The sequence below is a fragment of the Chiloscyllium punctatum genome, chromosome 12 (genome assembly GCF_047496795.1).
Source record: "Chiloscyllium punctatum isolate Juve2018m chromosome 12, sChiPun1.3, whole genome shotgun sequence".
Lineage (NCBI taxonomy): Eukaryota > Metazoa > Chordata > Chondrichthyes > Orectolobiformes > Hemiscylliidae > Chiloscyllium > Chiloscyllium punctatum.
The window spans coordinates 82,677,516-82,742,261 of NC_092750.1; the positions used below are offsets into that span (position 1 = coordinate 82,677,516).

The following is a 64,746-nucleotide window of genomic DNA, read 5'->3' on the forward strand; positions in this document are numbered from 1 at the left end:
TGATTCCACATCATACTGTTTCCGCTTTCACCAGAATTACAATAACAGCAAAATTCAAGAAATAGCCATGCTCGTCGGAATGAACATCTGTCATTGATTCATTCTGAATCAGAACTGTGTCAGAATGAAACAGAAAACAAGAATTTCCCGTCATATTCACACCCACATTTTGCCTTGACTCATAATTTCTTCAGTGACGTTCTCTCTCACGTGAAGAAGTAGCCATGGAGAGGGATATAAAGACGAGGTTGCGGTTCAATAGCCATTCTCATATGGATTAACTGAATTGGGTTAAATCGCAAGAAACGCTGTTTTGATCGTTTCATTTTATTAATTAAACTGAAAGTCACACTGTTCATTGTAATAATTGGAAGTGAATAAGATTTATCTCATTGGAACGATTAATGATATATGCAAATTTGTTCTGATTTATTTCAGCTGAAAGAAAATACTGCTTAGAAAAAGAGACGATTAAAGTCCAAAAGAAAAACCAACAGTTTTGTTGCTCGTGCTTTGGCAGAGTTCAATGATCACTAAATGGACCAAACATCATGGTGATCACATCTTTTAGCCACGTGATTAAAGCAGGAAGTCGATCTCCAAGTAACGGTTCACTTACCGCTCATTATGTAATATCTTTCCTTTACAATAAAAAAATCCACTGAGTTCCATTTGCAATGCTTCAGATGGCATAGTATGCCAAATCTTTCCAAATCCAGGGTATTTGGAACAAAATCTTATTCAGCTGTGCATGTTCACGTAATTTCTAGACTTTTAAAGTCAAACAACTGAGACATTGTTTCCCCGCGGCTTCCAACCGACTACACCCCACCCCTACAACTTTACCTCGCCACAGGCTATTTCTATACTTGTGAAATTTATTCCTTGTATGTCACCAAATGTGCCTTTCCAAATATCTTGAATAACAGATTCTTGGAGTGTCAGCGATTCTGCTCTCATCATTTCTTTGTCCCTCAAAGGTTTTGAAGGTTTGACATTTAAATATTTACTCACTTGAACACAAAAAACACGAGTCACAAAAATACCAGTCACAACTAAAAACAGTCACAAAAAGCATTGGCTCGTTACAATAAGACCCTTATGAAAAATGTTCTACTCAACAGTAATTCGACGACTGTGAACATCTTCATATCGTCCTTGCAAAGAACACTCTTATTATTCCTAAACTTTTATTATCCTAATTTATTTCGACATTTGTATCAGAACTAGGAAGAAAACGAGAAGCAATTCACGAGTATTTGCAGGAGTGAAAGTCAAAATAAATTAATTTTACAGTGTCACCATTCAGTATTTTCTCTGACTAAGCAGATAAAGATGTTTAAAGTGCGAGCTCAAAATGTTTTCACCTACAGTTGTACTAAGTCAAAATTAAGTTACTTTATTGTGCGACACTCCAACTGGAACCCTGATTGGAAAGCGGCTCCGTATGTTGATGTTCGAATCCTCGGTCATTTGTAATAAAGCATGGTTATTGGTTTTAGTGAAATATTTCCTGTGCAATTACTGAAGTCAGATGTAAGAAATCAAGTGCATGTATTGGGTGGAATTGTTCACCAAATATTTACTGTGGTTCTTGTTCTCAGGAACAATAAGATACTTCCACAGGTTTTTCTCCTGAGCAGTAATTAGATGACCAGGAAGACTTTGTGTGACTGTATGCGCCGTGTCTGTGAGCATTTTTTAAAAATTACATTGAGATATTTTACTAATAACGGAAGGGATTAATAATCGTGTGTTAAAAGTCTTAACTAATGTCATATTTTCTTTATAAAATTACGAGGATTCCTTTGTGCAACAATGATTTGGAGATGCCGGAGTTGGACCGGGGTGGACAAAGTTCAAAATCACACGACACCAGGTTATAGTCCAACAGGTTTGTTTGGAATCACTAGTTTTCAAGGTTCTGCCTCTGTATCGGGTGATCTGATGCACAGACAGCGCCAGGTAAACCAATGCTTCCAAATAAACCTGCTGGACTATAACCAGGTGTTGTGTGATTTTTTTAACTTCGTGAAACAAACTGAAAAACCACATGTGATAAGTGAGATATATGCAAAATCGATTTTCAAAGCATTTCATCTTTACAATCAATTTGACTCGGCCATTGGAAAAATAAGGTAAAAACAATGACTGCAGATGCTGAAAATCAAATACTGGATTAGTGGTGCTGGAAGAGCACAGCAGTTCAGGCAGCATCCAACGAGCAGCGAAATCGACGTTTCGGGAATAAAGGCAGTGAGCCTGAAGCATGGAGAGATAAGCTAGAGGAGGGTGGGGGTGGGGAGAAAGTAGCATAGAGTACAATGGGTGAGTGGGGGAGGAGATGAAGGTGATAGGTCAAAGAGAAGAGGGTGGAGTGGATAGGTGGAAAAGAAGATAGGCAGGTCGGACAAGTCAAGGAGACAGTAAGTGAGCTGGAAGTTTGAAACTAGAATGAGGTGGGGGAAGGGGAAATGAGGAAGCTGTTGAAGTCCACATTGATGCCCTGGGGCTGAAGTGTTCCGAGGCGGAAGATGAGGCGTTCCTCCTCCAGGCGTCTGGTGGTGAGGGAGCGGCGGTGAAGGAGGCCCAGGACCTCCATGTCCTCGGCAGAGTGGGAGGGGGAGTTGAAATGTTGGGCCACGGGGCGGTTTGGTTGATTGGTGCGGGTGTCTCGGAGATGTTCCCTAAAGCGCTCTGCTCGGAGGAAAAATAAACCGAACTCTCAGGCAGTTCATCAATTGAACATTAAGTAGAAATTAAACTTAATAAAAGACATAGCAATAATGAGATGAATTACAACATTGTATTGTATAATAAAGGTAATCTGAAGAACTGAAGGGTAATAGCAAGTGGCATTTGCTTCATTTTACTGAAGAAAAATCGAACTTTTTTTTCATCTTGCTTGGACTAAAAAATAAGGATAAGTACATGTGAGGTGTTCAAATATACAATACTGATGTGCTAAATGCTTATTGAATCTCTTCTGCAGAATTAAGTTCACAGAATAAACAATGTTTGGGCATTCATGATCTGATTGGCATTAAAATCCTGTTGTCCACCATATGCATAATAATTGGATGTAGCAAGGTATTTTGATTTTAAAATCAAATGAATTTCATTTCTTAGATATATTAAATTTTGAAAACTACTAAGTCCTCAAACTTAAAATTTAGAGACAATGCAATGTGATACATCCTTTTATTAATAACCTGCAGATAAAAGATTGCAGATTGTGAGATTATTAGAATGAATCACAGACAGAAGCAGATCCAAAACTGGATTTAAAAACAATGCATACTCCGCTTAGTTATATTCTAATCACCATTCTAAGCTGCTCTGATGCATCTCTGTTCAAGATGAACTCACACCTCCAACAGTAATTATTGGTGAAATGGCATTAGATATCTCATAATTTATCAGGTTGTGATTACTTTGATTCTCCTAGGAGAGAGACACTAGTAGAGCTCCACAAGTTCCTTTCGTTATCTTCCCACCAAGGAAGGGTGGGATTATAATCGATTGGGATTACTCAAATGCAAACGAACCAGTGTTCATTCCGATAACTGGGCTGGTAATAAATTAGACTGTTTCTGTGTAATCGACTGAGAATGAAATGGCAATTCACAATAATGATGGAACTAATCACATATGCTCTTACTTAAAAATTAAGATTATGATAATTGAGAGAAAGATAAATAGACACATCATGCATTTATTGTAAATTCATAAAAAAATACAACTGCTGTATATGTTTAAAGTGTTTTTTTTCTTATAATAGAAAGATCATTAGAACATTTAGCAGTAGGACGCAATCTGAAGAAAATGTTATTCACAGTGACTATTCAGCTGCAGAGAACTTCCCCTCCTTCCACAAACGTATAACTTCCAACAATTCCATATTCACTCTGATTGATAAAGGAAAGAGCAAACAGCTGTAAAATCCTTTTTTCTTGTTTACACAAAATGTCACAAATTTGAAATTTATTTTAGCTTTAAAATATTTAAATCTTACTGTGAACAGAAATACAATAAATCTTGGCGTTGAAGAACAATATAATCAAACCAAATTAAAATACACATTGATATTCACAATAATTGGGGGAGTGAACACTGCAATTTATTTCCACCAGTTGATGTACTGAGCCATAATTCCAACTTCATACTCCATTTGGATAGGCAATGGTTAGATATTAGCAATAACAAAATTATTATTATACTGTCAGTGAACTGAATATTAATGAGAAATCTCACATTGCTATTTGAATGAGCAATGTGTCGAAATAAACAGTAATTATTGGTGAAATGCCATTAGATATCTCATAATTGATCAGGTTGTGATTACGTTTCTTGTAGAAATGAGTAGCATTCAAATATTTCCAATGAGCATTGGGTGGAAAAGCAATGCTTTTTGGTGTAGACCTGAACGGTTTTTTTTTAATTGCAGTATCGGCACTAAGAAATAATGGATTAAACTGATGTGCGAATCTCACCTTACTGAATATTTCCAAGCTTTCTAACATGTTTCTAGTTCAATCTTCAGTATAAAAAGGGTAATTTTGGCTCAGCACATCTGTAACTGTAAACATTTCAATACATCACCAAAGTTATTAATCTGACAATTCAGAACAAATATAAAAAAAATACCTCTGTAAATGTCATTGACTATATCTTTTGATTATAGTTAAGTTCATTCTCTACTTACTTTATTTGTATTTCTGACACCAGTGATTAATATTGATTAGATTAAATGTCATATGAGTGAGACATTAGTTTTCTCTCAATGATCTGTGCAGCACAGGAATAGGTCATTTGGCCCAAAACGTTGTGCTGAACATAATGCAAAAGACACTCACCGCTTCGGCCTACCCTTGGTCCATATCCTTCCAAATTATCTAAATGAACAGTAAAGAGCCTTAACGCATCTGCCTCTCCCACCATCGCTGGAAGTTCATTCCAGACACCTACCCCCACTCCCGTGTAAAAAAACAAATTGCCCCTTGAACTGTCTCCCCTAACCTTAAACGCAAGTCACATAGTTTTGACGTTTCAACTCTGGGAAAAACATTCAGAGTGTCAAACCTATCTATGTATCTCATGATTGCATAGACTTACATAAAGTCTTCCCCCAGCCTCTGCCACTCCACAAAAAGGTAGAATGAGTTTTTCTCGCCTCTCCAAATCCAGACAGCATCCGGGTAACTGCTCTCTGTACCTTCTCCAAAGCCTCCATACCCGTCTTGTAATGTGGCAAACAGATATGAATACAATCGTTTAAGTATGCCTTAACCAAAGTCTTATAACATGACTTTGGTTACAACATGACTTCCTGACTCTTGTAACCAGTTCCGTGACCAATAAAGACAAGCATGCCATTTGCCTTCCTTACCACCCTATCTATTTGCATGGTCATTTTACGGGAGCCAATGGTCTTGAACGCCAAGATCACTTTGAACAACAAAGCTGTTCAGGGTCCTGCCATTATACACTTTTCCTGAGTATTAGATCTCCCAAAGTGAAACACCTCACACTTATAGGGATTAAACTTCACCTTGAAAATCTCTGCCCATATCTGCAATTTATCTTTTATCCTGCAGTATTCCTTGACAACCTTCTACATTATCCACAACTCCACTGAACTTTGTAATGCCTGCAAACCTATTAACTCACTCAATTCGATTTTAATCCATGTCACTTATATCCATTTTTATCACAAACAGAAAAGTTTCAGTACAGATCCCTTTGGAAAAAAAGACAGAAAATGAAAGAAATGCAGAATTCTTGAATAAATGTGGTTTTTCAATGACAGAACAATGCTGATGAATAATCTCTGAAGGTCTATTTTTGTTTTTAAATTAACCCAATATTTTAATTCTCAGTTTTCTGATCTTAATGAATACCGAGTAAAAAAAAAGCTTTGAAAATATTGAATCATTTTAAGTGTTGAGTTCTAACATTAATTGTTAGTTTATTGTCATTTCAATTACCACACCATAATGTATTTTAATCTTAGTAATGAGCATCAGGCGATTCACATTTCAGTTTAATCCATTATTTCTTAGTGCCAGTATCATAATGAAATATTAACTTTCTTTTCAGGTCAACAGACCTGCAATCCACCAATGGTTTCTCATCCAAAATTCATAATAACTATCTCGTTTTCTTTCATTTGAATTCTCATATTAATGGAAGGAATATTAATCAGCTTTATCAATTAAGAAGTGGCTAACTATTTTTCACATAAATATTTCAGTTCTTTCCAACATATTGCACAATTACATTGCAATAAGGGTTTTCTCATCATTCTTAAATTTGCTATCAGCCATTTTAAAACTAATTATTGCAATTAACAAACCGGTAATCATTGTTGAAATCTAATATCTCCAACTTTAGATGAGGAATTACGGCTCAGTACATCAACTGATGCAAAACGTATTGCACTCTACAATCTCTTAATCTTACCAAAAATAGTTTGAAGTGTGGAAGCTTAGTTGGATTGAACTGACTGTGAGCAAAAATGCATTCTGAAGATGGGTCACTGGACCCAAAGCATTAACTCTGATTTCTCTTCACAAATGCTGCCAGATCTGCTGAGCTATTTTCCAGCAATTTCTGATTTTGTTTCTGATTTCCAGTAGCCACCGTTTTTTGCATTCTTGTCCTGATTGTTTTTCATTTCAATGCCAACATTTCTGTTTTCTGATTATTACAATAAGAACGAACTGTTTTCATGCTAAGTATCATTTCAATTTCATGTATTTCTTCCGTACGCAAAACAGAATTAACAAATGTTTGTTCTCGCAAGATTTGTGACGGTTTATACCTCAGGTTGAGGTTTAGGGTGTAGGTTTGCTCGCTGAGCTGTAGGTTTGATATCCAGACGTTTCATTACCTGCCTAGGTAACATCATCAGTGGCAACCTCCAAGTGAAGCGAAGCTGTTGTCTCCTGCTTTCTATTTATATCTTTCTCCTTGGTGGGATTGCTGGGTTTTGTGGTGATGTCATTTCGTGTTCGTTTTCTGCGGGGTTGACAGATGGCATCTAGATCTCTGTGCTTGTTTATGGCGTTGTGGTTGGTGTGTCAGGCCTCTAGGAATTCTCTGGCATGTCTTTGCTTAGCCTATCCCAGGATAGATGTGTTGTCCCAGTTGAAATGTGTTTTTTTTACACGGATGAAAAAAAAACACCATTTCGACTGGATCAACACATCTATCCTGGGATAGGCTAAGCAAAGACATGCCAGAGATTTCCTAGAGGCCTGGCACTCCAACCACAACGCCATAAGCACACACATGGATCTAGATGCCATCGATCAACCACGCAGAAAACGAACAGGAAATGAAATCACCACAAACCCCAGGAACCCCATCCAGGAGAAAGATATAAATAGAAAGCAGGAGACAACAGCTTCGCTTCACTTGGAGGTCGCCACTGATGATGTTACCTAGCCAGGTATTGAAACGTCTGGATATCAAACCTAAAAATCAGCGAGCAAACCTACACCCGAAATGTTTGTTCTATTACAGTAAAACTTGAATTCTTAGAAATCCCAATTTTGTGAAAATGAGGGAAGTTGTCTTTCGCTGAGTAGTCACATTGAATGACTAATTCTTTATTTCCAATTCATATGCATTACAAAGCAGTTTAATTTTAATTTCTGTATATGAATAATTGTTTCAAACATATCGAATTATTTGACTATCGTGACATTTTTATTTCATTGAGATCAATGTCGCTTCGGTCCATCAGTATTAGAAATTACTAATTATTTTAATTGGTCCATTACACACTGAACTGTCTAATACAATCCTAGTCCAATTATCACAATAAATATCTGAGCAGTTTCCCATTGAGTAACCATAGTAAGTATATGATTATAGTCCTGCCCATCCTGCATGGGAACATTATTGAGCGCTCTGGTAATGTCTGTACTAAGACACCAGGAGGCATGGGTTGAATTCCCACCTTCAACAGAGATGTGTCAAAGCACCTCTGTGAGTTGGTTAGAACATATCTAGGTGTCTATTGAATTGCTTTTCAATCCAACATTTCCTCAACTTGTATCCGTTGTTCATTGCTATGACCACAATATCTGCACTTTATTGGCTTTAGGTCACTGATTAAAATATAAAGGGGATTATGCTGCTTCTAAATACCTATCAACTTTGCAGTATTAAAGATTCTACAGTGTAAATAATATTTAAATTGAGAGGGGAAAGATCGAAGAGGGATCTGACGGGCAATTTTATTCGTACAATATGTTTGGCACATATGGGATAAGCTGTGAGAGGAAGGGGCAGCGGCTGGTACAATTACAACATGTAAACGACTTTTGGACAGTTACATGGATAGAAAACATCCAGAGGGGTATGGAACAAACACAGGAAAATGGGACGAGTTTAGTTTAGGAAACCTGCCCAGCGTGCCAAGTTGGGCTGAATGGGCTGTTTCTGTGCTGTGCCAATCTACCATTCTACAATTCAAAGTTGACTGTGATTGGTAAAGGAGAGAACGAGCGGGTGTTAATTCTGTTTTGTGTCCAGAAATAAAGTGGAATGAATTTTAATTTTGTCATGTAAAATAGTTCACTCTTATTGTGATTAAAAACACAATGAATATGAACATTGAAGTGAAATATAATTAAATCAATTCAACTATGTTTCAATGGTTAAAGCAGAAATTGATCTTTACAATGATTGTGAGATTGTACACTGCAATATCTTCACAACAGTTCTTGCACTGAGCCATTATTGCACATTTATACCCCTTACTGAACTGAACAATTATTAGAAATTAGAATTTTGAAAATCTATCTACGCACTTAGAAGAAGGAGCAATTTAATTTTGCAATGTGACTGTGCAATGTGTAGACATGAACAAGAATTATTGCAGTGAAATGTAATTGCAGTTCCCTGAATTTCTACGGCTGAGATTAATGCGATCATTCAAATCAGTAAAAGTCAGATACTTTCAAAATATGTTGGATGCAAAATCACTGGTTCCATTGTGGGATAGTTGACCTGAAAATAACAATATTGTTACAGTGGATTAAATTAAACAATACATTAAATTAAAATGTGGATCACGTTAGAAACACAAACAAATTATTCTGCAATTATTATAAGGCTAATGAATTCAAAATAAATGCTGTAATCTGAACAAATAAATCAATTCAATATTTTCAAAACACTTTGCTCTGATGTTGATTAGACGTTCATTATGCTCAGTAAACTGAAAACTGAAATATAGTCGCGAGATTGATGGACTGGGAACAATACATGAGCCAGTTATTATTGAAAATAATTTATTTTTGATGAAAAATGCAGACAATACAATTCAAAAGTTATTGTGTTTGTTGAACTAAACAAGTGATGTAGGTAACTTCATTTCTCGCAAAAAATACAGTAATGCATTTCATTCAATTCAATTAATTGTAGAAACATGTATTTTTAATTTATGTGATTTTATCCTGATCAATGTTGAAACATTAGTACCTGAATTTGGAAGAAAATTATTGGTAACGAAAGTGAATATCTGAGTGACCACAAGATACAGTCAATGACATTTGATAGAAAATCAATTTGCATGATTTTGTGATTATTGAACATTAATAAGTAATGTTGCAATAAACATTAAAACAAAATCAACAGTTCCAAAGCAGCTGTTTGTTGTAACGAATTGAACATAAAAACACTTCTGCAGGGCACATGATCTGAAAAAGCAAAAAATCTCTTGACGTGATATTTCAGCTAAAAGATACTTTCCTTTTTTTTTAAAAAATAAGGGGTACAACTTTCAAGAATTCAAAAGTTATTGTGTTTGTTGACCTGAACAAGAGATGTAGGTAACTTCATTTCTCACAAAAGAAAGTGGAATGGGAACTTTAAAATTTTTTTTAGCAAGAAACACAATGTAGCTTTTAGTGTAATCATTTAAATTAAAATGCATGTTCGTATGGAATTGAAATATAATCAAAGCAAATGAAACAGGATTAAAATAAGCATCAACACGAATTCCATTATTGAACTAAAAATCAACTAGCATTGCATTATTACAATAAAAATCAGCATTTGCTATGATTGCAAAACTGTACAGTGCAATGTGTTTACACAAGTCAATGTATGGAAACATGATACTACACTTTGGGATGAATGTACTGGATTGAACTATTATTAAATATTGGATATAAGCAACAATTAGTCTGAAAAACAGTTAATGTCAAACATTAAATTGGTGAGAAATCTGATTTTACTGTGCAACTGTGTAAAGTGTAGACATGAACAGTAATTATTAGGGTAGAATAGCAATCTGACATGACTTAAGGTTTCATATTAATTCCATGATTACTTTGTGTTTTCACATCAAGAAGAGATAACATATTTACTATGAATGCTTGGTTGTTTCATTGGTTGGTTTGTGGATGTTTTAACCTGGATAGAATGACTACATTTTTCATTATAAGAAATAACATATTAAACTAAAATGGGAATCTCACGATGCTTGTCACAAAGATTTAACTGAATTACCGTCTGGTTAATGGAGTGACAATGAATTTACAATTAATTTTAGTACTCTGGCAAATTAAATGATTCGATATTTTAAAATTATTTTGCTCTAATGTTGATTAGACTTTTTATTGAGATCAGAGACTTGAAGATTAAATTGCTTTTTTGGTAGATTGACAAAAAACATATTAGACATTCAGTGATTATTAATTATCATTGTTTTGTCATTCATAATTCTCAGTTATTCAAGAATTTCTTGCTTTACATTTCTTCCCAAAAAGAATAATTTCATGGAATTTTTCATATCATCAATATTTACAAATTTGAGTCAGAGTTGGGAAGAGAATAAATAGATAAGGAATGTGGGTATCACAGCAAAAAATAGGCAACAGTATTTGTCGCACAATTATTTTCAAAATTTCTCTGAAAAAATGTAATCGGTTATGCGCAAATGCTTGCAGCTACAAATACAGTGAGCCATAATTACACTTTTGCTGTGATGAATAGTCGAGAAACCTATCACAAACATTAGTAATATTCAGGAATTTCTTCATCTCAATAAATGTCAGTATTAGCTTGCTCATCTATTAATGATGAAGGGTGATTATTGGTCAGAGAAAGATGTGTGTAAATTATAAGAAGGTGCCTATTGCATATCTTTGGATGGGGTATTATGGTGATGTTTGTTGTGGTTATTCATCCTGGGAAAAATAAGATTATTACAAAGAGATATTCAGTGAACAGTGATTAGGTGACCTTGAAGACCATCGTTTGGTTTTATGTGCAGTGATTAAGAGTAATTTGATTTCAGTAGCATTGGGCTATTTTGCATGATTTGGCAAATGATTAATAATCTTGTGACAAAATTTTGAGGATGATCATGAGCTGTATTCGATCCATCCAGTGGGTTGGTACAAACATCCTTCACTGTTTTCCTTCCCATGAGAGGCGTGCTATGCTCAGGAACTGGCTGGAAGCCAAGATGCCAGAAAATCTGGTTAAACCCCTCGAATACACAACTCTCAGGCTGGTTGTCACTGGATCCCCGGAACTTTTGTGACCTCTTTTCTGGAGCTGAATGATGCTGGCTCTGTTTGATTTCATTTGAGCAGGTTTCTTTTCGATCAGATTTCTGTGGCTGTCGGTGAATTTCAAACATTCAATTTCGGGCCACAGGTCACTTGACCTCAGTCAATAATTAAAATAGAGTTCACTTATTGTGACAGTGATGTGATAATTAACGGTGGCGTTTTAACAAATGAAATGATTAAACATTTTCCAGCAGTTTACACAGACATTAATTAGATATTCATTAAGATATGTAAACTGAGAAGTATAATCTAGTTGCAGGATTACTGAATTGTAAGAAAGATTTAGTTACTGTGTTTTCTAGAGGAATTGTTTAATCATTCAAATAGGTCAGCTCTTCCTGAATTCTACGTACCTTCCATTGGTTTATTTGTAGCGAACACTCATCTAGGACTCATTTGATTTGTCTTTTAAACTGTGTTTCAAGATTTCAACGGGACATTGACATTGATCTGAGCTGAGAAGTAGGAGATTGAGTTCAACCTGGAAAAGTGTGAAGAGATTCATTTTAGAATTTTGAATTTGAATGCAGACTATTGAATGAAATGTAGGATTTTTGGCAGTGTGGAGGAACAGAGGGATCTTGGAGTCCATGTCCATAGATCCCTCATAGAGGAGGTTTACCAGGATCCTGCCTGAAGTAGAGGGCACGTCTTCTGATGAAAGGTTGAAGGAGCTAGGGCTTTTCTCATTGGAGCAAAGAAGGATGAGAGGCAACTTGACAGACAGGCTTAGATAGAGTGATGAGAGGCTTAGATCGAGTGAACAACCAGAGACTCTTTTTCCCAGGTGGAAATGACTATCATAAGAGGGCATAATTTCAAGGTGAATGGAGGCATGCTTAGTGGAGATGTCAGAGGTAGGTTCCTATTACAGAGTGATGAGTGTGCGGAATGTACTCCTAGCAGTGGTAGTAGAGTCAGATACAGTAAGTGTATCTAAGTAACTCGTGGCTACGTACATGAATGATAGTAAAATGAAGGGAATATAGGTTAGTTTGATCTTAGAAGAGGATAAAAGGTTAGCACATGGACCAAATGTCCTGTACTGTGTTGTACTGTTCGATGTTCTATGTACTGAACTGAACAGTTATTACATATTAGCAACAAATAGATTTTCAAAGCTCTATTAGCGAACATTAGAATAATGATAAATCTCACCTTGCTATTCGACTGAGCTATGTGTGGACATAAACAGGAATTATTGCAGGGAAAAGTAATTAAGGTTTTCAAAATTAATAAATTTGAAATTACCGAGGTCATTCAAATGGCGGCCTTTGTGGGGAGCCGCAGAAAATGGGGGAGATACTAAATGAGTATTTTGCATCAGTATTTAATGTGGAAAAGGATATGGAAGGGATATAGACTGTCGGGAAATAGATGGTGATATCTTGCACAATGTCCAGATTACAGAGAAGGAAACCCTGGATGTCTTGAAATGGGTAAAGGTGGATAAATCCCCAGGACCTGATCAGGTATACCCGAGAACTCTGCGGGAAACTAGAGAAGTGATTGTTGGGCCTCTTGCTGAGATATTTGTATCATCGATAGTCACAGGTGAGGCGCCGGAAGACTGGACTTTGGCTAACCTGGTGCCAACGTTAGGGCAAGAAGGGCAGTAAGGACAAGCCAGGGAACAATAGACCAGTGAGTCTGACCTCGGTGGTGGGCAAGTTGTTGGAGCAAATCCTGAGAGACCAGACGTACATGTGTTTGGAAAGCCAAGCACTGATTATGGATAGTCATCATGGCTTTGTGCGTAGGAAATCATATCTCACAAACTTGCTTGAGTTTTTTGAGGAAGTAACAAAGAGGTTTGATTTTGGCAGAGCAGTAGATGCGATTTATATGGACTTCAGTAAGGCGTTCTTCCCATAGGAAACTAATTAGTAAGGTTAGATCTCACGGAATATGGGGAGAACTAGCCATTTGGATACAGAACTGGCTCAAAGGTAGAAGACAGAGGGTGGTGGTGGAGGGTTGTTTTTCAGACTGGATGTCTGTGACCAGTGGAGTGCCACAAGGATCGGTGATGGTTCCTCTACATTTTGACATTTATATAAATGACTTGGATGCGAGCATAAGAGGTATAGTTAGTAAGTTTGCAGATGACTCCAAAATTGGAGGTGCACTGGAGAGCCAAGAGGGCTACCTCACATTACAACAGGATCTGGACCAGATGGACCAATGGGCTGAGAAGTAGCAGATGGAGTTTAATTCAGTTAAATGCGAGGTGCTGCATTTTGGGAAAACAAATCTTAGCAGGACTTATACACTTAGTGGTAAGGTCCTTGGGAGTATTGCTGAACAAAGAGACCTTGGAGTGCAGGTTCATAGCTCCTTGAAAGTGAAGTCGCAGGTAGATAGGATAGTGAAGGCGGCGTTTGGTATGCTTTCCTTTATTGGTCAGAGTATTGAGTACAGAAGTCAGAAGGTCATGTTTCGGGCTGTACAGGACAGTGGTTAGGCCACTGTTGGAATATTTCGTGCAATTCTGGCCTCCTACCTACCGGTAAGAAGTTGTGAAACTTGAAAGGGTTCAGAAAAGACTTACAAGGATGTTGCCAGGGTTGGAGGATTTGAACTACAGGGAAAGGCTGAACAGTCTGGGGCTGTTTTCCCTGGAGCATTGGAGGCTGGGGCGTGACCATATAGAGATTTACAAAATTTTGAGGGGCATGGATAGGGTAAGTAGGCAAAGTCTTTTCTCTGGGGTCGGGGAGTCTAGAACTAAAGATGGTAGGTTTAGGTTGAGATGGGAAGATATAAAAGAGACCTACAGGGCAACTTTTTCACACAGAGGGTCGTAAGTGTATAGAATGAGCTGCCAGAGGAAGTGGTGAAGGCTGGTACAATTGCAACATTTAAGAGGCATTTGGATTGGTATATGAATAGGAAGAGTTTGGAGGGATATGGTGGGATTAGATTGTGTTGGGAAATGTGGTCGGCATGGATGGGTTGGAGTGAAGGGTCTGTTTCCATGTTGTATGCCTCTATGACTCGATGACTCTTAATGAGAAAAAAGTCAGATTTTTACAACGAGTGTTGTATCAGAAATCATTGATTCTTTTGTATGTGTGATGATCTGGAAGAAAATGGATTTTTATATTACTGTATTAGTACAAGGGAACACTAGATTATTTTCAAATATGAAATTCACTGTAATTGTTAGCCAGAATAAGTTAAAGCTTTGTGTAATTATTGTAATGCTGATGACTTAATAATTGTTGTTAGAATTCTGAAAAAAGAAAATGTTATACTATTTGTCCTAAGAGTCAATAAATTAAATTGATATATGAACCACAATATACCTGTTAGCAAAACTAATTTAAATTATTATGCAATTATTGTCAAGGCAATGACTTGATAATTAGTGCTAGTATCTAAACAAATAAATTGATTCAATATTTTGAAAGCATTTTGCTCTGAAATTGATTGGATATTTATTAAGATCGGAAAACGGAGGGAATAAAATGCAATAGCTCGCTTGATTGGATTGAAGAAGAAAATGAGACAGTCCATGTCAGTGTCGGTTACCACAGCACAGTCCTTTTGGAGACAGGTCCCACCTGCAGATAGAGCTGAGCGATGCAGCAACCAACAGATCAGACCTAAACTCTACATTCATTCCACATCCAGTCGAGAATGGTGGTGGAGAATTGAACAACTCACCGGAAAAGGAGGTTCTACAAATATTCCCATCATCAATGATGGAAGAGCTGAACACATCAGTGCAAAAGATAAGGCTGAAGCTTTCTGGGAGCTAAATATCCAAGAATGCACATCCAAATGAAAAGGCAGGCAGGTGGGCAGAGAGGCTGGGGTTAGTGAACAGTAAGAAATGGAATTAAGTCAAGAGCAATAAATGACATTGGCTCAGATGATGTAGAATCTGTGTGGGTGGAGATGAGGAACTGCAAAGGTTAAAAAAAACATAATGGGAGTTATCTGTAGAGCTCCAAACAATAGTCAGGATTTGGGCATAAGTTACATGAGGAGATAGGAAAAGCATGTAAGGAAGGTAAGGTTACAGTGATCGGGGGGATTTCAATATGCAGGGGGACTGGGAAAATCAGGATGATAGTGGATTGCAAGAAAATGAATTTGTGGAATCTCTGCAACATGGCTTTTTGAAGAAGGTTGCAGTGGAGCCCACTAGGGAACAGGCAATTCTGGATTTAGTGTTGTGCAATGAGGCAGACTTGATAAGGGAGGTTAACGTGAATGAACACTGAGGAGGCAGGGACCATAATATGATAGAATTTACACGGCAGTTTGAGATGGAGAAGATGGAATCAGATGTAACTGTATTCCAGCTGAATAAAGGCAGCTACAGAGACATGAGGGAGAAGCTGGAGTGAATTGACTGAGAGAGGAGTCAAGCAGGAAAGAGAGTGGAACAGTGATGGCTAGGGATTCTGGGAGTGTCCGGGTGACACAGTAAAAATTCATCCCGAGGAAAAAGCAGCATGGATCAGGGAGGGTGAGGCAACCATGGCTGACTCGGGAAGTCAGGGAAAGCATACAAGCAACATATCACATGGCAAAGGGCAGTGGGATGTCAGTGAAATGGGAAGCCAAAAAAGAACAATGGAGAACAATGAAGAAAAAACATAAGGAGAAAGAAGATTAAGCATGAGAGAAAGCGAGTGTGTAATATTAAAAACATGATTGCCGGAGTTTCTTTAGTTACATAAAGTTCAAAAGAGAGGCGAAAATGGACATGTGCTGCTGGAAATTGAGGCTGGAAGAATAGTAATGGGGAACAAAGAAATGGATAAGGAACTGAATAAGTACTTTGCATCAGTCTCCATGGTGGAAGACACAAATAATATCCCAAAATTTCAGGGACAGTCGGGGGGGCGGGGGTGGGGGTGGGGCGGGTGGCGGTGGAACAGAGATGAGTGTGGAATATAAATCACGAACAGATCAGGCTTGGTCTTATTGAATGGTGGAGCAGGCTCGAGGGGTCGAATGGTCACCTTCTTCTTCTTTCTCACATGATCCCAGACTGAGAGCTTTGTTTAAAATTCATTCACTAGATGTAGGTGCCACTGGCTAGGGCAACATTTATTACCCAGAGAGCATTTAAGAGTCACCAAGGAGAAAATGGTAAAAAATTGAAAAATTTGAAAATAGATCTATTACCTGGACAGATGGACCACGCCCCAGAAGGTGATAGCTGAAGGGATAGTGGAGGCTTTAATTGTGAGCTTTCCGGTATCACTGGAGTCAGGGACTGTCCCAGAGGACAGGAACATTGCTAATATAACCCCCAGCCACAAGAAGGGAGTAAGGAAAAAGAAGGGAAATAACTGGGTATTAATCCTGGCCTCAGTCATTGGTAAATTGTTGGTACTATTTTGTCAGTAATATTTAACGAACTGGTTATTTCAATTATAATGCAATCTCTACAAAAAGACCAAATATTTTTTTGACGACAACAAATTTTCAAACAACTTCTCTCAATCTATCTCTCCTTCCTTTTCATTAGACAAAGTAGGGAGGCATGGAAACACGACAGTGATGTAAGCTATATGTAATACAGTGAGACAGGAAAGCTAGTATGGCTCATGTTGATTCTTGAAACCCACACAGTGAAGCAACACATTCACTGCATAATAAAGATTAGACAACATTTCAACCCCACTCATACCGGCATGACAGAAATAAAATGTGGGTTGGTTGGACAGGCTGGTTTTGTTTCAGTTGGAGTGAGGGGTGACATGACTGAAGTATATAAGATCCTGCATGGTTTGATAAGGTGGATGTGGAAAGGATATTTCCTCTTGTGGGTCATTCCTGAACTAGAGGGAACTGCTTTAAAATTGGCTTCACCCTTTCAGGACATAGATAATGAAATTTGTTTCCTCTCAGAAGGCTGTGCAACTTTGGAACTCTGCCCCAGAAGGTGGATTCACTGAGTATTTTTAAGACACCGGTTGATAGATTCGTGTTAAGGGGCATTGGGGCAAGATGGAATAAAAATCACGAACAGATCAGGCTTGGTCTTCTTGAATGGTGGAGCAGGCTCGAGGGGTCGAATGGTCACCTTCTGCTTCTTTCTCACATGATCCCAGACTGAGAGCTTTGTTTAAAATTCATTCACTGGATGTAGGCGCCACTGGCTAGGGCAACATTTATTACCCAGAGAGCATTTAAGAGTTAACAATATTGCTGTGGGTCAGGAGTCACATGCAGGCCAGACCAGGTAAGGATGGCAGATTCCTTCCCTAAAGGACATCAGTGACACAGATGGGTTTTTCCTGACAATCAATAATAGTTTCATGGTCATCAACAGACCCATAATTTTAGATGATTATTAAATTCAAGGTCCACATTTGCTGTAATGCGATTTGAATCAGGGTCCCCAGAATATTCGCTGGGTCTCTGGATTAACAGTTCAGCAATGATAACACGAGGCTGTTACCGAGCTACAAAGGGACAGTTTTACGGGTGGAAACCAAAACCTTGATCAAACTGGATTAAATAAAGGAGTGCTGATAGAATGGAGGAGAGTTGAAGGGATTGGGGGAAGAGAATTACCAAGTTTAGGTTCAAAGCAGCTGAAACTAAAGCCACCAACAGGGAGGAGATGAAAACAAGAAACTCTCATGCAGCTGGAATTGGATAAGTGCAGCTCCCTCAGGGAGGTGTGGAACTACACTGGGAGGACAGGGTGAAGGCATGGGTAGGTTTAAAAGCAGTGAACCAAATTTTGAAATCATATTTCTGAACATAATGTCGATGAGGTTAAAATGGAGGGAGATGTCTTACGTGACTTGCTTTAAGGACACAGACAGTAGAATCTGAGGTGATCATGAGGATGTGGAGGTGAAGGTGGGAGACAAGCTGGGACTGTATTGGAGTAGTCATGGTGAGAGGGAACAAATGCTGGATGGAGGGTTTCAGCAGCTGATGGACTGACACTGAGGTGAGCCATCAGAAACTGAGCAAGTGACCACCATCTAATAGGACAGAGAAACTGATCCATCAGCCTGAAACTGACTGACCACGTGGCTGTCAGTGACTCCAACACAAGTGAATGGAAACATTGCTCAGAGCCTGTTTCTGTAACATTCAACACAACCAGGAAATGGAAAGTGAATAATTAGCTGAAAACAAGGCGACTGCTCTGTTAGAGTCAAAATCATTCAATGTTCAGTTATTGAATATTACTGACTCTCAGAATATTCTAACCTGCAGAATCACAGTAAAAGGGGAAAGTAAACAACATTCTTGGCAAAGACAGAATGAACCAACTACTTGTATAAAACTAGCTCAAAACAAAGGTGCTGAATCCTCCACAAACTGACAAACACAGGTATATGACAAACACACCATCAGTTTGTAGATAGACAATGAAATTCTTCAGAAAAACACTTCCCTGCTTATGGTGTGTGGTAGAAATCATTCTCAGTGAGAACTGCCACTTATTTCCTTTGAAAAGAGTCTCTGTTTCCCTTCAGAAAAGCAGGTGTGTCGCGCACTTACAGACTGACTTACAGACAAAGGAAACCTGATCTGAGACTCGCAGGTTAATTAAGCTATTAGTGACAGTCCATTGCACACAAGAGCTTACACCACAACAGATTCTAGGGAAACCAACAATGAAATTAAAAAGGTGAATTAGTCTTAATAATCACGCAGCCTCTCTCGATTAAATAATTCTAGTCAACTTCCAAACATTTTAAAACTATTAATACCAATGCATACATATTTATTTCCTTTCCTAAGTTTCCTCCAAAAAATATATCTGACTATTCTCTTCAAAATATATTTTAAATGGTCAATTCATAATCACAATTCATTTCCAATTATTCTTAGAGCAAAACAACTTGCAAACTAAATTAGTTTTCATGTCAATAATGACACTGGAAACTTTGTTATGTAGTTTAACCATATTTCCAAATATTGTTTTGGTTCATTATTGCAGTGAAGCTAAAATTAAAGTCTATTTATTTTCTCTGATATCCTTCCATTACTTTATTCCCTAATAACAATGCCCACGGTGTAATGGGTGACAAGCATTAAAATAAAATTGAATTTTCAATGCAAGAACTGGTACAAATAATCACATATTATTCAGTTCATTCATTGTCGTTGATTATCAGAGTTATATTCATTGTATGATCATGTTAAATTCACTTAAATAATCACAGTACAATTCTCACCTCTATAGATATGTCAAAGTGAATGTCAAATTATTAATATTCCAAGTCAAACCAAATTTACATTTTGCTCTGTTTTATTCCAGGAATGACAGGATGTGTTACATTATTATGGGAAACAGGAACAAGTGAAGGTGGTGGCTCTCAGACGTGAGGCCTTAAAGCCAAAGGGCCAGGTGGTAGTTACAGTGGGGGAGGTACCTAGTGCCCCGCTCTCCTCAGAAGGCAGTGAGGATGGTGACACTGACTGGAACGGGTTAGATGGTGAAGCAGCCACGTATGGACAGAGGGACGACAATGGGTGGGATGACCGACCGCCCTATAAGACCCAGAAGGCCCTGTCTATGGCTCCACTGTGCATCAAAGCTCAAACTTGGACAGACAGTAGGGAGCAACAAGGGGAACTGACAGAAACGAAACCTGAACCGTTTATCCAGCTGAACGACAGATGTTGGTGAATGAACACCCAGCCTGACAGAGAATTGGTAATAATGGGCCTTATTGGGACAATATGGATGAATTAGTATATGTACACAGTCTCACCGAAAATGATGTACGGACCCTCCCTCAGCCCAAGATGCCCTGACGTGTACAGCAGAATCTGTCCCTGCAATAAGAGGGTGAGGGGGAGAGTCGGTTCCCCCAATGCACAGCCGATCAGTGGCTCCAGGCATTTACAGATATTACAGGGACACACTGGGGAGGGGACAGGCTGAATGGGCTAAAATAACTTTGGTGACTCAGAGACAAAAGGGTGATATCGAGGATCATACAGAAAGGAAGCCTGATGTATGTAAGGACCACGGGGGATGACCAAACCCCAACCTGTGATGATGAAATCGGTTTGATGTATTTAAAAGATGACATGGGACCCTATTTAACTGTAATTATAAACATGGGACTCTCAGTGGGAGATAATTCTAACCACATTCTGAATTGGGCAATGAGAGCTGAGGCAAACGGAGAAACACAGGGGAATAGCTGCAGTACAGGGAGGGTAATCAGACCCACAATGTTACAAGGGAAGCAGGAAAGGGCACATAGACAAGGAATGTAGGCAGAGAGAGGGAGATAGGTGTTCATATTGTGAGTGGCCTGTGTTCATGTAGGTTTATGCATAGCCCATGAATATTCATTGATGCGCTGTTAAGGGGCCAACACTTTCATGATTCTAACACCGGAGCATCTTTGTACTTTATGCCTCACCCTGTAGCTCAAATCCTCCAACCCTAACAACATCCTTGTAAGTCTTTTTTGAAACCTTTCAAGTTTCACAGCACCCTTCTGATAGGAGGCAGGCCGGAATTGCACACAATATTCCAAAAGTGGCCTAACGAATGTCCTGTACAGCAACATGACCTCCCACATCCTATACTCAATGCTCTAACCAATAAAAGAAAATACACTGAACACCTTCTTCATCATCCTATCTGCCTGCAACTTGACTTGCAAGGACTATGAACCTGCAGTCCAAGCTCTCTTTGTTGCGCAAACGTCTTCAGGGCCTTGCCATTCAGTGTACAAGTCCTGCCCTGATTTGCTTTTCCAAAATGCAGCACATCACATTTACCTAAATTAAACCCCATCTGATCAATATCTTATTGTAATCTGAGGTAACCTTCTTCATTATCCACACCCCACCAATTTTGTATGACCTGTAAACTCATTTACGATACCAAATTATTTAAATGAATAACGAAAAAAATCCAGAAATAAACATCCATTTCTCTGAGTTTGAATGTGCTCTGTGTAAATCCTGCCCAATGACTCTGTACCAGAGAGAGGCTGCACATGCACCTGGCTGCACCTTGCCCCCTACAAAGATGGTGGCTCCACACGTGTACAGAGAATTCTTTCCCCGAATAAAGATGGCGGCGCGCACTCATGCCTGCAGCCACACTGAGGCAATTCCCCGTTTACTGAAAAAACGAGACTGGGACGTTCAAATTTGTGTTTTCCGACGTGCACATTTTGTTTGTAAAACCTCTCCGCTCAAACAGAATTGCTCTCACCTCCTGCTGTTCCACAGACAGCCTTGATGATTTTTGCGGGTACCTATTCTCTGCCTGGTTACTCGTTTGTCCTTAGTGTATTTGTACAATCACTCTGGATTCTCCTTAAGCCTATTTCCTAAAGCTATCTCATGTCCCCTTTTTGCCCTCCTGGTTTACCTCGAGTATACTCCTACTGCCCCTATACTCCTCTAGGGATTCACACAAACACAGCTCTCTGTACCTGCCATATACCTCCTTCATTTTCTTGACCAGGCCCACAATATCTTTCGTCAGGCAGCATTCTCTACACCTACCAGCCTTGGCTTTAACAGGAACATACTGTCTGTGTACTCTCATTGTCGCAGGCCTATGGAGGCAATGGCAGATGAGGAGACAGAAGCAATCATTCTCAGTAAAGAGGTAATGTTGGGAAAGATAACAACAGCCTAAAGGTAGATGGGTATCCAGGCTCTGATGGAATGCATCCCAGGGACTAAAAGAGATGGTGGGGGGTTGGGGGGAAGGGGGGGTGGGGAGTAACAAATACACCTCGTGATAATTCACTAGATGGTGGGGGTGGGGGTGGGGGTGGGGGGAGAAGGTGGGGTGGGGAGTAACAAATACACCTCGTGATAATTCACTAACATTTATTGGATTCTGGGATGGTTTTGACAGACTGGAAGCTGCAAATGTGGTGCCACTATCTATCAAAAAGGACCCGTTAGCTTAACTTCTGTAGTGGGGAAAATGCTTGAATCTCTCAAGGAAGTAGTGGTGAGATATCTGGGTAGAAATTGTCTCATTGAGCAGGCACAGCATGGGTTCATGAAAGGCAGGTCACGTTTAACGCATTTACTGGAAGTATTTGAGGATACGACGAGTGCGTTGGACAAGGTGGACTCGGTGGATGTGGTGTACATGGATTTCCAGAAGGTATTCGACAAGTTGCCACACAAAAGGCTGCTGAATAAGGTAAAAATGCATGGCATTGTGGGTAATGTATTATCATTGATACTGGATCGGTTAACCAACAAAAAATAAAGAATGGGAATAAACGGGTGTTTGGATTAATGTTGGCACAACAACTGTTTGCAATTTACACAAATGTTTTGGAGTTGAGGACCAAGTGTACGGTGTCAGAGTTCATATTTGATACAAAGATGAGGTCGAGCAATGTCTGCAGAGGCCACTGTCAGTCTGCACAGGGATACAGATAGGTTAAGTGAGTGGGTAAGGATCTGGCAGATGGAGTTCAATGTTGGGATATGTGAGGTCATCCATTTTGGTCGGACTCACAGCAAACTGAGGATGAAATGGTGAAAACGTGCAGCATGCTGCTGTGCAGAGGGAGCTGGGTGTCCTTGTGCATGAATCACAGGAAGTTGGTTTGCAGGTGCAGCAGGTAATTATGGCAGTGAAGGGAATATTGTCCTTCATTGCTAGAGGGATGGTTATGCTGCAACTCTACAGGGGAGGCCACACCTGGAGTACTGTGTACAGGTTTGGTCTCCTTACTTCAGAAAGTATGTACTGACACTGGAGGGAGTAAAGAGGAGGTTCACTAGTTTGAGTTGGGAGTTGTGGGTTGGTGTATGTGGAGAGATTGAGAAAACTGGTTCTATAGTCATTGTAATTTAGAAGAATGGGAGGTTGGAGAGGAAACAATAAAATTATGAAGGGAGCAGATAAGACAGAAGCAGGGAGGCTATTTCCACTGGGGGCGGGTCAAACTACAGAGTATTACCTCAAAATAAGGGGGAGCAGATTTATTCTGAGTTCAGGAGGAGCTTTCTTCAGCTAAAGGGTTGTGCATCTGTGGAATTCCCTGCCGAGTGCAGCATTTGACGTTATCAACTTGAATGCCTTTATGGCAAAATGTAGATTTGTGAACAGGAAAATAATTAAGGGTAGTGGTGAGAGAGCAGGAATGTGGAGCTGAGGCCATGAAAAGATCAGCCCTGATCTTATTGAATGGCAGAGCAGGCTTGAGGGGCCAGATGAACGTTCTTGCCTTGTGCCATCAAAATTGGCCTTTGTCCAATTCAGAACCTTAACGTTTAGATCTTGTATATTGTTTTCTGTAACTATTTTAAAACTAGTAGAATTATTAGAGACTCCCAACAGTGTGGAAGTAGGTCATTCAGCCCATCACATTGATACTGACCTGGAGAGCCTCCTAACCTCCCCCTGTAACATTGCATTTCCCAGGGCCAGCCAACCTACACATCCCTGAACACTGTGGGCAATTCAACCTGGATAATCCACCCAACCTGCACATCTTTGGACCGTGGGAGGGAACCAGAGCACCCGGACGAAATCCTTGCAGAAAATCCCAATAAGGTGATCATCCCTTTCTTACTTTCTAGTTCCACCTAAAAAACTTCACTGGGCGTACTCCCAGGAATATCTTCCCTAAGCAAAAACATGATGCTATCCCGAATCAAAAATGCCACTCCCCTCCTCTCTTGTCCCCCTTTCTATTCTTCCTATAGCATCTATACCCTGGAACATTAAGCTGGCAGTCCTATCCATCCCTGAGTGATGCCTCTGTAATTGCTATAATATCCCAGTGCCATGTTCAAAACCACACCCTGAGCTCATCTGCCTTCCCTGTCAGGCCTCTTCTATTGAAGTAAATGCAGTGCAACTGCTCAGTCCGACTTCATTTTGTGCCTTGCCCTTGCCTGCCTTGATTATTTGACTTCTGAACTGTACCAGCCTCAGACATACCTCTATTCTCACTATCTTCTTGGGTTGACACCCACTCCCTCACTGGTTTAATGCCTCCCGAGTATCACCAGCCAGTCTCCCTGCCTAGATATTAGACACCTTCCAATTCAGGTACCATCCATCCTTCTTATGCAGGTCAACTCTACTTCAGAGGAGATCACAATGATCCAAAAAACGTGAATCCTTTTCCCCTGCACCAGCTCCTTAGCTGCTCATTGAGCACCACCTCCTCCTCTGTAATATGGACATTTTTCAAGATGTCACCATTTATTTCCCCACATTCTATATCTCCCATGTACTTCTTCACAGTAAACACTAATGCAAAATACTTGTTTCCTATCTCGCCCATCGCCTGCAGCTCCACTCAATGGCTGCCTTGCTGATCTTTGAGGGTCTCTATTTTCTTCCTAGTTAGCCTTTTGTTCCTCATGTATTTACAAAAGCCCTTTGGATTATCCTTAACCCTATTCGCCAAAGCTATCTCACGTCCCCTTTTTTGCCTCCTGATTTCCCTCTTAATTATACTCCTACTGCCTTTATACTCAAAAATGGTTTGGATTGGAATAAATGAAAAATATAACATCCTGACAAAACAAACGAGGGTAGGACTTACACTCAATAGAAGTAGGGCCTTGAGTAGTGATATGGGAACAAAGAGACCGAGGGCTTCACGTCTTTGAAGTGTGTGTTACATGTAGACAGGGTGGTTAAGAAGGTGCTTAGCAAACTTACCTTCATCGTTCAGACCTTTGAGTCCAGGAGTTGGGACTATATGTTGAGGATGTACAGGACGTTGGGCAGGCCACTTCTGGAATACTCTGTCCAGTTCTGGTTGTGCTGTTATAGGAAGGATGTTATTAAATTGGAGCAGGTTCAGAAGAGATTTACCAGGATGTTTCCATGAATGGAGGGATTGTGTTCCAAGGAGAGGCTGGATAGGCTGGGAATTTTTTTCACTGGCGTGCACGAGGTTGAGGGGTGACCTTATTAGAGGTTTACAAAATCAGAAAGAGTGTAGATAAGGTGAATAGCTGGGGGAAGAGTGAGATTCAAAACTCGGGTGCATTCATTTTGAGAAGAAATTAGAAAGATTTGAGAAAAGACATTAGGGTTTTAAAAAAAATTATACGTGTGAAATGAACTTCCAGAGGAAGTGGTAGCTGTGAATACAATTACAATATTTAAAAGACCTTCAGATAAGTACATAAATAGGAAATATTTGGATGGATGTGGACCAAGCGGAGGCAGGTACAATTAGTTCAGTTTGGAATTATGGTCGGCATGGACTGGTTGGACCACAGGGCCTGTTTCCTTGCTGTATAACATTAGGACTCTAATCCTCACTAACTCTAAATTCCTCCATCCTCAACTCTCCCGATCACTGTCACTTCATCCAGCCTCACAACTCTTCCTTATTTATATAATTCCTCACCAGCCACAGAATGCTCCCTATCTCATGTCCTCCAGTTTCTCAAATCTCTGCGATATGTGCCTTTCTTTAGTTCCAGCCTTGAGGATGCCCTCATTCACTCCGATTGGTTAGAGGACAAACTGGTACGACCTGGTCCTCCAGTACTGCCCTCTGCCCCCTATTGGCCTGCGCTGACATCAATCATCAGGGCCCATTGTGAGGTGAGTGGTGGGATCCTCCCTCTCTCTGCCCTGGGATGAGCTTCAACATTCACAGTCAATGGGGCAGTATCACAGAGCACAGGGGCTGGGGCTATTCAGCCCATTTGGGATGTACCCTCTCCCTCTGGAGATGCTGCAAATCTGTCCCAATTCCCTTCCTATTTGCCCATAGCCCCCCAAATCTTCCCTTAAAAAGTAAAATTCTAAATATGTTTATGAATAACTGCTGAGTCTGTGTCCAGCATATTCACATTATTTGCCAATTACCTGAAAATAGCTACTAAGATTGCGACATTGTTAACAATTCCCCTCTCTCTGCAGATTAGATATCCTAGAAACAAATTTGCACCTGGTCAAAATCACTGCTTAACCTTCTCAGCTCCAAGAACAATGATCTGTGCTTCTACTAGCTCTCCACAAAAGAGGAACACATCTTATTTTCATTTATTAGTGTCATAGAGATGTACAGCACAGAAACAAACCTTTGGTCCAATTTGTCCATGACAACTCGGAATCCTCAACAAACAGAGCCCCATTTGCCAGTTATTGGTCTGTATCATTGGAAACTCCTCCTATTCATGTACCCAATCGGATGCCTTTCAATGTTGTAATTGTATCAGCATCCACTACTTCATCTGGCAGCTCATTCCACACATACACCACACACAGCTTGAAAACTTTGCCCCTTGGATCCGTTTTTAATCTTTGCCCTCTCAACGTAAGCCAATGTGATCTTGTTTTGAACCCACCTAATTGGGGAGGAAAACACCCTGGTTGTTCACCTTATCCATGCCCCTCATGATTTTATAAATCTCCATGAAGTCACCTCTCAGTCTTTGACTCTCCAGGGAAATTAACCCTGGCCTATTCAGCCTCTCCTTGTAGCCCAAATCCTCCAACCCTTGCAAAGTCTTTGTAAATCTTGTCTGAACTCTTTCAAGATTCACTACATCCTTTCCAAAACAGGGAATTTCGAACTTAAAACATAATTCCTGAAATGGCTTAATCAATGTCCTGTCCAACCACAATTTGATGTCCCAGCTTCTGAACTCAATGCATTGACCAATAAATATAAGCATGTCAAACACCACCTTCACTCGTCTGTCTACCTGCGACTCTACTTTCAAGGAATAATGAACCTGCACTCCATGGTCTCTATGTTCAGCAACATTCCCAAGGACTTTACCATTAAGTGTACAAGTCATGCTCTGATTTGCCTTTCCAAAATCCAACAGCTTACATTTGTCTAAATTGAACCCAGTCTGCCATTCCTCGCTCCAATGGCCCATCTGGTCAAGATACTGGTGCATTCTGAACTAACCTTCTTCATTGTCCACTACACCTCCAACTTCTGTAAACCCACATACCATATCTCATATATTCACATCCAAGTCATTTATTTAAGGACCCAATATCCATTCCAGCAGGACAATGCTGCTCACAGGCCTCCAGTCCACAAAGCAACCCTCCATCACCACCCTCTGCCTCCTACCTTCAAGCCAGTTTTGCATCCAAATGGCTAGTTCACCGAACATATCATGTTATCTAACCTTGCTAACCAGTCTGCTTTGTGGAACATGGTTCAGTGTCAATATAGACAACGTCCACAGTCTGCCTTCATCAATCACCTTTGTCACATCTCCAAAATAACTCAATCAAGTTAGAGAGAGAGAATTTCCCACACACAAAGCCATGTTAACTATCCCTAATCAATCCTCGTCTTTCCAAATACATGTAAATACTGTCTCTCAGAATCCCTTCCAACAACTTACCGACCGCTGACGTTAGGTTGACTGTTCTCTTGTTCCCTGGCCTTTCCTTACCACCTTTTTTAAATAATGGCACCCATCTTCCAGCACCTCATCTGTCACAAACAATGATATAAATACCTCAGGGAGGGGCACTGCCAACACCTTCCTAGCTTTCTACAAATTTCTGGGATACACCTGATCAGGTCCCAGGGATTTATCCACCTTGCTACTGTTTAAGACATCCAGTACTTCCTCCTCTGTAATATAGACACTTTTCAAGTTATCACTACTTATTTGTCCAAACTCTGTAGAATAGAAGAGCATAGTATTTCTTCCACATCCTGTTGTTCCATAAATGGCCTTGTTGATCTTTAAGGGGTCCTATTCTCTGTCTGGTTATTATTTTATGCTTAAAGTATTTGTAGAAACTCTTTGTATTCTCCTTAAACTATTTCCTAGAGATATTTCAAGTCCCCTTTTTGCTCTCCTGATTACCCTCGAGTATATTCCTGTAAAAACGTGATCCTGTACTCCCAATTCCTCTGTCCCTGCCATATCTGCTCCCAGGAGAAGCAATTCCACTCCAGGACATCCCAGAAAGGTTTCCTCTTTCAAGGACCGCATTTCCCTCCCACTTGATCAACAATGCACTCCAACGCATATCCTCCACTTCCTGTACCTCTGCCTTCCCCCCCCCCCAACCCCTCCAACCACAATAAGAATGTAATCCCCCGGTCCTCACCTGCCACCCACTAATCTCCATTAACCTCTGCTATGTCTGCTACCTACAGTCAGACCCCACCACCAGGGATATATCTCCCTCCTCAGCCCTTTCTATCTTCCGCAGAGACCATGGGATCTTTGGTGCTGATGTGCTGCCCCATGGATACCTCAGTCACTCACCCTGCCAAATGGCCGAGTGAGATTATCACTAGATGGATAATCCAGACACCCAGATAACGTTCTGGGGTCCAGGGTTTGGATCCCGTCACGGCAGTCAGTGGAATGTGAGTTCAATAAAAATTTGGAATTAAGAATCTATTAAAGACCACGAATACATTGTTGATTATTCCGAAAAAAAACCTCATCAGATTCGCTAATATCCTTCAGGGAAGGAATCTGCCATCCTTACCTGGTCTGGCCTACATGTGACTCCAGAGCCACAGCAATGTAGATAACTCTTTACTGCCCTTTGGGCCCAGTCAGTGATACCCTCATCCTGTGAATGAACAACAAAGAAGGTCAAGTCTTGTACACAACCATACTATTCTTACAGATAAGTGATCTCTTAGTAAATTTGCTTCTCAACTCCCTGCTGACGATTGGGGAAGTGGGAGGGCGGTCAATAGTACCATCCCAATAAGGAGATCATCCCTTTCTTATTTCTCAGTTCTGCCTGGATGTACTCCCAGGAATACCCTCTTGAAGCCCAGCTGTAATGTTATCCCCCTGCTCTGTTGCCCCCTTTATATCTTTGCTATAGCATCTATACACTGGAACATTAAGCTGCTGGTCCTATCCATCATTAAGTTATGCCTCTGTAATTGCTATAATATTCCAGTGCGATGTTCAAAACCATACCCTGAGCTCCTCTGCCCCCTGCATTGAAACATATGCAGTGTAACTGCTCATTCTGTTCCTTGCCCTTGTCTGCCTTGACTGTTTGATGTCTGAACTGTACCAGCGTCATACTTAGCTCTTCGCTCACTCTCTCTCTGGGTTTACCCACGTTCCTTCACTGGTTTAATGCCTCCTGAATAGCACGAGAAACTGTTCCCTTCCAGTGTCAGTACAATCCATCCTTCTGATGGAGGTCAATTCTACCCCACAAGAGATTCCAGTGATCCAATAATGTGAACTCTTCTATCCCTATGTCATTGACAGCGATAAACAACAGCCTCCCCTCAAAATGGTTATTCTCCCCTTTAAGAATATTCTGCTCCCTCTCTGAGACATCCTTATACAAAAATTACACATTCGAATAATAAACCTTACACTCATCAGGTCATCATAAAAGGATTACATGACACATTGAAGGTTTGGGGAGACCTTTTGAGAGAATGCGATGATTCAAAGGAGAATTTTTAAGCAGCAAATTGGATTGATCTGGAACACAATACTCACACACACAATGCGAATATCCAGATCCTGATGTACTGAGTAATTCAATCAGAGTTTAGCAGAATATTTACTGAGATTACCATCTGAATGTCCACCTGTAATATCCCGTAATACAAGTTTATAAAATCTGTCACTATCAGTTCAAGTTAGAAACTCACATCATCCCCTCCTTGTGGCCCAGGATTACTGTACATATTACCCTAGAGGACATCAGCAGTCAACTCAGAGGGAAATCTGTGGGTTTCTAGGAGATTCCAACTTGAGATCTCATGTGACTGAACACAGCAGTTCTTTGACACATTGGAGAAAATGATCCAAGGGTCAGTGAGATATGGGGAACAAGAATTACTTTATATTCTTTCATTCCGTGCTGCCGCTCTGCCTCATCAATAAGACATGGGTGTGAAAGGCTAATGCCTAACGATGGACACGTTGTCTCCATCCTGACCAATGGGTAGGAAGATCTTCTCAATCACTCCAAAGCGTATCCCTAAAAAGATAGTAACACTGTCTGCTTCCCACTGCCCAGTGCTCCCAGTAAATGTTTGGAAGAATGGGAAGGGGGGGGGGGGGAATATCTCCTAGAAAAGGCATAACTGTAAAGGTCTAAGAGGAATATGAAAAGAGAGAGATGCACAGGAGAAGGGGGCAACAAGTTGTCAGATGGGGTGTAACTTGGGAAAATGGGAAGTTGCTCATTTTGGAGGAGATAATAAAAGAACAAAGTACTATTTAAATGGTGGAAACTGTAGAAAGCTGCACCACAAAGGGACCAGGGGTAATTGTTCAGGAAACACAGAAAGCTACCACACAGTTACAACAGGGAATCAGGAAGGGGAATCGAATGTTTGTTTCAAAAGTTTTCAGTATGAGAGTTTGGAGTATATACCTGAGAGTAACGTGTGGAAGTGCTGGTGAGACCACCATATCTGCAGTAATGAGAGCAGTTTTGGTCCCTTTAGATAAGGAAATGTGTCACTTTATTGGAGGCATTTCAGGGAAGATTCAATGAGATGATCCCTGGTTTGGAGGGATTATCTTTTAAATAAAGGCTGAAAAGTTTGGAACTCTACTCACTGGATTTTGGAGAAAGAGAGGTGGTCTCATTGAGACAGATGGGATTCTTAAGGGGTTTGACAGGATAAATACTGAGAGGATGTGTCCGAGGGTAAATACTGAGAGGGGAGTCTGAAACAATATTCTGAGTTACGGAATCAAGAGTTCTGTTTTGGATTCAAGTATAAGGGAACACAGACGTGGGTAAGGGATTTCAGTAGCAATGGAGCTGGGGTGAGGTGGAGAAAAGCAACGTTTAAGAGATTGGATTTCCTGGTGCTGTGATTGTGTGGATGTCTGATCAGAAGGTCACCTTGGGGTCAGATATAACAGCAATATTGTTGAGAGTGTCGTTCTGCCTCAGAGTTCCCAGTGGGAGGCAGGGGCTCAGCAGTAAGGCAACGGGTATAACCTTGACAATGTTTCATTGGAGGAAATTGCAGCTAATTGAGTAGTGGGAATGTGGTAAGCAGTTTGATAACTGAGTAACAGTGGAGTAATGGAGAGGGATAATGGGGAGAGCGAGCTGGGTATCGTCAGTGTACATGTCAAGCCTAACACAGTGTTTTTGGATGATATCACCTCCTGGCACTATGTACGTGAGATACAGGAGAGACCAAGGATAGATCGTTGAGGGACACCAAATGCAAGGAATTCAGAAAGCAAAGGGAGAATGGAGATGGAGCAGGATTTTCCAACAATGGTGAGGTCAAATATCAGTTTTTCACAGAATGGGAGAGAAGGACATAACCAGAAAAGACCAACAGACAGAACAAGGAACAATATCTATGAATTGGCGAGGGGGGGTGATGAGGCGGCAGCGGAGGAAAGAGAGTTGGAAAGTGAGTTTAGCGAGATTAGGGTAAAGGGTCAAGGTGAGCTCTGATAAGGCTTGATAAGAGACTGGAGAAAGATGTAGGTTTAGGACAAAAACCAGGAACATCACGTGAGGCAGTTTGGCTCAGTGGGCTAGTGGGAGGGAGAGAAACAGCAGATCGGATTATCTCAGTCTTAGTGACAGAGAAACTCCATGTGCTCCTCACTCGTTGTTGGAGGGGAGGATGGAGGAGACAGGATGATGGACAGTGTTTTATAAAGAAACAAAACCAGGGTTCGTGATATTTAAAATGAGTGATCAAACCTGATGTATTTAGCTTTTATCCAGAATATTAAAACAAACGACTGAAGTCCTGGATCGAATCCCATCTTGGCAGATGGTGGAATCTGAATTCAAGAAAAAAACAACGTATTAGGAATCTCCTGATCTCCATGAAACCATTGTCAATGGTGAAAAAAATCCTGCCAACCTGACAGCGGCCCAGCCAGCTACTCACTGTATTAATCACTGCAAAGTCTCAACACAGGAATGAAACTGGATGGACCAGTTGGCAACTAACAAGGCACCAGAAAGTACAACCACAGAATCAGCTCTCTCGATAGTGCAACATCCTCCTCACTAACATATGGTTTTTGGGGCCAAAATGTGGAGAGCTGTCTCACAGACTAGTCAAGGAACAGCCTGACACAGTCAAACTCACGGAATCATCCCTTACAAACAATGACCAGACACCACCATCACCATCCCTAGATATCGAGAGTGTGGTGCTGGAAAAGCACAACAGGTCAGGCAGCATCCGACGAGCAGGAGAATCGATGTTTCGAGCCTAAGCCCTTCATCAGCCTGACCTGCTGTGCTTTTCCAGCACCAGACTCTTGACTCTGACCTCCAGCATCTGCAATCTTCACTTTGTCCTGAAATCTCTGGATATGTCCTGTCCCACTGGCATGACATACCAGGCAGAGGTGGTGGCACAGTGGTGTATAGAGAGGGAGGATTTGCCCTGGGAGTACACAGCATTGGCTCCGGAGACCAGGAAGTCTCATGGCTACTGCTGATTACCACATCCCGTCCTTGCTTGGCTGATGAATTACTTCTCCTTCATGTTGAACAACATTTGGAGGAAGCACCGAGGCAATAAAATGGTGTCAAATGTACTCTGGGTACAGGATTTCAATGTCCACAATCGAGATTAACTCTGCAACAGAATTACTGACTGAGCTGGCCAGGTCCTAAAGAACATAGCTGCTCAACAGTGGGTGGTGAGGGAAAAACATACTTTATCTCATTGTTATGAATTGACCAGTTGCAGATACATCTGTCTATGACAGTATCGGTAAGAGCGACCATCACACATTCCTTTTGGAGACAAAGTCTTGCCTTAAAGTTGAGAAAAACTTCCATTGTGTTAAGTGGAGGTTCTAAATGAGACAGACTTCGAAGAGATGTAGGATCTCAAAACTGGGTATCTATGAGGCACTGTGGGACATCAACAGCAGCAGAACTGTACTCCAGCACAATCTGTAATCTCATGGGTTTGTAAATCCTGCTCGCACCCATCACAATGGACAGGAAAGGAGGGCATGCCATGAGAAGCACCAGGCAGACTTAAAAATGAAGTGCCAACCTGGTGATGCCATAAAACAGAACTACCTGCATATCAAACAGCATCAGCAGCAAGCAACAAAGCTAAGTGATCCTACATCCAATGGAACAGATTGGAACTCTGCAGTTCTGCCACACCCAGTTGTGAACGGTGATGGACAATTAAACAACTCACTGCAGGAAGCATCACAGATATCCCCACCCTTACTGATGGAGGGGCCTCACACATCCATGCACCAGATAAGATGACAGCATTTGCTGCAATTTTCAGCCAGAAGTGTAAAGTGGGATGATCCATCTCAGCCTTCTCCAGTGGTTTCCAACATCACAGATGTGAGTTTTAAACCAGTTCAGTTGAGTTTGAATAACATCAAGAAATGCTTAAGTAGTGCAAAGGCTACGGGCCCGACCAATATTCTGGCAATAATACTAATGGTTTGTGCTCCAGAACTTGCCACCCACCAAGCCAGCACTGGCATCTACCGACAATGTGGAACATTGCCCAGGGATCTTCAACACAAAAACACAGGGCAATCCAACCCAGCCAATTTCCATTTATCAGTGCACACTCGGCCAGCAGTAAAGTGATGGAAGATGTCATCAATAGGGCTACCAAGCAGCAGCTGCTCAGCAACAGTCAGCTCAGCGACACTCATTTTAGGCTCCACCAGAGCCACACAGCTCCCGATTGTGCTACCGCCCTGATTCACAATCAGGCAACCAGCTGAATCCCAGAGGTGAGGTGAGGGTGACAGCCCGGTCCGACTCCAAGACCACTATTTCAAGCTGATTCTACCCTTGTATCATCCACCTTGTGTTGTCTCCAGACTTCATTTTCCAAACACACTCAGGGCCAGCTTCCCACATTCAATCTCCCTGTCATCTCAAGAAAGTCGAAATCTCTGCTTGTTGATTCATCAAAAGGCTCCTAATTATAATCAACAGCATACAGCCATAGAGATGTACAGCAAGGAAACAGACCCTTCGGTCCAACCCGTCCATGCCGACCAGATACTCCAACCCAATCTAGTCTCACTTGCCAGCACCTGGCCAATATCCCTCAATTTAAAATTCTCACACTTGATTTAATTTCTGGCTGTAATAATCCCGAGCTCCCTGTACTACACACACTGAGACCTCGACAACCCATTTTCTTCGAGATTCCCAACCATTTGTTAATTCATTACTTCACCTGTGTGGCTGTTTCTACAGTTTCTGAAGCAGCATGGTCTGAAATTCGCAGCCAAAACCTCACAGGTCTGCTTTCCACCTTTAAGACATCCCTCAAAACCTGCTTTTCGGCAATGCTTTTGGTCACCTGATCTAATATCTCCATCTATGGCCTTATGTCTAAAGTTCTCAATCGTACTTTTGTGAAATTATAAGCATGATAATAAAAATACAAACTGTTGTTGATTTGGACATTATTTTCAAATTATCACTGTTGCTGAAATAATAATCTATAATGCCACTTACCCAACCATATTTTAGGAGCACCTTCACCACACAAACTGCAGCTGTACATGAAAGTCAAACATCACCCTCTTCACAGGCAACAGGGCTTTGGCATTAATCACTGGTATCTGTGGAAGGAGAAACACAGTTGATGATTCAGGGAGTGCAAAACAGATTACAGGGAATGAAAATGGTGCAGAATTTGATAGTCAGAAATGGAAGGAAAATCCACTCGCTTATTGGAAAAAAGAATTCTTTACTGTTAAAAATATTCAAGAAAAAAGTAATCTGATAATAGAGTAGTACATGGTCAGGGGCTGGGCCGCAGTGAAAAAACTCATTTACAAAAGTAATAATACAATAGTAAACAGACCAAAAATACACCCATGGTTTGAGACTGAGGAAGCTAGATATTGACAAAGTGGTTATGAGGGAGCCCAGAGGTGAATCAGAGCAGTATTGGCTGTTATGGTCCCAAAGACATTATCCGAGAGAAAGGCTGCACATGCGCCTGGCTTCACCTTGCCCCTTACAAAGATGGCGGCTCCGCACATGTCCAGTGAATCGTTGTCCCGAATAAAGATGGCGGTGCTTACTCAGGTCTGCATTTACTAATTTACTGCAAACACGGGACTGAGACGTTCAAATTTGTATTTTCCGACGTGCACAATTTGTTTGTAAAACTTCTCCGCTCATAGCAACACAGTTTTTATCCCGTTTCCCTGTTTATTTATTTTCTTACCGTATCCTTTCTCTCCATAACTTCCCAAACATTCATTACAGAGACTCTGCGCCGCGCGCGAGGGTGATCACATGGTTTGGCTTAGCACCGCCTTTCTTTCACTTTGATTGGTTGGAGGACCAACATCCCTTTCGGTCATCCAGATCCGCCCACCGTTCTTTCATTGGTCCGGCGCTGATATCAATCACCCGCGGGTCACTTTGTTGGCTAGAGCATGCGCAGTGTGTCCTGCTTTTGCAGACATGTTGGGTAATGTGATGGGAGAGTTTACTGAGGGTAGGAATTCCCTTTGTGTGAGCTCTGCAGTAGATTTCCATTATTCATGGAGGGAATTGCCTTCCCACTCATGACTGTATAGCTGTGATTGATGAATCAATGCCATCTGAACCTGTACATAAACACACCATTTTCACTGCTTTTCACAACATCTGAGATCTTTAGCACATTGTATCATGCTCTTCTTTAGAAACAAAAAACATGAAACGGAGCCTCAAGGAATCGGAGCAGGAGTAGGGCATTCATCGCCTTCACCTTCTTCCCCTATTCTATCAGATCATGGCTGGGCCAATCCAGACCTCAACACCTCTTTTATGCTTGATCCGCATAGCCCTCAACTGCTCAATATTTCAAAAATCTATCTGCCCTCTTTTAAAATAATTTGAGACAGAGTCACAGATTCCCTACTATGTGGGAACAGGCCTTTCTGCCCAACAAGCCAGAACAACCCTCCGAAGAGTAACCCAACCATTCCCCTCCCACATTTAACTTTCACAATTGTTTGGGCGAGAAAATTCTAACCATTCATTGAGAGAAAAAATTCTTTACATTTTCTAAAATGAATGTTCCCTTATGTAATGTCCCCTGCTTTGAGACTTCACTGGTGCTAGAATATCTAGTCAACATCTGCCCTGTCAAGCTCCTCAGAACCTTGTTTCCATAAGATCACCCCTGCTTATCTATTCTTGATCAGTCAACCCTTTTGTCCTCAAAGTAGCTAAGTGAATCTTTTTTGAATGGTGTCCGATGTTAGTTTATCCTTTATTAAACATGGGAGCTAACATTGTATACAGTACTCCAAGTGAAGTCTCAGCAACAGCCAGTGTGGTTAACCAATCCTCAATCCATGCTAATACATTACCCCGATACCATGAGCTCCTAAATTGTGCAATTAACTTTTATTTAGCACCTTATCATTTACACTTTTAAAATCCAAATACAGAACATAATTCGATTACACTTTATCAGCCCTGCTTGTTACCTCCTCAATGAACTGTCGCTAAATTTGTCAAATACAGTTTCTCTTTCACAAAACCCAGTCTACCATGTTTAATGATAAGCTTTTCCAAATGTCCTGCAATTTCTTTCTTTAATATTCGACTCTGTCGATTCTTTTAGTTGATTTGCTAAGTTTAATTCCCCTCTCTTAAATCCATGTGGACTCTGTCCAATCCTGTCACTGGTCACTAAGAAACTTGACTGTACTCCAATATAGTTAGCAAATGTATCTGAATTTATTTTTAAAAATTGATTACTTTTAAATGCTGGACCCATGCAATATCAATAAATTAGTGACTCTGAATTTGGGTTATAATGTTTTTTTTTGTTAACTCCTTTTCGTACTGTGTTATGCAGACAGCACCAAGCGATCACTCTTAATTGTGAGTAACTTTGAAAATAATATATTTTAAAAATGACATCCCAAAATGCTGCCTCATTATTGTGCAAGGAGGATTTTCCATTCAATAGGTTGCAGATAAAACTGAACAGATCTTTGCTGCAATTTGGCCAGACTGCAGGTTACACCAAAGTGGCAACTGTGTTCTCAAATTCTTACTTGACACTGCCCAAGGCAATACTGATGGGACTTCACTTTGCCATTCTTGTTCACCAGCTTTATTTTTAGGTTTAATTGTATAATAATTCTAGAGCTTGTAAGTTTAGACAACTTCTCTTTTAGGTACATATGTAAATATCAGACTGAAATGTTGCACTGAACGGTACCAAATCTGAAATTAGTCTCTAATCTGATAGTAACATGCTCTGGCCCTTCTACATATGTATTGGCATAAGTCTATGCCAGTAATTTTTCTGAAACCTGTGATTCCTGATGAAGGGCTTATGCCCGAAACATCAACTCTCCTGCTTCTCGGATGCTGCCTGAGTTGCTGTGCTTTTCCAGCATGACACTTTTCGACTCTGATGTCCACTTCTTTGGTCATCACTTTTTCCTTTGATCAACAAAAATTATTCTTGGTTTAATCTTCTCAAAGTGCAATACGAACCAATTCATGAAATTCAGATATCTCACATTTACGTTAACTGTGTGAAGGCTAAGACATTACTAAATTATTGTCAGTAATTGAAACTGTGCTGACAAACTTGTGCAGTATCAGTGCCTTACCTTTACAGTGTTCCCAGATATCGCACAGCTGCAGTATTTTGTTTTGCACTCAGCTCTCTGTTGTTCTCACTTGTTTCTTTGTGAAAGATTATAAAATTAACTTGGATGAATGAACTTATGATTTCTTTAACCAATGTTGGGAAAAAAAAAGTCAGTATTTCAAGTGCTGATAATGTAAAATAAACTGATAATCAGTAGAAAGGGTTAAAGATGGACATGGATCAAAAGCTGGCAAATGGGACTAGATTAATTTTGGAGATCTGGTCAGCATGGGCAAGTTGGACTGAAGGGTCTGATTTTGTGTTGTACAACTGCGACTTCATTCTCTCAATTATTCAAGAAGTTGAATGCTTCGAGGAGGAAAAGGAGGATTTATGCAGAGAATGCACTTGAAATGATGATTGAGGTATATCACATTGTTTCATGACCTTTTCCTCTGGGTTCTTCAATGAACAAACTTGTTTTATTATCTGAATAACTATGTATCATGTGATTTGTTTCACACAAAATATTTTGTTAGGATCTGGTGAACTATTAAGAAGTGTTCATGTTTAAAACTTAGGCAGCGTGATTGTTAAGCAAGAAAAGGTTGGCGTTTTACTCCCACTGAATCATTGCTCTATAAAAGGTAACAAGCTTTTTATCTGTTCTGGGCACTGAATATATGGAAGTCAATTCTGAAGGAAAAAATCCTCGTCGGTAATGTTCCCACATATGTGGAGTAATTGCTTCTGGTCATTCTTCAGGTTATAGAGGCTCGGAAAGAAATGAGTTGGCCAAAGTTAGCAACATCATTTGGATGGACTATGCTCATTGGGGAAACTTGCAGGATCTGTAGAAGAAACATGTGTTTCAGAGTGTATGCAATAAACCTGAACATTGTTATTTTTTTCACAGAGTTTGTGACCCGACTGGAGCAGCAATGAAGCTCGTATTGTTTTTTAAATTTCCGAGCTTGCCAAATTATTGTTGGGAAATGTAGGTGGCTTTATCAAAGCACATTTCACACTCCCCAGCTAGGAATTTGATCCCAATTCTGTCAGTCCATCCATTCCTATGGATAACAGGTATTTTAAATGTGAGCACTCCATTTAACTATTTGAATTGAATACTTCAGTGGTTAAGTCCTCTTGGATTCTTAATTTCAAATTACTCCATGTGATTTTTTGTCCCCCCTGAATTTGCCAAGCACTGGGCAGTTGTGGAATATTCCAAATATTTACAATAGATGCATTCACACTGTTGAAGGCAATCTGGTCAATTTGAATACCATTCAGGTAGTCAACAACAATACATAAGTAACTTTATGAATTGCTTACTGTTCACCAACAACGCAAGCCAAGTATTAGTGAAACCACAGATTGATTCCCATGGATTCCCAAATCTAAACAGTGCATTCCAGATATGCTCACTATCACCATCTGGGAACAGTCTCCCAAAGTGCTTCCAGAATTTAGAAAGCACACACACTGCCCTCCAAAGATAAATCTGCTGTCACAGGCTTCACTCTTATTGTATACAATGACATGTATTGTCCAGTTCTTTAACGTGACAATTGATTTCACAAACAATTTATAAAATACTTAAAATCCTGAAGAAATGTGATGTCAGCCCTTTGTAGAAGTGAATGGAAAGTGTGATGTTTGCTTGACCTTTGGCTCTATGTATCAGGCTGAACTGAACCTTTAACAAGATGTGGGATGTTTCCCACACACTATGCTTTTTTAAACAAAGATTATGCTCTGAGATTTAAATGTTCAATCAGGTTTAATAAAAATCCTTCCAAAAATTGAGTTTGACTTCAGCTCCTTTAAAGAGACATGCTCTTGGCCTTCAATTTTGCGATATATAATCATTCTTTGGTGAAGGTGGCTGTGTGTAACACTGCAGGATGTTGGGCTGAAGTGCCTGATTGGGTGGATGAGCTTTATTACTGGTGTAACTTGGTTAATTTTGAGATGAAATATTATTTTTAGTTAAATCTTGTTTTTAAACTGAGACGTGCTTGTGTAACTCAAGTGTGGAAACTATGCTCATGTTTGCAATGAACCTTTCACTTTCAAAGATTAGTATTTTTCCGATCTGTTTTGTAAATAAAGTTCACTATAGAAAGCACAATTCTGGAGAACTGCAGGTCCAGCAGCATCTCTGAGGGGAATAAAACATTGGAAGCTCCAAGTCTCATGACCATTTTTCCGTTCAGACAAAGAGTCTCTGAAATTGAAATGTAACATTATTTTTCTCTTCACCAATGCCTTCAGAACTGCTGAGTTTCTCCAGCACTTTGTTTCTGGGATTCAGATCTCCAGCACCTGCAGTTTATTGTTTTGTTATCAATCCTATGATTTGACTTGGGGAGCGAGAGGCAGCAACTGTGATCAATTTGGATAAAACTCCCCAACCATGGAAAACAAACACATAGTTCTTTATACTTTGCAAACCATGACTGTAATTAAGAAATGCAATTAAGCTAAGTGTAAGATGGTATACCACCTGCCTTGTCTCAAACTTGCTACTCATCTTTGAGGACTAATCTGTCAGAATTGTGTTTGCTCCCTTCCTTTGAGATCACAGTCCACAAATGTCCAAGTTCCAATTCGTGGGCCGGGCCCAGGATACCACATTGCAGTGGGGTGGGGAGATTTGTGTCAGCCTGAAGTTTTGTTAATAACAATCTTGCAGGTTGAAGTTGACGGTTTTGACGAATATTGCATCTTCAAACTTGGAGGAAATCCTTCTGAATGTATTGATTAACTGGACTGAGCCTGTTTACATGCAGTCCTGTTAGTAGTGTTGTAATATTTTCAGTTAATAATCACACAACACCAGGTTATAGTCCATCAGGATTATTTGGAAACACACTAGCTTTCGGAGCACCGCTCCTTCATCAGGTGATTGTGGAGGGCACAATTCTAAGGCACAGAATTTATAGCAAAAATTTAGTGTGATGTAACTGAAATTATCCATTGAAAAATACCTTGATTGTCTGTTGAGTCTTTCATCTGTTCGAATACCATGATAGTTTCACTTCTTTCATGTGTAAATCACAAATCCTTTTTTTAATAGTTGCATCCCTGACAGTGGCCCATCAAATCACTCATTGTATTAATCACTGCACAGTCTCAACAAAGGAATGAAACTGGATGGCCCACATTACATCTACTAATGCACTGAAAAATACAACAATACAATCAGCCCTCTTGACCCTGCAACTTCTGTCTCACTGTGGGCCAACAGCAGCAGCAGAACTGTACTCCAGCCCAATCTGAAATCTCATGGCCTGGTATATCCCCATTCAACCATTAACATCAAGCCAGGGGATCAACCCTAGTTCAATGGAGAATTCCGCAGGAGCAATACCAGGCATACCTAAAAATGTCCCCAAGCTACCCAACCTGCATGCCAAACAGTGCAAGCAACACCAAATAGAACTATGTGATCCAACAACCAATGGATCAGATCGGAGCTCTGCAGTTCTGCCACACCGAGACAGGAATGGTGATGGACAATTAAACAACTCACTGAAGGAAGCATCACAAATATCCCCACCCTTACCGATGGAGGGGTCTCACACATCCGTGCAACAGACAAGACAACAGCATTTGCAACAATCTTCAGCCAGCAGTGCCAAGTGGATGAGCCTTCTTCATTGGTCCCTGACATCACACACGTGAATCAACTTGGTTGAAAACTTATTTCAAATCAGATCAAGAAATGGAGAAGTAGTATAAAGGCTGTCGGCCCTAAAAAACATTGTGGCAATAATACTGATGGCTGTGCTCCAGAAATTGCTGCTTAACAAGACAAGTCCAGCACTGTCACCTCCTGACATTGTGGAACATTTCTTAGGGATGTTCAACACATAAACGCAGGACAGAGCCAGCCCAGCCAATTTCCATCCATCAGTCGACACTCGCTCAGCAGTGAAGTGATGGAAGGTGTCATCAACAGTGCTGTCACGCAGCTGCTCAGCAATAACCTTCTGTGACACCCAGTTTGGGTTCTGCCAGGGCCACTCCGTTCCTCCGTTCACAAACTGACAAACAGCTGAATTCCAGAGGTGAGGTGAGGGTGACAGCCCAGTTCCACTCGAAGACCACTAATTCGACTTCAGTGATATCACCGGACCTCACCACAGTCTCAGCTCATTTACTGAAACTCTCATTCATTCATTTTGTTAACACTAGATTTCATTATCTGAACCCACTCCTGGCCAGCATCCCACAATCATCCTCCCTTTAATCTCCAGAATATTGAAAACTCTACCGCCCAAAAGCTCACTTGTACCAGAACTTGCTGATCCATCAAAAGGCTCCCATTTATAAGCAACAACAATTTACTTTCACACACTTTATTTAATTCCTGGCTGTAATCATTCCTATCTTCCTGCACCACACACCCTTTCATATCTCAATAACTTATTTTAGTTTAGACTCCCAATGATGTGTTTATTTGTGAGTTCAGCTGTGTGACTCTTTCTATAGATTCCAAGGCAACACGGTCTGGAATTCCCACCCTCTAAGATCTGCTTTCTTCCTTTAAGGCATTCCTGAAAAATTGCCTATTTGGCAATGGGTTTGGTCACTGGACATAATATTCTCCAGCTGTGGCCTTATGTCAAAAGTTCTCAATATTTTTGTGAAATTAAAAACATGTTGATTTTTACAGATATCTTCTACTTCTCACTATCGCTGAGTGAATAATCTGTAATGTCTCTTACCCAACCATGTTGTGGGAGTGCCTTCACCATTCAAACTGCAGTTGTAAAAGGAAGTCAAACATCACCCTCTCCACAGGCAACAGGGCTTTGGCAATGATCACTGGCATCTGTAGGAGAAATACACATGATGTTTCAGGGAGTGCAATATGAATTATAGGGAATGAAAATGGTGCAGAATTTGACTGTCAGAAATGGAAGAAAAATCCACTCCCTATTGGAAAAAAGAATTCTTGACTGTCAAAGATATTGTGGAAAAAATAACCTGATAATGGAGCAGCATACGGTCAGGAGTCAGGCAGCAGTGGATAATCCATTTCCAAAAAGGTCTGTGAATGTAGTAGTAAAATACTAAATGTGGCAAAAATACACTCATGTGAGACTGAGGAAGCTAGATAATGAACAGGTGGACATCAAGGAGCCCAGAGGTGAATCAGAGCAGTGTTCACTTTTATGATCCCACAGTCAGAGATGTCTAGCACAAAAACAAACTCTTCAGTCCAACCCATCTTTGCAAACCAGATATTCTAACCTAAACTATTCCCATTTGCCAGCACTTGACTGACATCACTCTGAACCCTTCCTATTCAAATGCCTTTTAAATGTTACAATTTTGGTTGACCTTTAGGCTCCTTTTGAATTTTCCCCTCTCACCCTAAACCTATATCCTCTCGTTCTGGGTTCCACCACCCCAGGGTAAACACCTTGTCTATTTACGCTATCCATGCCCCTCACGATTTTATAAACCTCTTCAACATCACACCTCAGCCTATGACACTCCAGGGAAAATGGCCCCAGCATATTATGCCTCTCCCTGCAACTCAAATCCTCCAACCCTGGCAACATCCTTAAAAAAATCAATTCTCAAACCTTCCATGTTCCAGTGCCTCTTTCTGATAAGAGGGAGACCAGAATTCCACACAATATTCCAAAAGTGGCCGAACCAATGTCCTGTACAGCTCCTTTACTCAATGCTCTGACCAACGAAGGGAAGAATCCCAAACAATTTCTTCACTGTCCTATCTACCTGTGACTCTACTTTCAAGGAACTATGAACCTGCATTCCAAGGTCTCTTTGTTCAGCAAGACTCTCCAAGACCTTACAATTCAGTGTGAGTCCTGCTCTGATTTGCTTTTCTAAAATGCAGCATCTCACATTTATCTAAATTAAACCCTATCTGCCACTCCGCAGCCCATTGGCCCATCTGATCAATATGGGGGATTTTAACATGCAGGTAGACTGGGAGAATCAGGATGGTATCGGGCCTCAAGAAAGAGACTTTGTGGAGTGCCTCAGAGATGGATTTTTAGAGCAGCTGGTGCTGGAGCTGACCAGGGATAAGGCGATTCTGGATCTGGTATTGTGTAACGAACCAGACTTGGTCAGTGACCTCGAAGTGAAGGAGCCATTGGGAAGTAGTGACCATTATACAATAAGCTTCAATCTGCAATTTGAGAGGGAGTGGGTACAATCGGAAGTGACAATATTTCAGTTGAATAAAGGGAAATATGGAGCTATGAGGGAGCAACTGGCCAAAGTTCAATGGTTCAATACCTTAACAGGGAAGACCGTGGAGGAACAATGGCGGATATTTCTGTGTATAATGCAGAAGATGCAGGATCAGTTCATTCCTAAAAGGAAGAAAGATCCCAGGAGGAGACATGGGCGGCCGTGGCTGACGAGGGAAGTAAAGAAACATATAAAGTTAAAAGAGAAAAAGTATAACTTAGCCAAGATAAGTGGGAAAACGGAGGACTGGGAAGCTTTTAAAGAACAACAGAGGATTAGTAAGAAGGAAATACGCAGAGAAAAAATGAGGTACGAAGGTAAACTGGCCAAGAATATAAAGGAGCATAGTAAAAGCTTTTTTAGGTATGTCCAAGGCAAAAAAATGGTTAGCACAAAAATTGGGCCCTTGAAGACAGAAACAGGGGAATATATTACTGGGAACAAAGAAATGGCAGAGGAATTAAATGGGTACTTCAGATCTGTGTTCACTGGGGAAGACACAAGCAATCTCTCTGAGGTAACAGTGGCTGAAGGACCTGAACTTAAGGGAATTTATATTTGCTAGGATTTGGTTTTGGAGAGACTGTTAGGTCTGAAGGTTGATAAATCTCCGGGGCCTGATGGCCTGCATCCCAGGGTACTGGAGGAGGTGGCTCGGGAAATCGTGGATGCGCTGGTGATTATTTTCCAGAGTTCAATAGAATCGGGGTTGGTTCCTGAGGATTGGAGGGCGGCTAATGTTGTGCCACTTTTTAAGAAGGGTAGGCGGGAGAAAGCAGGAAATTATAGACCAGTTAGTCTGACCTCAGTGGTGGAAAAGATGCTGGAGTCTATTATAAAGGATGAAATTACGGCACATCTGGATAATAGTAACAGGATAGGATAGAGTCAGCATGGATTTATGAAGGGGAAATGATGCTTGACTAATCTTCTTGATTTTTTTGAGGATGTAACTCGGAAGATGGACGAGGGAGATCCAGTGGATCAGAAAGCTTTTGATAAAGTCCCAAACAGGAAGTTAGTGAGTAAAATTAGGGCGCACGGTATTGGGGTCAAAGTACTAGATTGGATCGAGAATTGGTTGGCTAATAGGAAACAAAGGTTAGTGATTAATGGCTCCATTTCGGAATGGCAGGCAGTGACCAGTGGGGTACCGCAGGGATCCGTGCTGGGACCGCAGCTTTTAACAATATATGTAAATGATATAGAAGATGGTATCAGCAATATCATTAGCAAATTTGCTGATGATACAAAGCTGGGTGGTAGGGTGAAATGTGATGAGGATGTTAGGAGATTACAGGGTGACCTGGACAAGTTAGGTGAGTGGGCAGATGCATGGCAGATGCAGTTTAATGTGGATAAATGTCTGGTTATCCACTTTGGTGGCAAGAACAGGAAGGCAGATTACTACCTCAATGGTATCAAATTAGGTAAAGGGGCTGTTCAGAGAGAACTGGGTGTTCTTGTACACTAGTCAATGAAGGCAAGCATGCAGGTACAGCAGATCGTGAAGAAGGCTGATAGCATGCTGGCCTTCATAACAAGAGGGATTGAGTATAGAAGCAAAGAGGTGCTTCTGCAGCTGTACAGGGCCCTGGTGAGACCACACCTGGAGTACTGTGTACAGTTCTGGTCTCCAAATTTGAGGAAAGACATTCTGGCTATTGAGGGAGTGCAGCGTAGGTTCACGAGGTCAATTCCTGGAATGGCAGGATTGCCTTACACAGAAAGACTGAAGCGACTGGGCTTGTATACCCTTGAGTTTAGAAGACTGAGAGGGGATCTGATTGAAACGTATAGGATTATGAAAGGATTGGACACTCTATCAGGAGGAAACATATTTCCACTGATGGGGGAGTGCCGAACCAGAGGACACAACTTAAAAATACGGGGTAGACCATTTAGGATAGAGATGAGGAGAAACTATTTCACCCAGAGAGTGGTGGCTGTGTGGAATGCTCTGCCCCAGAGGGCAGTGGAGGCCCAGTCTCTGGATTCATTTAAGAAAGAATTGGATAGAGCTCTTAAAGATAGTGGAGTCAAGGGTTATGGAGATAAGGCTGGAACAGGATACTGATTGGGAAAGATCAGCCATGATCATATTGAATGGCGGTGCAGGCTCGAAGGGCTGAATGGCCTACTCCTGCATCTATTGTCTATTGTCTAATATCCCATTGTATTCTGAGACAACTTTTATCTCTGTCCACAATACCTCCAATTTTGGTGTCATCTGCAAACTTACGAACCGTACCGGCTCTATTCACATCCAAATCATTTAAATGGATGAAGAAACAAATCCAAGAAAACAAAACATCAATTTCTCTGGGTTTGAATGTGGTCTGTAAATCCTGTCCTTTGATTCTCTACCAGGGAGGGCTGCACATACATACCTCTGAACTTTGCCCCCAACAAAGCTGGCAGCCGCGCACGTGTCCAGTGAATCTTTGCCCCAAATAAAGATGGCAGCGATCACACAATGAGGTTATTTTCCAGTTTACTGCAAAAACAGGACTGTAAGTTTCAAATTTGTATTTTCCGATGTGCACCAAATGTTTGTAAAGCCTCTCAGCCCATACCAACACCATTTCTGTCCAACTTCCTGCTGTTTATTTCTTTCCTTACCAAAAGCTCTCCATCTACACGTACCGCACATCCGCGCCCACGATGAGGATGATCACGTGGTATAGTCTAGTCCCGTCCTTCATTTACTCTGATTGGTCGGAGGACCAAATGCCCCGCCAGGTCCTCCAGCTGTGCCCCTGCCTTTCCATTGGTCTTCTGCTGACATCAACCACCAGGGGCCCCATTTTTGCCTGGAGCATGCACACTGCTTCGTGGCTTTTGTTGCTGTTTATCAGTTACAAGAGTGAGACACAAAGTTAAAAATCACACAACCACCTGATGAAGAAGCTGCAAAGCTAGTCCTTCCAAATAAACCTGTTGGACTATAACCTGGTGTTCTGTGAATTTCAATTTTGTCCATCCTAATCTAACACCAGCACCTGAAAGTCAAGAGTGTGGGAGGAATGCAAAATATAACAAAAGAACTAGGAACAGGAGAAGGCCGTCCTGCCCTTTGAGCTTGCTCTGCCATTCATTAAGATCATGGCTGATCATTTTGTGGACGCAGAACCATTTACAAACGTTCTCACCATATCCCTTAATTAATTAATTAATTCTTTTTTAAAAAGCTACCTTAGCTTTAAAAACGTTTACTGAACTAGCATCAACTACTTCCCTGGGCAATGAATTCCACAGAGGTCAAGAAGTTCTTCTCAATTCAGTCCTAAATTTGCTGCCTCTAGTCTTATAGTGATGCCCTCTTGTCCTAGCTTCACCTGCCAGTGGAAACATTCCCTCTACTTCTGTTTTATCCATTCCATTCATTATTTTATATGTTTCCCATTCTTCTGATTTCCAATGAATATAATCCCAATCTACTCAGTCTCTGTTAAGCCAACCCCCTCAACTCCGGAATCAACCTAGTTAACCTCCTCTGCACCCCCTCTAGTGCCGGTACATCCTTGAGCAAGTAAGGAGACAGAAACTGCATGCAGTACTCCAGATGTGTCCTCACCAGCACCCAATACTGCTGGAACATAACCTCTGCTTTTAAACACAATCCCTTCAGCAATGAAGGCCAACATTCCATTTGCTTTCTGAATTGATTGTTGTACCTGGTGACCAACCTTCATGCAGAAGGTTACTCAGGTGCCCCTGCATAGCAAATGTTGCAACTTTTTAAAATTTAAGTAATAATCTCTTTTTTAATGTTACTCCAACCAAACAGTATGACTTTACATTTATGAACATTATATTCCAAATGCCAGACCATTGCCCACTCACTCAATGTGTTAATGTTCCTCTGCAAAGTTTCACAGTCCTCCACACACTTTGTTCTGTGACTCATCTTAGTCTAAGATGCAAACTTTGACACCCTACATGTGGTCCCCAACTCCAAATCATCAGGATCAATTCTAAATAATCGCAGACCCAAAACTGATCCATGAGGCAAACTATTAGTCACTGATTGCCAGCCGGAATAGTACTCATTTATCCCCACACTTTGCTTCCTGTTAGTCAACCAATCTTCTATCCATGCTAATACTCTACTCCTAACACCATGCACCTTTATATTATGCAACTGCCTCTTGCACAGCACCTTGTTGAAGGCCTTTTGGAAATCTGGGTACACCGCATCCACTGGGTCCTTGTTGTCCACCTTGCTCGAAATGTCTTCATAGAATTCCAAAAGATTTGTGAAGCATGACCTGCCCTACATGAACCCACGCTCTGTTGTCCAATGGGACAATTGCTATTAAGATTCCCTGTTATTTCTTCCTTGATAATAGACCCAAGCATCTTTCCCACTACAGAGAATAAGCTAACTGGTGTATAATTCCCCACCTTTTGTCCACCTCCTTTTTAAAAACGTGCCGTCACTTTTGCTGCTTTCCAATCTGCTGGGACTGCCACAGAGTCCAGTCAATTTTGGAAAATTACTGCCAGTGCATTTGCTATTTCTCCTGGCATCTCCTTTAGTACCCTGGGATGCATTCCATCAGGGTCAGAAGACTTTTCTGTCATTAGCTCAATTAACTCCAACAGTCCAACACTAGCTGTTCCGTAATAATGACAGTTTCCAAATCCTCACCTATCTTTGTCTCTTTGCTAATTATTGGCAAGATATTAGTGTCCTCCACTGTGATATCCCATAATTAAATGTTCCTTCTCATTTTCCAAAGGACCAACATTTACTTTAGCCACTCTTTTCTCATTCAATATAAAATTTTGTTTTCTGTCTTTATAGTCTGTGCTAGTTTTTTTTCTCATGTTCTATCTTACTTTTCTTTATAGCTCTTCTGTGGCTTTCTGTTGACCTTTATAGTTTTCCCAGTTCTAGTTTCAGGCTGTTTTTGGCCACTTTGCATGCCTTCTCTTTCAATTTGATTGCTTTCCGTAGATACCCATCACAGAGTATGCCTTTTCTTACAGTCCTTCCTTTTCACTGAAATATATCATTGCTGAGCACTTTGTAAAGTGCCTCTGAAAATCTTCCACTGCTCATCAACTGTCCCACCATAAAATCTTTGTTTCCAGTCTACTTTATCCAGGTTCTCCCTCATTCTATTGTAGTTCCCTGTTTTGAAGCACAGGACCCAGGTGTTAGATTTTATCTTCACATTCTCCATATGTATTCTAAATTCAACCATACAGTGATCACTTCTTTCAAGAGGATCCCTAACTCTGAGGTCATTAATTATTCCTGTCTCATTGCACAGGGCCAGATACTGGATAGATTGCTCCCTTGTCAGTTCCATTTCATACTGTTCAAGAAAACTATCATGGATACACTTAATAAACTCAAGGCTACCCTGACTGAGCTGGTTCGACCAAACTACATGTAGATTAAAATCACCCATGATAATAGCTGTACCATTTTACCGGCAATAGTTATTTCTTTGTTTATTGCCCATCCCAATGTGATGTTATTATTTGGTGGCCTGCACACAACATCTGTCAGTGACTTTCTTGTTGGAATTTTGAATGCATCATTCCAGTTTCTCCGAATGTACAGCAATAACAACAACTATTTGCATTGAATGGAATCTTTTACAATGGCAAATCTCCCAAGGTGCTTCATGGATGATCAAAATATTGATTAAAGAGAATGATTTTAAAATACATCTTAAAAGGAGGATAGAGAAGGTGAGGGAGGGTATTCCATAGACTTCTGCCCTTGACAGCACCATTCGTGGAGTGATGCAAGTGGGATGGGTTGGAAAGGGAATGTGCAAAGGGGAAATGGAGGGGCACAGACAGAGCATAAGGTCTTAAGGACAGAGGAGGTTCCAGACTGAGTCTCTCTGTCACAGAGTATGGCTGCCTCATGGAGTTTGAAGCTCTGCAATGGGTCCATGCATGTCACGTTAGTCGAGGAGTGTATAACGGTGGCTGAGAGAACTTTTGATGAGGATTAGTCTCCTGAGGTAGTGTGGGCTGAGGTTAGAAACAGAAGAGGAGAGGTCACACTGCTTGGAATTTATTTTATATATAGGCCTCTGCAGAGTTCCAGGGAGGTGGAAGAGAGGATTAGCAAAATTATTCTGGATAGGAGTGAAAGTAACAGGGTGGTCAACATGAGGGACTTTAACTTCCCCAAAATTGACTGGACATGTTATTAATCTAATACGTTGGATGGATCGGTTTTTATCTAATGTGTACAGGAGGGTTTCCTGACACAGTATGTTGAAGGGCCGACAAGAGGGGAGGCCACATTGGATCTGGTCCTTGGTAATGAACCAGACTAGGTGTTTGATTTAGTTGTAGGTGAGCACTTTGGAGAGAGTGACCATAATTCAGTTAAGTTTAGTTTAGTGATGGAAAGGAATTAGTACATGCCACAGGTCAAGAGTTATTGATCGGGCAAGGGCAATTATAATGCTATTAGGCAAGAATTAGATGCACAGAATGGGGTAGCAAAATACAGGGAATTCAGACAATGGAAATGTGGAGTTGGTTTAAGGAACAGATATTGCATGTCCTTGATAGGTATGTCCCTGTCAGGCAGGAGGAAGTGATAAGGTAAGGGAACCTTGGTTTACTGTGGAAACTGCATCTCTTGTTACGAAGAAGAAGGAAGCTTTTAAGTGTTGATGAGGCAAGATGGTTCAGATGAGGAGATGGAGAATTACAGATCAGCTGAGAAGGATTTAAAGAGAGAGTTAAAAAGAGCAAAGAGAGGACACGACCAGTCTTTAACACATAGAATAAAGGAGAACCCTAGAGCTTTCTATAGGTATGTGAGGAATAAAAAGATGATTAGGGTAGGAATAGGGCCAATCACAGACAGAATGGGAAGGTGAGTGTTGACCCTGTGGAGATCGGAGAGATGCTAAATGAACATTTCTCATCAGTTTTCACTCAGGAAAGGAGAATATTGTAGAGGAGGAGAATGAGGTGTGAGATATTAGACTAGAAATCATCAAGGTTAGTTACGAACAGGTGTTATCAATGATGGAAGGAGTGAAAATAGACAAGTCCTCTGGGCTGGATGGGATTTATCCGACGATTCTCTGAAAAGCTAGGGAGAAGGTAGCATAGCCTTTGGCTTAGATATTTGAGTTGTCATTGTCTGCAGATTTCGTACCAGAGCAGTGGAAGATTGCAAATGTTGTGTCCTTGTTCAAGAAGGTCAGGAGAGATGATCCAGGTAATTATAGACCAGTGAGCCTTACTTCTGTTGTAGGAAAGGTTTAGGAAAGGATTATAAGATTTAAAATCATCTGGCAAACATCAATTTGATTTCAGATAGTCAACTTGGTTTTGTCAAGGGCAGGTCATGTCTCACAAACCTCTGAGTTTTTTGAGATGGTCACCAAGCTTGTAGATAAGGGTAGGGCATTTGACGTGGTATACATGGACAAAAGTAAAGCCTTTGACAAGGTTCCACATGGTAGGCTGTTGGAGAAAATGCAGAGGCATAGAAACAAGTCTCACTACGAGAGCAGATTTGTTCAAGCAAATTCGAAGGCAGGTTTGCAGATGGGAAAGCAAGCAAGAAAGCTCCGTTCTTGTCCATGTAAAATTCTGCAGTTGAATAACAAAGCAGTTTCTGCCCAGTTTCAAACTGGGGACCTTTCGCGTATGAGGCAAACGTGATGAGTCCAGTTACTGGTCATGTGCCACCAGGATCTGTTTTGGGACCACTGCAGGTATAGGTGAATGGATTAGGAAATTTGCAGATGACACTAAAGTCAGTGTAGTAGTGGACAATGTGGAAGAATGTTACAGGTTGCAAGCGGACTTGGATAAACTGCAGAATTGGGCTGAGAGGTGGCAAATATAGAGTTCAATGCAACTAAATGTGAGGTGATGCACTTTGAGAAGAATATCAGGAAGGCTGAATACTGGGTCAATGGAAAAAATCTTGGTAGTGTGGTGTGCAGAGGGATCTTTGAGTCCATGTACATAGATCCCTGAAAGTTGCCACCCAGGTTGATAGCGCTGTTAAGGCGGTAAACGGTGTGTTCGGCTTCATTCATGGAGGGATTGAAATACCATACTGCAAGTATACAAAATGCTGGTGCAGCTACACTTGGAATATTGTGTTCAGTTCTGGTGCCCATATTTCGGGAAGGATCTGGAAACATTAGAAAATGTGCAGAGGAGATTTACCAGAACATTGCCTGGTCTGGAGAGAAGGTCTTGTGAGGAAAGGCTGAGAGACTTGAAACTCTTCTCATTGGCAAGAACAAGGCGAGAGGGGATTTGATAGAGATATACAAGATGATCAGAGGATTAGAAAGGTAGGCAATGGAGGTATTTTTCCTAGGATGATGACGTCAGCATGGGGGGAATGGGGGTGGAACCCTGCTCATGACTCCACCTCCATTTCCCCCACTCCATTTACAGGCTCCGCCCCTACTCCCAGCTCCACACTCACACCAGATCCCAGCTCCCAGACCTGCCGAGTTTTCACCATCCCTCCAGACCTTCCCCTCACTGGGGACGAACGATCAGATCTTAGCAAAGGACTCATCTTCATCCCCCTCCGTCCACTCATCAATGAATTTAATACATGCCGTGACATTGAACAATTCTTCTGTTGCCTCCGCCTCCGAGCTTACTTTCACAATCAAGACTCCGGCCCACCTTCCGAGGACCCCTTTGCCCATGTCCAACACACTGCATCCACCTGGACACCTCGCGCTGGCCTATTACCTGCCCTCGACCTCTTCATTTCCAACTGCCGCCGGGACATTAACCGCCTCAACCTGTCATCCCCCCTCCCCCACTAAAACCTCTCACTCTCACAACGCGCAGCCCTCCAATCCTTTTGCTCTAATCCCAACCTCACCATCAAGCCAGCAGATAAAGGGGGCGCAGTGGTAGTCTGGCACACTAACCTTTACACCGCTGAACCAAACGCCAACTCGAGGACACCTCTTCCTCCTGCCCCCTCGACCATGACCCCACACCCCCATCACCAAACCATCATCTCCCAGACCATGCAGAACCTTATCGCCTCAGGAAATCTCCCACCCACAGCTTCCAACCTCACAGTCCGGGAACCCCGCACTGCCCGGTTCCACCTCCTTCCCAAGATCCACAAGCCTGACCACCCTGGCCGACCCATTGTCTCAACATGCTCCTGCCCCACTGAACTCATCTCTACCTACCACGACACTGTCCTATCCCCCTAGTCTAGGAACTCCCCACATACATTCGAGACACCACCCACGCCCTCCACCTCCTCCAAGACTTCAGTTCCCCCGGCCCCTAATGCCTCATCTTCACCATGGATATCCAATCCCTCTACACCTCGATCCGCCATGACCAGGGCCTCCAAGCCCTCCATTTTTTCCTCTCCCGACTTCCCCAACAGTACCCTTACACCAACACTCTCATTCATTTGGCTGAACTGGTCCTCACCCTTAACAAGTTCTCCTTTGAATTCTCTCACTTCATCCAGAACAAGAGGGTAGCCATTGGAACACGTAAGGTCCCCAGCTATGCCTGTCTCTTTGTTGGCTATGTAGAACAGTTGATCTTCCATAGTTACACCAGCACCACTCCCCACCTCTTCCTCCGCTACATTGATGACCGCATTGGTGCCACCTCGTGTTCCTGCGAGGAGGTTGAGCAATTCATCAACTTCACCAACACATTCCACCCTGACCTTAAATTTACCTGGACCATCTCTGACACCACCCTCCCCTTCCTACACCTCTCCATCTCCATTAATAATGATCGACTTGACACTGATATTTTTTACAAACCCACCGACTCCCACAGCTACCTGGATTACACCTGTTCCCACCCTACCTCTTGCAAAAATGCCATCCGGTATTCCCAATTCCTCCGCCTCTGCTGTATCTGCTCCCAGGAGGATCAGTTTCACCACACAACACACCAGGTGGCCTCCTTCTTTAGAGACCACAATTTCCCTTCCCACATGGTTAAAGATGCCCTCCAATGCATCTCGTCCACAACCCACACCTCTGCACTCAGACCCCACCCCTTCAAACATAACAAGGACAAAACGCCCCTGGTGCTCACCTTCCACCCTACCAACCTTCGCATAAACGAAATCATCCGCCGACATTTCTGCCACCTCAAAACAGACTCCACCACCAGGGATATATTTCCCTCCCCACCCCTTTCTGACTTCCGCAAAGACCGTTCCCTCCATGACTACCTGGTCAGGTCCACGCCCCCCCACTACCCACACTCCCAATCTGGCACCTTCCCCTGCCACTGCAGGAATTGCAAAACCTGCGCCCACACTACCTCCCTCACCTCTATCCAAGGCCCTAAAGGAGCCTTCCAATTACCTCAAAGTTTTGCCTGCACATCCAGTAATATCATTTATTGTATCCGTTGCTCCCGATGCGGTCTCCTCTACATTGGGGAGACTGGACACCTCCGAGCAGAGCACTTTAGGGAATATCTTCGGGACACCTGCACCTCTCAGGCCTCTCGATCCAAGATTCGGGATAGTTTCAAGATATCACAAGGCATCGACTCTAACTTCCCTTGTCCCTGAGCCTGCTGAGTCACGCCTGAATCAACTCTGCAATTGAGAGGAAGGGGCTGGACTGGAGGACCGAGCAGCGGCCGGTCCGCCAACCAGAGTGAGTGAGGAGCGGGACCAAAGCATTCTCGGGGTTGAACGCTTCAGGATTGGTCAGAAAGCAAACTATTTTGCAGAATTGATCATCCTCACGACACAGTGGAGCATGACACCTCTCCCATGAATCAATGTGAGATTTTTAAGAAATAGTTGAGATGTGAATCTGATAACGTACATTAGGGAGATTTAAACAATCCTGAGAGAAACACATGGGTGATTTTGAAATAGTGTAGGGGGACGAGCTGAGAATAATTCACAGGTCGGTTTACACAAGTCGAGTAAGAAACTTATTTTGAAACTCCCAGAACAATTGGTAATTTACATATCTGGCTAGCATGGTTAAATTGGATCGATCAATCTATTTGCATATAAACCACTCAATGATTGCAACTCGACAGAGCATTTGTTAATGACTAATATTTCACCCATGATCCTGTGCAGTTATGAATATTGTGGATAAAGTCACTGGCAATCTCAGACGCACGCGCAGTTTGGTTTCCATACAGAGCATGCGCACTGTCACATTGATCAGGTCACTGAGAAAGATAGACATGGAGCTGCTTTCTCCGGCAGCGGCTGCGATCAGCTTCAGAGAGCGGCGCTCAGAGCCAGTGTGTGGGAGCCAAGCTGGGAGAAAGGAGCGGAGAGATTTCACAAGTCCTGGAATCAGGTTAAAAATAACTCGAAAAAGACCCTCCAGGCCCGGGTAAGGAGGTGGCGGTCTCTGATCAGGGAAGGGGCCCAGAGTCACGGCCGCCATTTGTTTGAGGGAAGAGTGAGCGCTAATGGCCGCCATCTTGAGAAGGTCAAGGTGCAGGAGGGCGGGGCTCCCGGGGTCTGTAGACCAATCAGAGGAAAGGGAAGACCCATTGTTATTGATTAATTCCACGAACACAGCTTCACTGGGTGATCCTGCAGGAATATCCTCTCTCAGTCCTGCTGGGATGTTTCACCCAATCAGAACCAGCAGCTCTCCTCCTCTCTCAGCTCCCCTTCTGTCCTTCCTGCAGCATCTGTCCCCTGGAACATTGAGCTGCCTGTCCTGTCCCTCCCTCAGCTGTTGTTTCTGTAATACCTGTGATATCCCAGTCCCACCTGAGATTACTTCACTAAAGACAGGAATGCACCCGATGGATTTTTCTTTACATCAGCAATTGTTTAATACTCACTTACAGGTTTTTAATTACATCATTTTTGAAGCATTTACTTCACATTCAACCATTTGCAATGGTGGGATTTGAACCTGTGTCCAGAGAACACTTGCTGAGTTTCTGGATAAATTCTCACACAATAATGCCACTAGGCCTTCACTTCACCTGCTCACAGTTTGTATATCCCAGTGCAACATGAATCAAAACTCTTTCTTCCTGCACAATTGTTTGAGCCGGCACTCTGGTGATGTGACTCAGTACCTCTCCATGTGGTATCCCTCACTGTGTGTGTCTAATTGCAGCCTCTGTCAGCGTCTCTCACTTTTGAAGCTACTCCAGATCATAAGCCAACAGAATTCTCCACTCCAGAGAGATGAGGCAACACAGGTCAGGATTTTCCAGATCTCTGTGGGCTCAGTGCCATTCTGTATGTGTAACCTTCAAAGCATTCGTCTAATTTCCCATTTTGCCTATTTCTGTGTCTTCTACAGGTACCCATGGTGTTCTTGACTCAATAGACTGGCCAACGACTGGTTGGGACGATGGTTGGTCAGCCAGAAAGACAAAGTCAGGGAGGTCGGGAGTCTTCAATAAATCCTGCTGCCAGGTAAGATCATTCCAGTGCACAGAGCAGAGGGATCCAAACATCAGCTAACAAGACATGACATAGAGAAAGTGCTGCAGGGGGAGCACAGTACAGACACACCCCAGGCTCAATCACCACGCCTGCTGCAAGTTTTGTTGTAATGAGACAGCATCGAGAGTTCCCAGTTATCAGTCCAGGCCTGTGCTTTCTTAGGGAGCATCAGAACAACTGAGGGGAAAGCAGGCCTCCCACGAGAGAGTGGTAATGCTGCCTGGGATCTTTCTGTTCCCTATTCCCTCTCCAACACTGTATCTATGGCTTGTATTGATGACCAGTGCCTTTAATCATTCTAACTTCTATAGCAGTTCATGTTCTGTCATGTCCTCCCCTCTCACCAATTATTTCACATATTTGAAACCTCTAATCCAGATGACCATTCGTATCGCTGTAACTTGCTTCAGTCTCTACAACATGCCTTGTCTCGATAGTCTCCTCCTCCATGAACTGGAGACATCGGGTCTGTTTCTGTGCTGCATGACTTTTCGGCTGAGATTTCCTAAATGGAATGAGTCAGAATTGCCTGTGTTTGGCCCATATCCCTTCAAACCTTCTCCTCTCCATGTACCTGCCCGAGTGTCTTTTCCGTGTTGTAATTGTACTTATTTTCACCATTTCCTCTGGCAGTCCATTCCATCCATGCACCATCCTCTGTGGATAATGTTGCCCCTCAGCTCCCTCTTTAAATCCTTGTTCTCTTACCTCACGTTTATGCCTCTAGCTTTGGACTCACCTACCCTTGGCAATTTACCTTACTTAGACTATACATAGTTTCATAAACCTTTATAAGGTCACCCCGTGGCCTCCTCTGCCCAGGAGAAATATTGACGACAGTGTTACCAATATCTCCAACTCATGTTCTCAATGCTCTGACCAATGAAGACAAGTGTGCCAATTGCCGCTTTCAACACCCTGTCGCCCTGTGATGCCAGTCCAAGGAACAATGTAACTGCACCCCCTGGTGTCTCTTTTTTTCTAAAATACTGCCCAGGGCCCAACCATTACCCGTGTTAGTCCTCCCTGGTTTGTCTGAACTAAATCCAATACCTGAATTAAATTCCATCTTTCATTCCTTGGCCCAGTTGATTAACATCCCCTTCGATAACTATATTCTCTGCCCACTCTTCCACTAATCTTGGTATCCATAAACATACTAACAGGGACACCTATATTTTCACTCTAGTTGTTTATGTAAGTGGTGCACAACAGTGGTCCCAGCACCAGTCCTTACAGCACACCGCTGGTCAGAGGCCCCAGTCTGAACAACAACCCTCTCCCCCCACCCTCTGTCTCCCACTGTCATCCCATTTTGTATCCAGTTGGCTAGCTCTCCCTGATCCCTTGTGATCTAACCTTACTAACCAATGTATCATGTTACACCCTGAACAAGGGTTTGCAGAAGCCAGAAACAACGTCTGTTGCTCTGCCTTCATCTATCTTTTTGGTCACATCTTGAGCAAACTCCAGTCAAGTTTGTGGGACATGTTATCCCACGCACAAAGCCATGCTGGCTGTCTGTAATTAGGCCTTGTCTTTCCAAGGCCTACCTCTCAGAATGACCTCGAACAACTGACCCACCCTGATGTCTCGCTCATCAGTCTGTAGTTCCCTGGCTTTCTCTTGTAGCCTTTCTTAATTAATGACAAAAGATTATATTCATAGTCGGAGTCATACCGCACTGTTCAGTTAACGCTAACCATACTCTAAAACGGATCTCATCCCACCTGCCTGTTCCTGGGTCATATCCCTTCAAACCTTTCCTATTCCTGTACTAATCCAAATGTCTTTTGAACATTGTAATTGTCCCCATGTTCACCCCTTCCTTAGGAAGTTCATTTCACACACAACCCACCCTCTGTGTAACAATGTGCCTCATGTCTTTTTTTTAAAATGTCTCTCCTCTAAACTTAAAAATGTAGTGCCTTGTCTTGAAACTCCCCTGTCCAAGGGGAAATATAACTCCCATTAACTCTATCGATCCCCTCATGATTTTATAAACTTCTATGTGGTCATCTGTCAACATTCAGGTTTCAGTGAAAAATACCAACCTATTCAGCCTTTCTTTATACTGAAGCCTTTTGTACCCAGCCACATCCCAGTAAACCTCCTCTCAACCCTTTCCAACTTAATAATATCCTTCCTATAACTGGGCGACCAGAACTGGACACAGTATTCCAGAAGAGGACTCACCAATGGCCTGTATAATCTCAATGCGACTTCCCAACTCCGATATCCAAAGGACTGAGCAATGAAAGCAAGTGAGGCCAGCACCTTTTTTTAAACTATCCTGTCTCTCCATGTTGCAAACTTCAAAGAATTATGTAGCTGAACCCTGAGTTCTCTCTGTTCTACAACACTACCGAAGGTTTTGCCATTAATTGTATAAGTCCTGCATGTGTTTGTTGTACCAAATGCATTTCCTCGCATTTATTCAGATTGAACTCCATCTCCAGTTTTTCAGCCATTCACACATTTCATCAGGATCCCTTTGTAATCTCAGAAAACCTTCTTCACGCTCCACAATGCCACCCTCCAGTCTATCAGCCTATCACACATAGCTCTCTATGGTACAAATATATCTGCTAGGGGGCCTACAATTTCTTCACCAGCTTCCCACAATGTCCTGAGATCCATTTGATCAGGTCCTGGGGATTTATCTACCTTTGTGTTTTAAAACCTTGAGCACCTCCTTTTCTATAATGTGGACTCATTTCAAGACATTGAGTCATAGAGATGTACAGCACGAAACAGGCCCTTCGGACCAACTCCTGCATGACATTTCTAGTCACATTTGCCACAATTTTGCCAATATCCCCATAAACCTTTGCTATTCATACACCCATCCACATGCCTTTTAAATGTATTTCTATCAGCCTCCACTATTTGCTCTGGCAGCTTATTCCATCCACTCTGCGGGAGCCAGTTGTCCTTTAGACCCCTTTGAAAAGTTTCCCTCGCCTGGGGAAATGACCTTGTCTATTGACCCTGTCGATGCCCACCATGATTTTAAACACCTTTTATCGGTTCACTCCTCAGCCTCCCATGTTCAACTGAAAACAGCCCCAGCCTATTCAGGCTTTTCCCTGAAGCACAAACCCTCCAACCCTGGCAACATCTTTGGTCATTTCTTCTGAACCCTTTCATGTTCCACGATATCCTTCCTGTGGCATTGAGACCAGAATTACACACAGTATTCCAATAGTGGTCAGGCCAAACACTGTTTAGTTCCCCGAGCCCCCCAGTCTTTATCCACAGTAAGTTCCAAAGTGAAATATTTGTTTTGGATCTTGTCGTTTCACACATCGTTGCCTTCATTGATCATTAAGGAGACCGGGTTTGTCCCGAGCTCTTCTTTTGCTCTTAATACACTTGTAGAGTCTCTTTGGATTCTCCTTAACTTTCTCTGCCAAAGCGATCTCGTGTCCCCTTTTTACATTCCTGATTTCCATCCTAAGTGTATTCCTACAGCCCCGATGCTCCTGAAGGGATTCCCTTGAGTCAGCCAGTTATATCTGACATGTGACCCCTTTTTTTCCTTGACCACAGCCTCGAAACTCAGCCAGTGTTTCCTAATTCAGTCAGCATTGAGCTGCACACTAACAGGAACATGCTGGCGCTGAACGCTCCTTTTATCTCGGTTTTAAAATATTCCTACTTGCCAGACTTCCCTTTATCTGCAAATAGCCTTCCCAGATCTACTTTAAAAATTCCTGTCTAATACTATCTTGCTCCATTGAATAACTTTAACTTGTGGACCAGGCCTGTCCTTTTCCATCGCTATTTTCAAACTAATACAATTGTGGTAACTTTCCAAAGTGCTCCCCCACTAACACCTCAGTCCTGTTCCCGACCTTGTTTCCCAAGGGGAGGTCAGGTTTATCCCCATTCTCCAGTTGGGCCATTTACATAATGACTGGGAGTTTTCGGAACACACTAAACAAATTCCTTCCATCCAAATGCTTAACTTAGTAGCAATCCCAGTCCAGGTTTGGAACGGTTAAGATCCCCTATCATTACAACCCTATTATTCTAAGAGATATCTGAAATCTCCTGACATATTTGCTCCTCCATCTCCCGTTGCCTATCGCTGTAGTCTGACCGTAGAAAACTAATGACCAATTTTTATTTCTCGGTTCCACTAATATCGTTTAACTGGGCGATCCTACATGAATCCTCCCTCTAGGTACTGCTGGGATGTTTCCCCCAATCAAACCCACCCGCTCTCCTCCTGTTTTCCCTCCTGTTCTATCCTTCCTGAAGTATCTGTCTCCGGAACATTGAGCTGCTGCTCCTGTTGCTCCCTCAGCTGTGTTTCTGTAATATCTATGGGATCCCAATCCCATGTTCCCATCCATGTTCTGGGTTCATCTGCCTTATCTGTCTGGCCCTTTGTATTGAAATAACTGCAGTTTAATCCCCCAGTTTTCCCTCATTGTCTGCTATGTCCTTGCCCTCCCTTGTCTCCTTATATTCCTCTCTTCAACATTTGTGCCAGCCTCAACTTTCTTTCTGACCTTACGACTCTTTGGGGTCACCCAGCCCTGCCAGACGAGTTTAAATCCTCTCGAGCAGCTCCAGCAACGTTCCCCACCAGGATGTGGGTCCCCCTCCTGTTCCCAGTTCAGGTGTATTCCCCACCCTGTCTACCTGTGCTGACACCTTCAGACATCCAGGGACTTGCCCACCAAGGTCCCTGTATTCCTCAGTTCTCCAGGAGGACCTACCATTCATGATGTATACCCTTCGCTTATGAGACTTCCCACTGTGCATTACCTCACAGTGATCAGAAGTAAACTCCATCTGCCATGACTCTGCTCAGTTTATCATCTGATCGATATCAGACTGCAGCCTGAGTCCATCCCCCTCACTGTGGACAACACCCTCACCTGTCATGTCATCTGCAAACCTACTAATGTTACCTTCTGCTTTCACATCCGAGTGATTAATGTCCATAATGAACAGCAATGGTTCCTGCACAGATCCCTGTGGTACACCCGCTGGGCAAAGGCTTTCAATCACAAAACCAACCCTCCACCAATTGTGGACCCAATTTACCAACTTACCTTGGATCCCATGGGATCTTCCCTTTTGGACCAGCCTTCCGTGTGGGACCTTGTCAAAGACCTTAATGAACTCCATATAAACCACATCATCTGCACTGCCCTCATCAATATCAGAGGACAGTCGTGTAGCAAATCCATACAGACAATCCCTAATGAAATTGTGGGGGTATCCGTTTTTGGTGAATACATTGTATAGGTGTTCTTCTTCCTCTTTTTGCAGTTCTGATGTACTGCAGTGTGTTGTGGCCCTTTTGAACAATGTCTTGATGCAACTACCTTTGTGTTTGTTGGGGTGATTGCTTTCATAGTTCAGGACTCGGTCTGTGTGTTTGTGGCTTTCGTGTATACCTTTGTGGTGAATTCTCCGTTCGGTGTTCTCTGTACAGTCACGTCTAGGAATGGGAGTTGGTTGTCCTTTTCTTCCTCTCTAGTGAATTGGATTCCTGTGAGTGTGGCGTTGATGATCCGGTGTGTGTTCTATATTTCTGTGTTTTTAATGATTACAAAGGTGTCATCTACATATCTGACCCAGAGTTTGGGTTGAATTTGCGGTAAGACTGTTTGTTCTAATCTTTGCATTGCCGCTTCTGCTATGAGTCCAGAGATCGGTGAGCCCATGGGTGTGCCGTTGATTTGTTCGTATATTTGGTTGTTGAATGTGAAGTGTGTTGTGAGGCACAAGTCCAGTAGTTTAAGTATGCCGTCTTTGTTGATAGGTTCAACGTCCTGTTGTCTGTTCTGTATGTCCAGCAGGTTGGCTATTGTTTCCCTGGCTAGGGTTTTGTCGATAGAGGTGAACAGTGCCGTTACATCGAATGAGACCATGGTTTCTTCCTTGTCTATGTGTATATTTCTGATGATGTCCAAGAATTCCTGTGTTGATTGTACAGATTGTCTGGATCCGCTGATCAGGTGTTTCAGTTTCTGCTGTAGTTCTTTAACCAGTTTGTGTGATGGTGTCCCTGGGAGTGATACTATGGGTCTGAGTGGGATGGCTGGTTTGTGCACTTTATGTAGTCCATAGAATCTGAGGGTGTTGTTGCTTTCAGGTCTCATTCTGTGTAGGTCAAATCTGGTTATCTGTCCGTTTTGTTTTTGTAGGTTTCTCAGTGTGTTGTTTATCCTATTGGTGAGCTGCGGGGTGGGGTCAAACTCCACACAATTTCATCCACAGATGCCTAAGGGAAAGACAATGGAACGAGGACATGCCACGACCCAAAGGACTAGCCACATTACCATACATCAAGAACATTTCGGAACGGACAGCCAGACTACTGCGACCACTAGGACTGATAACAGCACACAAACCAACAGCCACTCCCGTGCGCGTCCCTCCCGCGCGGTGAGTGTGCGCGTCCCTCCCGCGCGGTGAGTGTGCGAGTCCCTCCCGCGCGGTGAGTGTGCGCGTCCCTCCCGCGCGGTGAGTGTGCGCGTCCCTCCCGCGCGGTGAGTGTGCGCGTCCCTCCCGCGCGGTGAGTGTGCGCGTCCCTCCCGCGCGGTGAGTGTGCGCGTCCCTCCCGCGCGGTGAGTGTGCGCGTCCCTCCCGCGCGGTGAGTGTGCGCGTCCCTCCCGCGCGGTGAGTGTGCGCGTCCCTCCCGCGCGGTGAGTGTGCGCGTCCCTCCCGCGCGGTGAGTGTGCGCGTCCCTCCCGCGCGGTGAGTGTGCGCGTCCCTCCCGCGCGGTGAGTGTGCGCGTCCCTCCCGCGCGGTGAGTGTGCGCGTCCCTCCCGCGCGGTGAGTGTGCGCGTCCCTCCCGCGCGGTGAGTGTGCGCGTCCCTCCCGCGCGGTGAGTGTGCGCGTCCCTCCCGCGCGGTGAGTGTGCGCGTCCCTCCCGCGCGGTGAGTGTGCGCGTCCCTCCCGCGCGGTGAGTGTGCGCGTCCCTCCCGCGCGGTGAGTGTGCGCGTCCCTCCCGCGCGGTGAGTGTGCGCGTCCCTCCCGCGCGGTGAGTGTGCGCGTCCCTCCCGCGCGGTGAGTGTGCGCGTCCCTCCCGCGCGGTGAGTGTGCGCGTCCCTCCCGCGCGGTGAGTGTGCGCGTCCCTCCCGCGCGGTGAGTGTGCGCGTCCCTCCCGCGCGGTGAGTGTGCGCGTCCCTCCCGCGCGGTGAGTGTGCGCGTCCCTCCCGCGCGGTGAGTGTGCGCGTCCCTCCCGCGCGGTGAGTGTGCGCGTCCCTCCCGCGCGGTGAGTGTGCGCGTCCCTCCCGCGCGGTGAGTGTGCGCGTCCCTCCCGCGCGGTGAGTGTGCGCGTCCCTCCCGCGCGGTGAGTGTGCGCGTCCCTCCCGCGCGGTGAGTGTGCGCGTCCCTCCCGCGCGGTGAGTGTGCGCGTCCCTCCCGCGCGGTGAGTGTGCGCGTCCCTCCCGCGCGGTGAGTGTGCGCGTCCCTCCCGCGCGGTGAGTGTGCGCGTCCCTCCCGCGCGGTGAGTGTGCGCGTCCCTCCCGCGCGGTGAGTGTGCGCGTCCCTCCCGCGCGGTGAGTGTGCGCGTCCCTCCCGCGCGGTGAGTGTGCGCGTCCCTCCCGCGCGGTGAGTGTGCGCGTCCCTCCCGCGCGGTGAGTGTGCGCGTCCCTCCCGCGCGGTGAGTGTGCGCGTCCCTCCCGCGCGGTGAGTGTGCGCGTCCCTCCCGCGCGGTGAGTGTGCGCGTCCCTCCCGCGCGGTGAGTGTGCGCGTCCCTCGCGCGCGGTGAGTGTGCGCGTCCCTCGCGCGCGGTGAGTGTGCGCGTCCCCTCGCGCGCGGTGAGTGTGCGCGTCCCTCCCTCGCAGTGAGTGTGCGCGTCCCCCCCTCGCAGTGAGTGTGCGCGTCCCCCCCTCGCAGTGAGTGTGCGCGTCCCCCCCTCGCAGTGAGTGTGCGCGTCCCCCCCTCGCAGTGAGTGTGCGCGTCCCCCCCTCGCAGTGAGTGTGCGCGTCCCCCCCTCGCAGTGAGTGTGCGCGTCCCCCCCTCGCAGTGAGTG

At 42.8% G+C, this 64,746-nt stretch overlaps 1 long non-coding RNA gene across 8 annotated transcripts; it reads right to left on the minus strand.

Moving 5' to 3' along the window:
* Window positions 1-9,172: 9,172 nt before the first annotated feature.
* Window positions 9,173-54,885, minus strand: LOC140483953 (uncharacterized). Of its 8 annotated transcripts, none has more exons than XR_011962082.1 (9): window positions 54,655-54,885; window positions 42,811-42,917; window positions 34,969-35,075; window positions 32,191-32,273; window positions 29,005-29,091; window positions 25,222-25,326; window positions 16,743-16,857; window positions 11,951-12,078; window positions 9,175-11,644 (listed from the first exon to the last, which is right to left on the minus strand). It is a non-coding gene; the product is annotated as an uncharacterized lncRNA (long non-coding RNA). The 8 variants fall into 8 exon arrangements; XR_011962085.1 differs by lacking the exon at window positions 54,655-54,885 and adding an exon at window positions 46,708-46,766; XR_011962087.1 differs by lacking the exons at window positions 42,811-42,917; window positions 54,655-54,885 and adding an exon at window positions 35,690-35,751 and having other exon boundaries at window positions 9,173-11,644; window positions 11,951-14,679; window positions 16,743-16,833.
* Between the last annotated feature and the right edge of the window lie 9,861 nt (window positions 54,886-64,746).